Consider the following 71,614-nt stretch of genomic DNA (forward strand, 5'->3'; position numbering starts at 1 on the left):
CCATTGCACTCCAGCCTGGGTAACAAGAGTGGAACTCCGTCTCAAAAAAAAAAAAAAAAAAAAAGAAAAAAAAAAAGGAATCAGAGAATTCTGCTATAGAACAAAAGTCAATTTTAAGTAATTGTGCCTGCAATGTTGAATACTCATTTGAACTACAGAATTTATTACTGGTGAGAGGCAAGTCTGCCTGCCTGGGGGTATGGGTAGATTTGGTTTTCATGTTTTGGCTTTATCCAGGACACTTCCATTCTTAAAATCATGCCTCAGTCTTAGAAACTATTCCTTTGTTGAGGTGGAAGAGGAGGTGGTAAGAAGTGGTGCTTGTTCATAGTCAGGCATAGGTCACAGTGATCTATGCCAAGTGATTATAAATAAGCTGTGGGTAGTTCCTGTTACTCCCTAGCTGAAAGCAAGGCAATTCATACTCAATGCGACATACTTAGGTAATAAGAAACTAGGTTTACCAAATTAGTCAACACATCATTGGACAGCAATCTAGTCGCCTCATGAAATCAAAATTCAATTCTCTATATTAAGTTTTCAACAAAGGTTGTTAAACTAATATTTTTAGTTTTGAAGGAAAAAGGAAGGGGGACATATTTTTATTGTTTTGTTTTGTGTTCGAGACAGAGTTTTGCTGTATTGTCCAGGCTGGAGTGCAGTGGTGTGATCTCGGCTCACTGCAACCTTTGCCTCCCAGGTTCAAATGATTCTCCTGCCTCAGCCCCTCAAGTGGCTGGGACTACAAGAACCTGCCACCATGCCTGGCTAATTTTTTTGTATTTTTAGTAGAGATGGGGTTTTACTATGTTGGCCAGGCTGGTCTTGAACTCATGATCCACCTGCCTCAGTCTCCCAAAGTACTGGGATTACAGGCGTGAACCATAGCGCCTGGCCTATATTATTTTTATTGTTATGTTTCCTATGGCTGTTCAGAACTTCCCAGTTCCACCCTTACTAACTCTGGGTGACTCCTTACGACTCCAGGAACCTGAGGTTGTGAAATGCTGCTCTGAAGCCATGTGCTATCTAGACCTGGGTCACTAATTCATTGCTTCTCACTGACACTTGTCTAGGCACACATTTGGGGTCACAATTTTCAAAAGCAATGAGTAAGAGCAGTTAACTACAGGGACCCTGAGCTTGGGCACCAAACCTCAAACTAAGGTAGGACAAAATGAAGGACTTGCATCCAAGTCCAACCTGCATCTAACTCTGCTGGAAAGGTTGAGGTGGTGCCATAACATTAGGGACCCTCTCCCAATTCAGCCCAGGTGTTTCAGCAGACCCTGTGTCAGAGGCCACCCTTATCTCTCCCAGCATGCAGCCAGGCATCCTTACCTTTAGACCACAGCCCATTCTACAGTAGTTAATTTGCCACAGCCGTTCAGGACTCTTTATTGGGTATGGAAGGGTGGTTGCCTGCATTCTCAGGAATTTATTTTAGCACCTCACATGTTACTCAGGAACATGTGCTAATGGCAGTCACTAGATTTTATTTTCTTCTTGAGTGTTGTATATGCCTTTATTTTTAGTATACCTCATAGTAGCATGTGTGAGGATCTAGATATAGACATAGATCAATTTCCCAAGAAGAAGAAAAACTCACAGTGTATCATATTCTAAGTTCTAGTAGTACCCTGCAAGTCGGAGCTTAAGGAATTTTATCTTTCTCCTTTTTTGCCACCAGCGCTTACCACACAGTGCTAACCAATGATAAATGCCATAAGAGTAACCTCAACAATAACAGTTTATGTTTGCCAGGCTCTAGGCTAGTGCTTTAAACATAGTAACTTATTTATTCTCTTAAAGATAATAATTCATCTCTCCAGTTAATGAGAAAAGTGAGATGCAGAGGTTAAATAATTTATTTGTCCAAAGATACACTTGTGATAAGTAGGATTTAAGCCCAAGTCTGCAGGGCTCGAAACATATACCCCCTCCACAAAGCTACGCTGCTCCTTAAAGACCTTTGCCAATTGCCTTACCCTATCTTGTCTGGCAGTCACTATTTGATGTTAGTAGTTTCTTCCTTACTAACAAAATCCTAAGTTTGGATAGGTTTAGGGCAGACACACATTCAAGGAAGGTGGGCTGCAGGCCTAGCCCCAGCTCCAAAGTCTAAGTCAGTCGTGGTCATTCCATTTCCCTATTCCTTTGGATAGAATGTAGTTAGACATGTGACCCAGTTCTGTTCAGTGAAATGTAAGAAGAAAATCTGCTGAGGTCCTTCTGGGAATTTTTTTTTTTTCTGACAAAAAGATGGAGTTTGAACAAGAGAGTTATTTTGCCCTTACATTTTTTTTTCTGTTTTCAACACTAATATGTGAGAATGTGATATCGAGAGATGCAGGAGCCATTTGGTGACCAGGAGGTGGCATACCAAATAATGAAGAGCCACATTCTGAGAATGGCAGGATGGAGAGAGAGAAAGAACTTGGGCCTGGCTGGTATGACTGAACCACTGAACAAACCCTCTCACCAAAGACCTACAGGTTTTATGTAATGCAAAATAATTAAGTCATCATTACTAAGATGGTCTTTTATATGCCAATTTATATCTCTTACATTTCTAGATAGCATAAGAAATTAAATTGCATCATTACTTTGCAAGGAAGTATAGGCAAACACACATATGCATACAATTTCACATATTCTGAAGATTTTATTATAGGGAATTGAGAAAGCGACACAAGAAAGAAAAAAAAGGAAGTCCAGCTAAGAAAACTGAGAAAAGGAAAGAATAGTACAACTAAGTGACTCTTCAATGACTCATCTGAAATCTTCATTCCGATGACTTCTCAAGGCTTCTCTAAGTGATCCCCCACCCCAGTGATTATCAACTTCCCTCTCCTCCCTCACCCCAGATTTATTATGTGTCATTGCCAACTCAAATTCATGGCTAAAGCACTAATCTTCTCTCTCCACATCTCCACTTCCTGGAACCCTTTTTTATTATCAGTCTTAAACCTATGCCCATTCAGCCAGCCATTGGGGTAATGAACTTTCCATCCTAAAACCACGGTCAAATTTGCCTGTCACCTCACTGAGAAGGCTCTAGTGCTCTGGCAAACACTGCTGTGAGTTTCCTGAAACCTGCTTTTTTTTTTTTTTTTTTTAAATTTCAGGTTCAGGAGTACATGTACAGGCTTATTATACAGGTAAACTCATGTCACAGGGGTTTGATGTACAGATTATTTCATGACCCAGGTACTAAGTCTAGTAACTCAATAGTTAATTCTTCTGCTCCTCTCCCTCCTCCCATCCTTCACCCTCCAATAGGCCCCAGTGTCTGTTGATCCCCTCTTGGTGTCCATGAGTTCTCATAATTTAGCCCACACTTATTGGAAACCTCCTTTGGCCACACTTTGACACTGTCAGGATTGGTTGGATCCTCCAACCCCTGCTGGGATCACTCCAGTTACCTAGAGCCTGGAGAAGGTAATCAACAGTGCTCAAATGGTAGCTTTAAATAGCTTATAGCTTAAAAAGCTGTGCTGAATGTTTTGGAGGCTGTTGAGGTGTGGACATGGTTTTATACCAGTGAGATCACAGGTGAGCAAACTGTTATTGGCTATAATGTTTGAAAATCAGCCTTTAACATCTGATTATATTTGGTTTCTTATTTGAGTGTTCTTGGACCATGTGTGATTAGACTGCTATCTGAATAAAATAAGGTAATATATAAATTTTCTATACTTTCTTCAGGCATAAAATCCCATTAGCATTGCTGATATTTCCAACTATATCCTAAATTCCCAAACATTCAAGTTTAAATTTTTCTATTTTAAATAGCGGTAAAATTCACAGCAATGCTAAGTTTGATATGCTTCCTCATAATTTCCAATAAGTTGCTTTTTTTTTTTTTTTTTTTTTGAGATAGGGTTTTACTCTGTCACCCAGGCTGGAGTACAGTAGCCTGATCTCTGCTCATTGCAGCCTTGATCTCCAGGGCTCAAGCGATCCTCTCACCTCAGCCTCCCAGGTAGCTAGGACTACAGGTGTGCACCACCACATCTGGCTATTTTTATATTTTTTGTAATGATGGAGTTTTGCCATGTTGCCCAGGCTGGCCTCAAACTCCTAGACTCAGGCAATTCACCTGCCTTGGCCTTTCAAAGTGCTTAGATTATAGGAGTGAGCCACTGTGCCTGCCCCAATGTTGCTTGACTCCAGGCTCCCTTCCTTTTATTTTCACATTCCCACTCTCTTGATATTTTTTTTATTTCTCCTTGCAAGAGCCTGCAGCTTTTTTTTTTTTTTTTTTAATTTAGTAAATCTGGTGATAATGAGGAATGGGGAATCTAGGATGACTTCAAAATTCCTGGACAACCACTGGATGGGTAAAAGTGTTATTTAGTAAGATAGGAAAGAACTGAGGAAAAATTGCAAAAAAAAAAAAAATTACAAAAGTAAAACTAAGTGTTCAGCTTTTCAATTTCCTTATTTTAAGATACTATGAGATCTCTAAACAGAAATGTGGTATAGCAATTGGGTCTGGAACTCAGCAAGTAACAATGGACTGGGTATATTAATTTTGGAGTCATTGGAGTATCTATAGTATTTATAGGCTTAAGAGAACATAATATCTCCTAGGAGAGTATAGAATGAGAAGAAATTCTATAATTGATTTCTGAAGGACTCCATCATTTAGGATTGGGCCAAAGGAGGAGGAATCAGTAAAAAAGATTTAAAAATGGCTTATAGAAAAATAGAATAAAAACCAGAAGAGCTTCTAGTAATTAATTCCGGAAGGTAAGTTTTTCAGATAGTTCATCTTTTCAGCACATCAGAGAGACATTGAGCCAGAAAAAAAAATCTCACCATTATTCTCTGCAATCATCAAAGAAGAAACTATATTAGAAGAAATTAAACTAAATTGGTACTTTTTGGATCGATCTGCTATCCAATAGAAGACATAGAAAAGGGATAAAAACATCTTGAAGTGGCTTGAAAACATCATTGAAGATGGCAGAGTAGGAGCCTTAGGGGTCTGCGCCTCCCCAGAAACAACAGAAATATGGGAAAAACTGTCAAGATCACCCTTATTGGAACTGTGGAAGATAGGAAAAAAATTAATAGCAACCAAGAGAACATATAACCAAAGAAAGGTCACTAAGACACAGTAAGAGAGCTTTGTGGCATTTTAACTTACCCTTTCCCCAACCCCATCCTTGGCATGATGGTAATCTTAAAGATGGCAGCCTGAATCCCCAGTATAAATATATGGTCCTGAAGGAAGTAGAGAAAACCTTGTTCCCAAGGAATCGCATTTATTTTGACCCAACTGTGGATTTCCTGAAGAACTGACACAACTGACCTGCCTTTGTACTGCCTAACCTAGAACTGTCTTAGAGTGGAGGACATGCCTCAAAAACACTGAAAATAAATGAACAAGCAGCTACCACCTGAGACAAAATCAAGAATTGAGGCAAACAATATATATGACAAAAGCTGGGTTGGAAAAGCTGGGGAGTGAGACTTTTTGGAGAATAAGGGATTTGAAATGTTCCTTTGTGCACCAGGCAATCTAGAAAGCCATGTGTTTGCCCAAGGCAGGATGTACGCACAGAAAAGATCATAAGTTTTAACTTCTAGCTGATCTTGTGGCTTAGCATAAACAAAAAATAAACACTAACTCGTGGTTGTAAATGACCTGGCTAAGCATTCAAGAGTGCCCAACACAGGCAATCAGAAAAGATCTGCAGATTAATTTCCTTTTTCTTTTTGGCTCCAGGCATCTAGGTAAATCTGTCAAACAGCTGGCTGACTATTAAGCTGAGGGGCCTCACAGATCAGCAAAGATGACGCTAGAAAAATAGCTTAGGAAAGTCACTAAACAAAAGAACTATTACCCTCAACAAGAAAGACAAAAGAATTCTACAGTGAGAAGACAGTATGATTTTCAAAGTCATCAAATTATCATGTTCAAAATATCCAATTTTCAACTAAAAACTACAAAGCATGCATATATATAAGAAAATATGACCCAGTCTAAGGAAAAAAAGAAATTAACAGAATATGTCCTTGAGGAAACCCAGACGTTGGGTTTACTAGAGAAAAATCTTTAAATTAACTGTCTGTAAAGTGCTTAAGAGTTAAAGAAAGCCATAGGCAAAAAAAAAAAAAAAAAAAAAAAAAAAAGGAAATCAAAAGAACAATGTCTTAGCAAATAGATGATATAAATAAAAAGAAGAAATTATAAACATAAACCAAATAGAAATTTTGGGGCTGAAAAGTTTAAATCACAGAAATAAAAAGTTACCATGACAGTATATCTGAGGTATCAGAAGAATCAACAAACTTGAAGATAAGTCAAATTGAAATGACTTACTTAGGCTAGGTGCAGCAGCTCATGCCTGTAATCCTTTGGGAGGTTGGAGTGGTAGAATCACTTGAAGCCAAGAGTTCAAGACCAGCAAGGACAATATAGCAAGACCCTGTCTACAAAAAAAGGAAAGAAAAATAAAAAATTCACTTTCAGGCACAGAAAAAAAGAGTGAATAAAAATGAATAGAATCTAAGAGACATGTGAGACACCATCAAATATACCAATATGCACATAATGGGAGTTTCAGGAGAAAAGAAAAAGGGGCAGAAAGAATATTTGAAAACATAATGTCTGAAAATTTTCCAAATCTGAAGAACAATGTAAATCTACACATCCAAGAAGCTCAACCAGCTTTAAGAAAAATAAATATAAAGAGGTTCTACACCAAGACACACTATAATCATACAAGTGTTGGAAGACAAAGAAGCTTGAAAGCACCAGTAGAGATACAATTCATTGCATACAAGGAATCTCAATCAGGTTAACAGCTGACCTCTCAGCAGAAATCATGAAGGCCAGAAGGTAGTGAAATGACATTTAAAGTGCTAACAAAAAGCAGAACAAAACAAAATAACAAAAAAGCCTGTCAACAAAGAATTATATACCTGGTAAAACTATCATTCAAAAATGAACGCAAAATTAAGATATGCCAAGAGAAACAAAAGCTGATGAAGTTTTTATTAGAAGAATTGCCCTCCATAAATGCCCAAGACTAAATGGCTTCACTGGTGAATGCTATTAAATATTGAAAGAGTTATAACAATCCTTCTCAAATTATTCCTAAAAAAGAAAAGGAAAAAGAATACTCCATAATTCATTCTATGAGGTCAGTATTGCCCCGATATCAAAGCCACTTTCCTTAGGAAGATAAAAGCAAAAATTGCCAATAAAAGACTAGGAAACTGAATTCAGCAGCATAGCAAAAGGCTTATATATCATGATCAACAGGGCTTTATCCCAGAAATGCAAAGTTGGTTCAATATACAAAAATCAGCCAATGTAATTGATATGGTTTGGCTGTGTCCCCACCCATATCTCAAATTGAATTGTATCTCCCAGAATTCCCACATGTTATGGGAAGGACCCAGGAGGAGGTGATGAATCATGGGAGCCAGTCTTTCTCATGCTATTCTTGTAATAGTGAATACGTCTCATAAGATCTGATGGGTTTATTCGGGTTTCCACTTTTGCTTCTTCCTCATTTTTTCTCTTGCGGCCACCATGTAAGAAGTGTCTTTTGCCTCCCACCATGATTCTGAGGCCTTTCCAGCCATGTGGAACTGTAAGTTCAATTAAACTTACTTTTCTTCCCAGTCTTGGGTATGTCTTTAGCAGTGTGAAAACAGGCTAATACATAAATTCATATCAGGAGTTGGGTGTTGCTGAAAAGATACCCAAAAATCTGGAAGCAACTTTGGAACTGGATAACAGGCAGTGATTAGAACAGTTTGGAGGGCTCAGAAGAAGAAAGGAAAATGTGGGAAAGTTTGGAACTTTCTAGAGATTATTTGAATGGCTTTTTCCAAAATGCTGATAGTGATATGAACAATAAGTTCCAAGCCGAGGTGGTCTCAGATGGATACGAGGACTTGTTGGGAACTGGAGCAAAGGTGAATATTGTTATGTTTATTAAAGAAACTGGTGACATTTTACCCCTGCCCTAGAGATTTGTGGAACTTTAAACTTGAGAGAGATGATTTAGGGTATCTGATGGAAGAAATTTCTAAGCAGCAAAGCATTCAAAAGGTGACTTGGGTGCTGTTAAAGGCATTCAGTTTTATAAGAAAAGCAGAGCATCAAAGTTTGAAAAATTTGGAGTCTGACTATGCAATAGAAAAGAAAAACCCATTTTCTGAGAAGAAATTCAAGCTGGCTGCAGAAATTTGCATAAGTAGCAAGGAGCCTAATGTTAATTTCCAAGACCATGGGGAAAATGTCTCTAGGCCATGTCAGAGACCTTCATGGCAGCTCCTCCCATCATAGGCCTAAAGGCCCAAAAGGAAAAAGTGGTTTTGTGGGCCAGGCCCAGGTTCTTCATGCTGTATGCAGTCTAGGAACCTGGGTTCCCTGTGTCCTACCTGCTCCAGTCATCACTGAAAGGGGCCAATGTACAGCTCAGGCTGTGGCTTCAGAGGGTGGAAGCCCCAAGCCTTGGGAGCCTCCATGTGGTATTGAGGCTGCAGGTGTACAGAAGTCAATAATTGAGGTTTGGGAACCTCTGCCTAGATTTTAGAAGGTGTATGGAAATGCCTGATGCCCAGGCAAAAGTTTGCTGCAGGGGTGGGACCCTCGTTGAGAACAACTGCTAGGTCGTGGTAGAAGGGAAATGTGGGATTGGGGCCCCCAAACAGAGTCTCTACTGGGGCACTGCCTAGTGAAGCTGTGAGTAGAGGGCCACTATCCTCCAGACCAGTATGGTATATCCACTGACAGCTTGCACCATGCACCTGAAAAAGCCACAGATACTCAAAGCTAGCCCATGAAAGTAGCCAGGAGGGAGGCTATACCCTTCAAAACCACAGGAGCAGAGCTGCCCAAGACCATGCGAACCCACCTCTTGCATCAGTGTGACCTGAATGTGACACCTGGAGTCAAAAGAGATCATTTTGAAACTTTAAAATTTGACTGCCTAGCTGGATTTTGGACTTGCACAGGCCCTATAACCCCTTTGTTTTAGCCAATTTCTCCCATTTGGAATGGCTGCATTTAGCCAATATCTGTACCCTCATTGTATGTAGGAAGTAACTAGCTTGCTTTTGATTTTACAGGCCCATTGGCAAAAGAGACTTGCCTTGTCTCAGATGAGACTTTGAACTGTGGACTTTTGGGTTAATGCTGGAATGAGTTAAGACTTTGGGGGACTGTTGGTAAGGCATGATTGGTTTTGAAATGTGAGGACATGAGATTTGGAGAGGCCAGGAGTGAAATGATATGGTTTGGCTGTGTCCCCACCCAAATCTCAACTTGAATTGTATCTCCCAGAATTTCCATGTGTTGTGGGAGGGAACCAGGGGGAGGTAATTGAATCATGGGGGCCAGTCTTTCCCCTGGTTTTCTTATGATAGTAAATAAGTCTCCTGAGATTTGATGGGTTTATCTTCCACTTTTGCTTCTTCCTCATTTTTTCTCTTGATGCCACCATGTAATAAGTGCCTGTTGCCTCTCACCATGATTCTGAGGCCTCCCAAGCCATGTGTAACTGTAAGTCGAACAGAACCTCTTTTTCTTCCTAGTCTCAGATATGTCTTTATCAGCAGTGTGAAAACAGACTAATGCAGTAGTATACCAAACTAATAAAATGAAGGAGAAAAAAATCACCCAATCATTTCAACTGATGCAGAAAAAAGCATTTCACAAAATCCAACATCTTTTGATGATTTTAAAAAACACAACAAAATAGGAAAAGAAAAGAACCTCCTCAACATGATAAAGGGCATTTATAAAAACCCCACAGCTAACACTAGGCTCAATGGTGAAAGTTTTTCCCTGTGATCAGGAACATGGCAAGCATGCTTTTGTTTGCTACTTCTATTCAACATTGTACTGGAAATTCTAGGGCAATTAGACAAGAAAATAAATAAAAGATATCCAAATTGGAAATAAAGAGGTAAAAATATCTTTATTTGTAGATCTCATGAACCTATATAGAAAATCCAAATTTACCCTGCAAAAAACTGTTATAGCTAAGAAACAAGGTTAGCCAAATTGCAGAATACAAAAGTAACATGCAAAAAAAAAAAAATTGTATTTCTATACACTAGCAGTGACCAATCCAAAATGAAATTTAAAAACAATTCCATTTACAGCAGCATCAAAAAGAAAACACTTAAGAATAAATTTAGCATAGGAAGTACAAGACTTGTACTCTGAAAACTACAAATAATTGCTGTAAGAAATTAAATAAGACACAAATAAATGGAAGGACATTGTGTTCTTAGATTGTAAAACTTAATATTAAGATGAAAACACCCCTCAAAGTGATCCCCAGATTCAATACAATCCCTATCAAAATCTCAACAGCCTTTTTTTTTTTCCAGAAATAGCAAAAGCTGAGCCTAAAATTTATATGAAATCTCAAGGTACCCAGGATAACCAAAACAATCTCGAAAAAGAATAAGGTTTGAGGACTTACACTTTCTGATTTCAAAACATACTACAGAGCTATGATAATCAAAACAGTGTGTTTCTGGCACAGATATGGATATATAGATCAGTGGACTAAAATTGAGAGTTCAGAAATAAACTCAGGGGAGGCAGCAGAGAAAGATGGTCAAATAGAAGCCTCCATTGATCATCCTTCCTGCAGGGAACACCAAATTGAACAACTATCCACACCAAAAAGAACTTGATAAGAACCAAATATCAGGTGAGTGATCACAGTGCCAGGTTTTAACTTCATATCACTTAAAGAGGTACTGAAGAGGATAGGAAAGAGTGTGATATTGTGCTGGCCTAGAGCCAGAACCAGAGCAAAACTATTTTATAAAATGCAAAACTGTTTTTAGATAAGTTGAAATGGCTGCCCCATTCTCCTTACAATAACTACTGTCTTTGGCCTCTGTAAATAGAACTGTTAGTTTGTTCTTCAAAACTAGGTAAAGCTGTTTACCTTTTCTTATCAGTAACTGCCAGAATTGCTAGCCTTTGCTTACCGGCAATTGCCAGACTAAGCAGCCCAAGCTAGTTCCATCCTGGCTCCTGTGGCTTGTAATAAGTAACTAAGGTCTGTGATTTCCACCTTAACCAGATAATGTGTAAACAAATGTTTATCTTGACTTCTGTAAACCACTTAAGTAACAAACGGAATGACAAAAGTCCCCATCCCTTGGAATGTCCGGAGGCCCCCACCCTCATCTCTGCCCAGGAGGTAATTTACAGAATCCACTAGCCCTCGGAATGTCTGAAGCCTTTTCATCCCCATCCCTGCCCCTCACCCCCACTCCCAAGGTGGTTTTTTGGGTATAAAAAAATCGTGGCACCCTCCTGTTGCCACCACAGGTTGGAGAGACGTGAGTCCTCTGTGGTCGCCGGCATAATAAATGACCCTGCAATCTGGCATACTTTTGTCTTGTGATAACTTTCTACACTCGGTCAAATACAACAAGAGAGACTTGAATTAGCAATGCCACCCCTCCCCTTTGCCCTAGGAACAGCTGCATGGCACAGAGAGAGAATCTGAGAATCTGTATACTTGGGGGAAAGAGAGCACAGTGACTGTGGGACTTTGCATTGGAACTCAGTGCTTCCCTGTCACAGTAGAAAGCAACACTGAGAAAAAGTCAGCTTGTGTCCATGGAGAGAGCATGTAGACCATACCTAGCCAGAGGGGAATCACCCATCCCAGAGGTTAGGACCTGAATTCGAACAAGCCTTGCCACTGCAGGCTAAAGTGCTCTGGGGTCCCAGCTAAACTTGAAAGGCAGTATAGGCCACAAAGACTGAAATTCCTGGGCAAGTCCTGGTGCTGTGCTGGGCTCAGAGCCAGTAGACTTTGGGGGCACGTGACCCAGTGGGATGACATTTCTAGACACGCCCTGGGCCAGAAGGGAACCTGCTTCCTTGAAGATAAGGACTCAGTCCTGGCAGGATTTATCATCTGATGACTAAAGCGCCCTTGGGATGTGAATAATCAGGCATGATACCCAGGTAGTACTCACCATGGGCCTTTGGTGAGACTTAGGGATGTGCTGGCTTCAGGTGTGACCCAACACATTCCCAGCTGTGATGGCTATGGGTAGAGACTCTTTGTGCTTTATTAAAGGGGATAGAAGAGTTAAGAGGACTTTGTCTTGCACCTTAGGTACCAGTTCAGCCACAGTGAGGTAGAGCACCAATTGAGCTCTTGGAGTCCTCAGTTCCAGGGCTTGGCTCTTGGATAGCATTTCTGGACTGGCGTTGGGTTAGGCAGGAGCCCACTACTCTGAAGGGAGAGTCCCAGGCCTTATAGTGTTCACTACAAGCTGACTGAAGAGCCCATGGGTTTTGAATGAACATTGGTGGTAGCCAGGCAGTACTCACCAGGGGCATAGGATGGTGGTGACCATGGGGAGAGACTGTTCTGTTTGTGGAAAAAGGAAGAATGGGAAGGACCCTTTGTCTTGTGGTTTGGGTGACAGCTCAGCTGCAAGAATACACCTCCAGGTAGATTCCTAAGGTTTCTGACTCCAAGCCCTACCTCCCAGATGGCATCTCTGGACTTACCCAGGATGAGAGGAACTCTCCGCTCTGAAGGAAAGAACACAAATCTGGCTGGCTTCACCACCTGCTGATTGTGTAGCCCTAGGTCCTTGAGCAAACATAGGCAGTAGCCTGACAGTGGTTAACAAGGGCATTGGATGAGACCCAGTGCTGTGCTGGCTTCAGGTCTGACTCAACGCAGTCCCAGTGGTGGTGGCCTGAGGGGTGCTTGTATCACCCTTCCCCCAGCTCCAGGTGGCTCAGCAGAGAGAGAAGAATCTAGGAGAAAGTAAGGAAAGAGAACAAGAGTCTCTGCCTGGCAATCCAGATAATTCTTCTGGATCTTATCCAAGACCACCAAGGCGGCACCTCTATGAGCCTTCAAGAAACACAGCATTACTGAGCTTGGGGTGCTCCCTAGTGCAGATACAGCTGCAGGAACCAGAACCTTAGATCACAACACTCAGTACCTGGAAAGCCTTCCCAAGAAGGACAGGTACAAACAAGCCCAGACTGCAAAGACTACAATAAATACCTAACTCTTTAATGCCCAGCAAGCATCAAGACCACCTAGAAAAACATGACCTCAGCAAGTTAACTAAATAAGGCACCAGGAACCAATCCTGGAGAAACAGAGATATGCGACCTTTAAGATGGAGAATTCAAAATAGCTGTTATGTGGAAACTCAGTGAAATTTAAGATAACACAGAGAAGGAATTCAGAATCCTATCGGGTAAATTTAACAGAGACAGAAAAAATTAAAATGAATCAAGCAGAAATCCTGGAGTTAAAAAATGTAATTCACATACTGAAGAATGTGTCAGTCTCTTACCAGCAGAATTGATTAAGCAGAAGAATTAGTAAGCTTGAAGAAAGGCTATTTAAAAATACACACTAGAGGAGACAAAAGAAAAAATAATAAAAAGGAATGAAGCATGCCTACAAGATCTAGAAATAATCTCAAAAGGAAAAATCTTATTTAATTTAATTTATTTTATTTTATTTTGAGACAAAGTCCCACTCTGTCGCCCAGGCTGGCGTGCAGTGGCGCAATCTTGGCTCACTGCAACCTCCGCCTCCTGGGTTCAAGCGATTCTCCTGCCTCAGCCTCTCGAGTAGCTGGGACTATAGGTGCGCACCACCACACCCAGCTAATTTTTATATTTTTGGTAGAGACAGGGTTTCACTATGTGGCCTGTATGGTCTCGATCTCTTGACCTTGTGATCTGCCTCCCTCGGCCTCCCAAAGTGCTGGGATTACAGATATGAGCCACTGTCCCCAGCCAAAAGGACAAATCAAAGAGTTATTGGCTTTATAGAGGAGGTAGAGAGAGAGAGAGAGAGATGGGGTAGAAAGTTTACTCAACAGAGAACTTTCCAGCAATAGAGAAAGATACCAATATTCAAGTACAAGAAAGTTATAGAACACTAAGCAGACTTTACGCAAAAAAGGCTACCTCAAGGCATTTATTAATCAAGCTCCTAAAGGTCAAGGATAGAGAAAAGATCCTAAACACAACAAGAGAAAAGAACAAATTACATAAAATGGAGCTTCAAAATATCTGTCAGAAAACTCTACAGGCCAGGAGAGAGTGGCATGACTTATTTAATGTGCTGAAGCAAGGGAACATTTATCCTAGAATAGTATATCTAGTGAAAATATCCTTCAAACGTGAAGGAGAAATATAGACTTTCCCAAACAAACAAAAGATGAGGGATCTCATTTACATCAGACCTTTCCTATAAGAAATGCTAAAAGAAGTTCTTCAATCTGAAAGAAAAGGACATTAATGAGCAATAAGAAATCATTTGAAGCTGTAAAACCAACAATAAGTACACAGAAAAACACAGAATATTAGCACACTGCAATTGTAGGGTATAAAATATTCATATTTTGCGTAGAAAGAATGAAAGGTGAACTGATCAAAAATAATAACTACAACTTTTCAAGACACAGGCAGTACAAGTATGAATAGAAGCAACAAAAAGTTTAAAAGCAGACGGATGAAGTTAAAGTGTAAACGTTTTATTAGTTTTCTCTTTGCCTGTTTGTTTATGCAATCAGTGTTAAGTTGTCATCAGTTTAAAATAACGTGTTGTAAGATATTATTTGCAAGCTTCATGGTAACCCCAAGTAAAAAAACAAAAACAAAAACATACAACAAACACACGCAAAAAACCAAAAGCAAGAAATTAAAACATACCGCCAGAGAAAATTACCTTCACTAAAAGGAAAACAGGAAAGGAAGAAGAGAAACCTACAAAGCAACCAGAGAACAGAAATAAACTCAGACATTTATGGTCAACTATTTTTGACAAGAGTGCCAAGATCACTCAACAGGAAAATAATAGTCTTCCAATAAACGGTGCTGGAACAAGTGGATATCCACAAGCTAAAAAAATTAATTTGGTCCCCCTATCTCATACTATATACAAAAATTAACTCAAAATGGATCAAAGACTTAAATGTAAGAGCTAAAATGATAAAACTGAGAAGAAATATATGAGCAAATCTTTATTACCTCAGTTTGGCAGTAGTTCTTAAATATGACACCAAAGGTACAAGCAACAAAAGAAGGAAGACAGAAATTGAACTTCATCAAAATTTGAAAGTTTTTGCATCAAAGGATACTATCAAGAGAATAAAAAACAATCTATACAATGGAAGAAAATACTTGCAAATCAAATATCTGCTAAGGCTCTGGTGTCCAGAATATATATAAACAGGGTGTTCAGCATTAGGGAATTGCAAATCAAAATCACAAGGAAATATCACTTTACACCCACTAGGATGGCTAAAGTAAAAACATATAGTTAATAATAAGTGTTGACAAGGATATGGAGAAACTGAAACCTTCATGCATTCCTGGTGGGAATTTAAAATGGTACAGCTGTCTGGTATGAAAAACAGTTTGACAGTTCCTCAATAAGTTAAACACAGAATTACCATATGACCTAGCAATTTCACTCCTAGAGTATATAACCAAAAGGATTGAACACAGACATTCCTACAGAAATGTGTATATGGATAGCCATGGCAACTGTATTCATAATAGCCAAAACCTACCCAAATGTTTATCAGCAGATGAATAGTTAACCAAAATGTGGTATGCAATGGAACATTATGCAGCTATAAAAGTAATTAAGTACTGATATATGCTACAACATACATAAACCTTGAAATCATTATGTTAAGTGAAAAAAGCTCTAACACAAAAGGCCACATATTTCATGGCTCCATTTTTTAATGAAATATCAAGAATGGCATATCCATAGGGAAAGAAGAGACTATTGTTTGCCAGAGATGGAGGGGAGAAGAGAGTAGAGAGTTACTGCTTATCGGATGGAGGGTTTTCGTTTAGGATGAAAAATTTCCGGAACTGAATAGCGGTAATGGTTCCACAATATTGTGAACATACTAAATATCTTTAAATCACACACCTTAAAGCTTTAAATGATAAATTTTATGTTACGTGTATTTTGCCCACAAAACAAAAACAAGAACAAAAACAACTACCCAAATGAACAAAAAGCACTTCCAAGGTAAACTTATATGTTTATCTAATTGTAAACATCATTTCTAGACTCATCACTTCTTGTGCAAAAATGACTAAGCAGTAATAAAACAAAACATGATGCATACACATAAGGATTAATGACAAAAAGAGAACATCATCCTTACACTTGAAGTACTGTTATGGGTTAAATTGTGCTCTCCAACCTCAATTCCTATCTTGAAGCTTTAGTCTTCAGGATGTGATTGCATTTGTAGATAACACCTTTAAAGGCAATAATTAAGTTAAAATGAGGCTGTTAGAGTAGGACCTAATCCAAATTAACTGGCATCCTTCAAGAATAGGCATCTTTGTGAGGCATCCTGGCCCACAAAAGACAGTAGGGATGGGCGTGCACAGAGGAAAGACCATGTGAGGACACAGTGAGAAGACAGTCGTCTACAAGGCAAGGTGAGGCCTCAGAAGAAACTATACCAGCTACCACCCTGATCTTGGACTTCCAGCCTCCAGAATAGTGAGAAAATAAACTTGTGTTGTCTGTAGTCTTTTGTCATGGCAGCCCTAACACACTAATAACAAGTACACAGGCCTGAAAGTGACTAAAATTGACATCAAAAGAAATTTAGAAAACTGTTTGGCAAACTGAATAGGAAGCAGGGGCATATAAAATAAATGAAATAGGAGTAAAAGACAGGAGGAGAGAAAATAATTATGTGAAAAGATAATAGAAGGAAATCAGAAAGGATGCCAGTAAACTAAAAATGCATTACCGTAACAGAATTGAAATATTCTTTATAAACAGTAAACAACAAGCAAACATAAGAAACAGAATCTGTGCCATGATATGTAAATGTGAGAATTCTTCCAAACTGTAGAAGAACATAAAAAACACGAAATGAAGTAGAGATGATCAATTTAAATTACAGAAAATGGAGACCTATAAGAAGTGTGAAACTTCCTGAAGAAGAAACAAAGCCGATAATATTGAAGCAATAATCATTTAATAAATTAACTTTCTGAGCAGATAAATTTCAAAATATAAATAGAACCACACTTGGTTAGTTTCTGGTAAAAATTTCACATCACAAAAATAGAGAAAAAAGTTCTGAAAATATTTAAGACCAAAAATTGTTCACCTTTGAAGTGATCACTCACCACGTTTGACAGTTGTTTAAAATATTATTGGTGCTGTTCTGTTAAAAATGTGATAGTCACTGGGGTCAGTTGGGGGTAAATAGGGGAGGGACAGTGGGGGGTGGGGAGCTGGGGAGAGATAGCAAGGGGAGAAATGCCAGATGTAGGTGATGGGGAGGAAGGCAGCAAATCACACTGCCATGTGTGTACCTATGCAACAATTTTGCATGTTCTTCACATGTACCCCAAAACCTAAAATGCAATAAAATAAATAAATGGGAAAGAAAAAAAAAAAGAAATTATTCCTATTCTAAAATTAAAAAAAAATGTGATAGTCATGATTAAATAATTTTTCAATTTTTTGTAAATATAGAACACTGACTTTGCCTAGGGCATCACTAAACATTTGGATTTTTATTATTTAAGCAAATAGTTGCTTGTTGCAGAAGAAATGAGGGCTTTCACTACCAAGGAAATTGGGAAATGATATTTTGTATCTCTAGAATCCATATTAAATGACCCGTAAATTACAAAAGACTCATAAAACACCCACTGGCAGATATAATCAGTTACTAAGCACTCTTAGTGTCATTTTTCAACTTGGAATCAAAATAACTGGGTATAAACACAAGAATCTGCTATATAAGCTTGTATTAATTAGCTCTTGCTATATAACACATTATTCTAAAGCTTCACTGCTTAAAACAACAACAATTTTATTTGCTAAAAGTAACATCTTTTTCTCACCCGTCACGAATTTTTATGCCTTTCTCTTGTTAATCTGTCTCTTGTTATATGCGAGACCCAAAGAGAGAAAACCTAAAGACCGAGGGAAAACTATTTTTATGGGCAGTTGTGCAGAAGTGTGACTGGAGGACAAAAGGGTATGATCTAAAGGTAATAAGCTATGGAACTTGACAAGGCCTGTTCAGATTCTTCTTGGCCTTTTGGTATAGAACAGGACCCCTCTGGAATGAGGGTCTTATAACCTACTTTCAGGGAATATACATCAGAGAATTCTTTTATGACCTGCTACAAGAGAGAAAGATCAGAGGACAGAGAGTGACCTGCCTAATTGTGCAGTTTTCTCCGTTTCCTCCAGCTTAATACTCAGTATGCCAAGGTGCCATATTTTGGGTACCATGCTCTGAGCCCCAACACTGACAATTCTGCAGGCCAAGAATTAAGTGACCCAGGCCAGGCATGGTGGCGCATGCCTGTAATCCTAGCACTTTAGGCCAAGAAGGGCAGATTGCCTGAGCTCAGGAGTTTGAGACCAGCCTGGGCAACATGGCAAAACTACTAAAAATACAAAAATTTAGCTGGGTGTGATGGAATGGGCCTGTAATCTCAGCTACTCAAGAGGCTGAAGCATGAGAATTGCTTGAACCTGGGAGGTGGAGGTTGCAGTGAGCCAAGATCATGCACTGTACTCCAGCCTGGGTGACAGAGACAGAGAGACTCCATCTCAAAAAAAAAAAAATAGTAATAATAATAATAATAATAATTGAAGTGACCTCAAATGGAAGTCTTACCAAGTACCATATATGTGTCTGCAATCATTAGGCAGCTCAACTGGGCTGGATGGTCTGAAGTGACTTGGTGCTGGTGTTTGAAGCCACAGGTCTCCAGCAAGCCAAACCAGACTTCTTTATATGGTGGTAGGATTTCAAGAGGGCAAGCCCTATTGTGCTTCTTAAAGCCTGTGCTTACATCTTATATGCTGATGTCCCATTGTCCAAAACAAGTAATATGGCCAAATACAGAGTCAATGTAGAAATGAACTATAGATAAGGGCAGGGATATAAAGAGGCTTGTGCATTGCTAAAATAATCTGCTAAAAACTGCAACCATATAAACATGCTTAAATAGTATAAATTTTAGGAATTCATCTTCAGGAAACAATTACACATAAACAAAATGTTCACTCAAGGATATTCTTCAAAGTATTATTCATAATGATGACAAATTAGAAACAATCTAAATGCCTAATTATAGGAGTTGGCTAAGCAAGCTCATATAATTAACTATGATACAACCATTTTTATAAAAAATCACTGGATAAAAGTATATGTATTGAAAAAAGAAAGTGGGATAAGTTTATAGAAATTTTTAAATTTTTATTTTTTCCACTTTTATTTATTATTATTTTATTTTGAGATGGTGTCTGTCTAGTTCAAGCTGGAGTGCAGTGGCATGATCTCAGCTTACTGCAACCTCCATCTCCCAGGTTCAAGTGATTCTCCCACCTCAGCCTCCTAAGTAGCTGAGATTACAGGTGCACACCTTCACACCCAGCTAATTTTTGTATTTTTAGTAGAGACAGTGTTCCACCATGTTGGTCAGTCTGGTCTCAAACTCCTGATCTCAGGTGATCCACCCACTTGGCCTCCCAAAGTGCTGGGACTACAGGCATAAGCCACTATCTCCAGCCTGTAATATATTTTTTTAAGAAAGCAGCCTAAAATACATACAATATTTTTGTAAAAAGAAAATATGGTAAGGGCAGCTAGAGAGAAGGGCCAGGCCACCTACAAAGGGAAGCCTATCAGACTAACAGCAGACATTTCAGTAGATCTCTTATTAGAAACCCTACACACCAGAAGAGATTTGGGGTCAATATTCAACATTCTTAAAGAAAAGATATTCCAAACCAGAATTTCATATCCAGCCAAATGAAACTTTGTAAGCAAAGGAGAAATAAGATACTTTTCAGACAAGCAACTGCTGAGGAAATTCATTAATTCTAAACCTGTCTTACAAGAATTCCTGAAGGAAGCACTAAATATGGAAAGGAAAGAACATTACCAGCACTACAAAAAACACAGTAAGAACACAGACCAGTGGCACTATAAAGCAACCACATAAACAAATCTGCAAAATAACCAGCCAGCATCATAACAGGATCAAATCCACACATAACAATACTAGCCTTAAACCTTTACTAAATGAGCTAAATGCCCCTATTTAAAGACACTGAGTGGAAATCTAGATTTAAAAAAAACCCAAGACCATCGGTATGCTGTTTTCAAGAGACCCATCCCACATGCAATGACACACATAGGCTCAAAATAAAGGGATGGAAGAAAATTTACCAAGCAAATGGAAAGCAGAAAAAAGAAGGGGATTGTAATCCTAGTTTCTGACAAAACAGACTTTAATCCAACAAAGATTTAAAAAGACAAAGAAAAGCATTATACAATGGTAAAGAGTTCAATTCAACAAGAAGAACTATCCTAAATATACATGCACCCAACATAGGAGCACCCAGATTCATAGAGCAAGTTCTTAGAGACATTTGAAGAAACTTAGACTCCCACACAATAATAATGGGAGACTTTAACACCCCATTGACACTGTTAGACAGATCATCAAGATGGAAAATTAACAAAGATATTCAGGACCTGAATTCAGCTCTGGTTCAAGTGGACCTGATAGATATCTACAGAACTCTTCACCCCAAAACAACAGCATATATATATTCTCTTTGCCACATGGACCTACTCTAAGATCTATCACATAATCTGAAATAAAACACTCCTCAGCAAAAGTAAAAGAACTGAAATCATAACAAATGGTCTCTCAGACCAAAGCACAATCAAATTAGAACTCAAGATTAAGGAACTCACTCAAAACCACACAACTACATGAAAATTGAACAACCTGCCTCTGCATTACTCCCAGGTAAATAATGAAATTAAGGCAAAAATCAAGAAGTTCTTTGAAACCAATGAGAACAAAGAGACAATGTACTAGAATCTCTGGGATGCAGCTAAAGAAGTGTTAAGAGGGAAATTTATACCACTAAATGTCCACATCAAAAAAATAGAAAGATCTCAAATTGACACCCTAACATCACAACTAAAAGAACTAGAGAATCAAGAGCTAACAAACCTAAATGCTAGCAGAAAAGAAACAACCAAGATGAGAATGGAACTGAGAGACATACACACACACACACACACACACACACACACAAACACACACACACACACACATACACATGTGCATGCATGCACACACACACACACACACCTTAAAAAAAATCAATGAATCTAGGGCCTGGTTTTTGAAGAAATTAATAAGATACATAGACCACTAGCTAGATTAGTGAAAAAATAAAATAGATAAGAATCAAATAGACATAATAAAAAAATGATAAAGGGGATATCACCACTGACCCCATAGAAATAAAAACAACCATCAGATAATACTATGAACACGTCTATGCAAATAAACTAGAAAATCTAGAAGAAATTGATAAATTCCTAGAAATATTCACCCTCCTAAGGCTAAACCAGGAACAAACAGAATCCCTGAATAGACCAATCAAAAGTTCTGAAATTAAGGCAGTAATAAATAGACTACAAACCAAAAAAAACCCAGGACCAGATTTACAGCTGAAGTCTACCAGAAGTACAAAGAGGAGCTGGTACCATTTCTTCTAAAACTATTCCAAATACTTGAAAAGGAGGGACTTCTCCCTAACTCATTTTATGAGGCCAGCATCATCCTGACACCAAAGCCTGTCAGAAGTATATATATATTTTAAAAAAGACAACTTCAGGCCAATATTTCTAACCAACATTGATGCAGAAATCCTCAATAAAATACTGGCAAACCAAATCCAGCAGCACATCAAAAAGCTTATCCACCACGATCATGTAGGCTTCATCCCCAGGATGCAATGTTGGTTCAACATATGCAAATCAATAAACATAATTCATCACATAAACAGAACTAAAGAAAAAAACCACATGGTAATCTCAATAGACACAGAAAAGGTCTTTGATAAAATTCATATCCCTTCTTGTTAAAAACACTCAATAAACTAGGTATTGATGAAACATATCTCAAAATAATAAGAGCCTTTTATGGCAAACCCACAGCCAATATCATACTCAACGGACAAAAGCTGAAAGCATTACCCTTGAAAACTGGCATAAGACAAGATGCCCTCTCTTACTACGCCTATTCAACATAGTACTGGAAGTTCTGGCCAGGGCAATCAGGCAAGAGAAAGAAATAAAGCATATTCAAATAGGAAGAAAAAAAGTCAAACTCTCTCTGTTTGCAAATGATGTGATCCTATATCTAGAAAACCCCATCATCTTAGCCCCCAAAACCTCCTTAAGCAGATAAGCAACTTCAGCAAAGTTTCAGGGTACAAAGTCAATATGCAAAAATCACAAGCAGTCCCATACACCAACAACAGGCAAGCAGAGAGTCAAATTTTTAATAAACTCCCATTCGCAATGGTCACAAAGAAAATGAAATACCTAGGAATACAGCTAGGGAAGTAACGAATCTCTTGAAGGAGAACTATAAATCACTGCTCAAGGAAATAAGACAACAGAAACAAACAGAAAAATATTCCATCCTCATGGATAGGAAAAATCATATCATAAAAATGGCTGCACTGTCCAAAGTAATTTATAGATTCAATGTTATTCCCATTAAATTACTATTGACATTTTTTACAGAACTAGAAAAAAATACTTTAAAATTCATATGGAATGAAAAAAGAGCTCATATAGCCAAGACAATCCTAAGCAAAAAGAACAAAGCTGGAGGCATCATGTTACAGGGCTTCAAAGTGTACTACAAGGATACAGTAAACAAAACAGTATGGTACTGGCACAAAAACAAACACATAAACCAATGGAACAGTATAAAGATCTCAGAAATAAGATTGCACATCTACAACTGCCTCATCTTCAGCAACCCAGACAAAAACAAGCAATGAGGAAAGGATTCCCTATTTAATAAATGGTGCTAGAAAAGCTGGCAAGCTATATGCAGAAAATTGAAACTGGACCCCTTCCTTATACTTTATACAAAAATTAACTCAAAATGGATTAAAGACGTAAGTGTAAAACCCAAAACTATAAAAACTCTAGAAAAAAATCAAGGGAATACTATTCAGGACATGGGCACAAGCAAAGATTTCATGATGAAAATGTCAAAAGCAATTGCAACAAAAGAAAAAATTGACAATTAGGATCTAATTAAAACTAAAGAGCTACTGCACAGCAGAAGAAACTATCATCGGAGTAAACAGGCAACCTACAGAATGGGAGAAAATTTTTTGCAATCTATCCATCTGACAAAGGTCTAATATCCAGTATCTAGAAGGAACTTAAACATATTTACAAGAACCAACAAAGAGCCCAAGTAGCCCAGGGAATCCTAAGCAAAAGGAACAAAGCTAGAGGCATCACACTACCTGACCTCAAACTATACCACAGGGCTACAGTAACCAAAACAGCATGGTACTGGTACAAGAATAGACACATAGACCGATGGAACAGAACAAAGAACCCATAAATCAGACTGCACTCCTACAACTATCTGATCTTTGACAACCCTGACAAAAACAAGAAATGGGGAAAGGATTCCCTATTCAATAAATAGTGTTGGGATAACTGGCTAGCCATATGCAGAAGACTGAAACCCTTTCTTACCCTATATAAAAAAATTAACTCAGGGTGAATTAAAGACTTAAATGTAAAACCCAAAACTATAAAAACCCTGGAAGACAACCTAGGTAGTACCATTCAGGACACAGTCATGGACAAAGATTTCATGACAAAGATACTAAAAGCAATGGCAAAAAAAGCAAAATTTGACAAACGGGATCTAATTAAAGAATTCTGCACAACAAAATAAATGATCAACAGAGTAAGCAGATAACCTACAGAATGGGAGAAATTTTTTGCAAACTATACATCTGACAAAGGTCTAATATCCAGCATCTATAAGGAACTTAAACAAATTTATAAGAAAAAAACACCCCCATTAAACAGTGAGCAAAGGACAGGAACAGACGCTTCTAAAAAGAAGACATATATGCAACCAACAAACATATTGAAAAAAGCTCAACATCATTGATCATTAAAGAAATGCAAATCAAAATCACAGTGAGATACCATCTCACATCAATCAGAATGTCTATTATTAAAAAGTCAAAAAATATTACTAACAGATGGTGGTAAGGTTGTGGAGAAAAAGGAATGCTTATACACTGTTGGTGGCAGTGTAAAATAGTTCAACCATTGTGGAAGACAGTGTGGCAATTCCTCGAAGACCTAAAGACTGAAATACCATTTGACCCAGCAACCCCACTACTGGTTTTATTCCCAAAAGAATATAAGTCATTCTATTATAAAGACTCATGCACAGGTATGTTCAGTGCAGCACTATTCACAATAGTAAAGACGTGGAATCAACCTAGATGCCCATCACTGATAGAAGGATAAAGAAAATATGATACATATCCATCACAGAGTACTATGCAGCCATAAAAAGAATGAGATCATGCCCTTTGCAGGAACATGGATAGAGCTAGAGGCCATTACCCTTAGCAAACTAATGCAGAAACAGAAAACCAAATACCATATGTTCTTACTTACTAGTGGGAGCTAAATGATGAGAACACATGAACACATAGAGGGAACAACACACACTAGGGCCTATCAAGGTAGAGGGTAGGAGGAGGGAGAGGATCAGGAAAAATAACTAATGGGTACTAGGCTTAATGCCAGAATGATAAAATAATCTATAAACAAACCCTCCTGATACAAGTTTATCTATATAACTACTGAGTCCAACTTATATAGTTTATCTATATAACTACTGAGTGGGCCATAGTGACCCCCACCCAGGGGGCACTGAGGGAATTAAGAAGCAGACACCCAGATAGAACAGCAAAGCGGGACTATCTGGAGACCAACAGCCTTCCAAGCAGAGAGCCTCAGGGGGCTGACAGCATTCCGGGCTGAGGGCCCCAAACCGACTCTGACCCATGTAGTTATTCTCTCTAAGCAGGTGATGATTATTAACAAACAGATGTTCAGTATTTTCTCATAACACAAAAACAAACCAGGTAGGTAGCTGGTGCCCGCTTACCACTGATCACAGACAAACTAAAAAGTATTCTCCACAAGGGAGCCATGAGGGCAGGGTCACATATCCTGTGCTTAAAGAATTGTTTTAATCGGTCTGTGATATTTATATACTGTCCTTCCACTTTAGAATGCCCCGAGTAGTTTTACACTTGAAGGTGGGGGAGGCAGCTAGGTTTTCCTTGCCATGGTTCTTCCTAGTATATATTCTATCATACACTCACCATTTCTCAGCAATCATACACTCAGCATTTCTCAACATATAACAAACCTGCACATGTATCCCTGAACTTAAAATAAAAGTATATAAAAAAGGGCAGAGTTCCATTATGAATGAAAAATTATACATGCATATATATATATGTATATATGTGTGTGTGTGTGTGTGTGTGTGTGTGTGTGTGTGTGTGTATAGAAAGAGAGAGAAAGAGAAACAAATATCATAGGGAATAAAAGACTAAATGGATGTATTCTAAATTGTAATAGTGATTGATTATAACAATATAGATTCTGAAGTAAGACAGATCTAGGTCTGAATAAGTAAATTTGATCAATTATTTCACCCTTCTGAGTCCCAGTTTTCTCTGCTATAAATTGGAGCCAAAAGAACTGCATGAGGCTGTTGTGCTAATTAAGTAAGGTAATGCTTGTAGAGTAGTACTTGGCAAACAAAACTAAAGACTGTCAGTATTACTCTGATTTGATCAATAAGGAGTACGTTTTCTTCTTTTGTTTTATTTCCCATTTTTGTTAGATGGGACTGAATTACTTTCACTTAATAACAAAACTAAAAAGAACAGTACACAACATTTTCTGGGATTACTGACCCTGGGTATTTTGTTCAAAGGTTAAATAAGCCTCCTTACAGATAGACAGAGCCGAAACCGCAGTGCTACAGCTCTGATTCAGCAAGGAAAGGCTCTCCTCCCTTGCTGGAGAGTTGTAAAAACAGGCCCTCCCCTCCCCTGAGCCGCACTGAAAAAACCAGGAGAAAGTTCCAGCAGGAAGTTCTCCTGGCATATTGTGAAGATACAAGCACAAAGTTCATGTGGGACATTTACTTAACAAATGCTTGGTATCAAACAGAGGCCACTGATAGCTGGGAAATTAACCTATATTATCTACTTCACTACAGGCTGTTTTCTACAGCCAAACTTCCAAAAATAAAGGACATATCATTATAGCTACTTCAAGAGCATAGCTATAATGATATGTCCTTCATTTTTGGAAGTTTCATTAGCATTACCATTCTCAGGATTTGATGTATAAGGAAAGAAAAATTTATTTACCCATTCATTGCTAGGTTCATGGCTAAGGCCCCATGACAAAAGACAAATTAGCAAGAGAAAAGTGTACAAATTTATTTTATAAATATTTTACGTGACACAGGAGCCTTCGGAAATAAAGATCTGAAGATCCAGGTAAACCTGTGTATTTTTATGCTAGGAAGAGTGGATAGTTGTGCAGAAGTATAATTAGCTAGAGGGGCTATGATCTAATGGTAATAAACTGGGGGAGACTTAGCAAGGCCTGTTTGTTCAGATTCTTCTCTCTGTCTCTGTGTCTTCAGAGATAGGCACATTTCTTTCCTCTGGGTACAGGGAGGGCACCTCTGGAATGACGGTCTTATGACCTATTTCAGGGGAAGGTCAGCTACACTTTATGACCTGCTCCAGGAAAGAAGGGGCAAGGGTGAACGTGACATACTGCTTCTGCTGTTTCCTCAAATGCTAAGATTCCATATTTTGGGGTAATGAGTTCCAAATCCTATCAGTTTTGCACTCAGATTGGTTTATACTGTAAGCAGTTTGCCTTCATACTAACAATTCACATTTCAAAATAAACAACTACCGTAAAGTCAAGTACGTTCTTGCAGTCAAGCAGGGCACTAACCTTATATTCAGAAAAGCACAAAGGGGGAAGTGGTCTTTCATAAATTTCAGTAAACATAATAGCGTCAATAAATCTTGTAAACTAAGTGAATCCAGTGTATCTAGATGATAAAAATATTTAGGTGTAAAACCATCCACTACTCCAGATATTGCAAGCTTGTTGAGGGTCAAGTTACTGTCCTAGATTATTTGCATTTCCAAAAACACCTGGCAAAGTATTTTGCACAAGACATACCTGGGACCTGATTGGTTTTGTTGATTAATAGCCAAAATACTTGTATTGACATTTGCGAGGCAGTGCTGTCTTGCAAATACAGGCTCAACCCTGTAACCACAGGGAAAGCATTTGATGCATTTTTTAAAATAGCAATGAGGCATCTACCTTTTTAGCGCCATATGGCAAAAGAACAGTGAACATTTGAATGAGTATTCAGAAGTATAAAATGATTACAGCAAAACTATACCTTCCACTAAGTGGGCAACCCATTCTTAAAAAGATATTCATCCCAGGCACAGGTAACAGACCCAAAGTTAATCTCAGTATGTCCCTCTCCTCCTCTACAATGCAGTTTTTAACTTTTATTCAGCAGAATGTTTAATTCAGGAGAATTTTTTAAAATATCAAAATCAGGCCGGGCACAGTGGCTCATGCATATAATCCTAGCACTTTGGGAGGTCGAGGCGGGTGGATCATGAGGTCAGAAATTTGAGACCAGCTTGGCCAGCCCAGTGAAACCCCGTCTCTACTAAAAATACAAAAATTAGCTGGGCATGGTGATGTGCACCTATAATCCCAGCTACTCAGGAGGCTGAGGCAGGAGAATCACTTGAACCTGGGTGGCAAAGGTTGCAGTGAGCAGAGATCATGCCACTGCACTCCAGCCTGGGTGACAGAGCTAGACTCTGTCTCAAGAAAAAAAAAAAAAAAGTCAAAATGAGTCTTTCTTTTTAACTTAATTTCTTTTAAAAATACATGCATATTTGTAAAATATTCTGTGTAAATAACAAGGTGTGGTCATGTCATATTTTAAACTTTTTATAATTGAATACTTAAAACATACATAAAAGTAGACAGAGTAGTATCATGAATGCCAATGTACATAACATCAGCCCTGCCAACAACCTGTGGGTCATCCTATCCATCCACACCCTTATCTGTTCCTTACAGTGCTTTACTATTTTGAAATAACAGATAATTATATATTTTATTAATGTTTAGGTTAATTAGATAAGTAATTTACCTAAAAGATAGACTCTTTTATAAATAACCATGTTATCAGCATGTCTGAAAAATTAATAATTCCTTAATTATGAAGTATCCATTATTTAAATTTATAATTATGTCATAAACATTGCCATAAATAGATTTCTTGTTTTAAAGCTTGTTCCTTCCCTTTTCTTTGATTGTTTTATTTTAGATTCAGGGGTTACTTATGCTTGTTTGTTACATGGGCATTACATGCACAGTGGGAGAATTGGTCCTCTAATGTACTCATCACCCAAATACTGAACATTGTACCCAGAAGGTATTTTTCAACCTTCATCCCCCTCCATTCTCCCCATTGGAGTCACTAGTGTCTATTACATCCACCTTTGTGTCCACATGTACCCATGGTTTAGCTGCCACTTATAGGTGAGAACATTCAGTATTCCCTCTCCATTTTGTGTGTTATTTATATCTATTGAATAAATCAATTTGTTTGTATTTCAGAATCCCTGGCTGCTTTGATGATTATAGTTGCAATTGTTTCCTTAATTCTCTGTTTTTCCTGTGAATTGGTCTTTGGATGTAAAGTCTCCATTAGATTCAGGTTTTTTTTTTTTTTGCTTTGGGGTTTTTTTGGTTGGGTGGAAGGCAGGACTTTTTCCTTGCTTTTTGTGTCAGATCCTATCATTTTCAGTGCAGTTTTTAAAAAATATTTTTTCTTTTTTCTTTTACCTCATCCTTGCCTTTGTTTTGCCCATACCTTATATCCGCAAGTAACCCTTATTAAAAACAGAGTGTACACCACTTCCCCTTCATATTTTTCTCCATGTTCACATAGATATCTTCACACATGCAGAGAGTTTGCTTTACAAAAATGAGGTCATGGAAAGCCTTCCAAGTCAAATAGTAGAGCTTGAGTGTGTTGTATTTAGTGGCTGCAAAATAATGTTCCACTGTGCATATGTACCACAATTTACTGTTGTCTCACTACTAGTGGGTACTTGCTTTGCTCCCAGTTCTTTTTGCCCCATCCTGTTCATACACTGCTATATACATTTATATAGGACAGAATCCTAGGAGTAGGATTTTTGTCTCAAATAGTAGCTTTTTATTTTAACAGATGTTTTTCCCTGGACAGCTTTTGGAAAAGGCTGTAGCAATTTACATATCCACCAGCAAAGGATGAGATCACCTTTCCCCACACAATCTTAGTCACAAGGAGACAGCAAGGATCAGGCATTCTTCAAGGAGAGGGGAAAGCTCTATGAGATTCCTTTCTCAGCAATAAATGAGCAAACAGTGAATGATCCCTAATAGAAAGGCCCCTTTCTATTCATCTCTGAATCTCTTTAGCCACATAGGCCTCATGTAGAATCAAAGTCCAGAACACCCCAAACCAGGGTCTGAAGACAGTTATCTCTAACTCATTTCTCCCCACTTCATGAATCCCCGTGAGTTCTTTCTTACTGGATAGTTCTTGCGTATTACATAGTCAGCTGCATGTAGCATCTGCTCTTAATTTCATTTGATATTTTATCATCTTAGTTAAGATTCTGGGAAAAAGAACTTGCCTGGGATTGAAAGCAAACTAGGAAACTTGGCAGGAAGATCATAATGCTCCACATGCCATGGTCATAACAAAAGAAGCACCCACTTCCCTCCTGCTGTGATAAACGTATTTTCTTCATAAGCCTTCATCTTTCCTTCTTGCAAGTCTCCCTGTTGCTGGAAATCCACAGTGTTTCTGTTCATTTGTTACTTTCATTCTCAACTATCTTCTCTCTTGCTCCATCTACCAGAACAATAATCCCCAATATAATACTTCTCACCTCACTTTTCAACTGAGGGCCTCTTGTTGGGCAAGCTAAAAGGATATGTGTTCTGCAAATAAGAAAAATCTTTATTTAAAGAACCCACCAAATGTTCCCATGACCTGGTCCCTAACTATTTGTATATCTAAAGATCGTCTAGTATAGAGAAACAAAAGATTTGCCCAGCTTCATCTTACAGCTGGTAGAGCCATGAAAAGCCAAATCAATAACAAAGCTCCTAGTTTTGACCAAGCCTAGCTACAAAGAAGCTACTTAAATGTCAAAGGCATTGTTTGTATAAAAAAGGGACAAATGTACGGTTCCCTTTATAATAGAAATAAGAGAACTGCCTGTTGACAAAGGGAGGAGGAAGAAAATACAAAGTACACTTTCAAAACATGAAGTCTTTATACCAGTTCATAGTCATTCAGAGAAACGCATTCCACTGAGAGTGACTTGGGAGAGCGGATTACACTATTATGCCAGAAGGAAGAGGCTGCTATGCTTTCTCCACCACTAGCCTCACCCTACTCATCAGCCTTACAAGAGTGACACCAGATATGCCCCAGGAGTTGGACCCACACCACAGTCTGCACACTGGAGTAAGTGCTTTTCTCCAGTCAAAGCTCATCTTAGAATTCTCTGACTTAGACCATCCCCAGAACGGTGCAGTTACAGGAAGCCTGATGTATGTCACCTGAGACAGCCTTGGATCTGAGTTTCCTCCAACTTGTTGGCATTTGGAAAAGGGTGGATAAGGCACTCTTGGGTAGCAAGATGGGAGGCATACAGGTTTAGAAGAAAAAGGATAACTCTATCTTTAGTGTGTTGTCTGTGATGGTATCTAGCCTTACCACTGTATACTTACACTCCACCTACAAACATTAAATTAAAATCCACAGTGCAATCCTTTGTTTTAAAAAGGAACTAGGAAAAAACCTCAAATGGCAATTTGGTTCTGTATTTTTTTTAATGTGATCTTTGATCTGAACTCAATGTAGGAAGAGTAATGAACAAGGTAGTACTTTCAAAGGTTACATATTAAGAGGTGAAATGAAAGACAACTTAGCAGTTGAGATGTGAATTTGAATGTGTATATAGTTGCAGTCTGGATAAGACACTGCTAACAAATGATTTCATTAACTGATCACTTACTTGGGGCCACTGGACAAGGGGAAGGCGTGTTCCAATTGTGGTGCCAATATACTGAAACTGAACCCTTGAGTTGGGCCCACTGGAATTGAGGGACAAGCCAGTAGATGGCAAGAATTCTGGCTGGGCGCGGTCGCTCACGCCTATAATCCCAGCAGTTTGGGAGGCCGAGGCAGGTGGATCACAGGGTCAAGAGATTGAGACCATCCTGGTCAACATGGTGAAACACTGTCTCTACTAAAAATGCAAAAATTAGCATGGCCTGGTGGTGTGAACCTGTAGTCCCAGCTACTCGGGAGGCTGAGGCAGGAGAATTGCTTGAACCCAGGGGGCGGAGGTTGCGGTGAGCTGAGATCGCACCATTGCACTCCAGCCTGGGTAACAAGAGCGAAACTCTGTCTCCAAAAAAAAAAAAGAATTCTAATTTCCAATATGCAAATCAGTCTAAACATTTAATTTTTTAAAAGTCTATTTGGAAAGTTTTTGAAACAGGGCTGCACTAGGCAAGATTATTAAGAAAGCAAAACTTTACTGTTATAACCTTTTCTTTGCCCTTTTCAGTTAATACTCCATGACCACCCAGGTGCATGAGGCTCTCTTCACCTCTCACTGACAATAACATGCTCACAGGAAAGGTTCAATATTAATTATTTACACCTTTCTTTGTGTGGATTTAAGTCAATGTACTATTTATGAGGTTTTATATTTAAGCCATGCTTGCGAAATGTTAAAGAGAAAAAAGTATATTTAGCACATTTGGGGCACTGTAAATGTATATCCGAGTAAATTTCATTTTGGTATTTTGTTCTTCTGAAGAAGAAAAAAGATCCCCACTTATTTTAAAGGGTAATGGCACTGTCTAGACTACACCTATACAGATATGTTCATTCATGTGATCATTCCAGCTGAGCCATAATAACTGCAATTTTCAAAGAAGGAATACAGAGCCTGGGAAATCTGAAGAGTATGGCAATAAACTGGTATACAAGGAAACTGAAAATGAAAAATCAGTAAAGTGGCATGTGTACCTGCCTATGTGGCTACAGAGGCGAGTTAGGTGAAGGATGGCAGGCTACATGGAAGATATTAGCACCATCTCTTCCCCTCCTCACCTGCAGCCTCGATACTTTCCACTGTGGTCCCAGGATACGCCAGGTCAACTGTGATCAACTCTGAAACAGACAAACTCTGGGAGGGGAGGAGGCATCCTTTCCTATTCTCAGTGGTCTCAGTTGCAGAGACCACTTTAGTAAGCTCTCCCTGTCATACCTTAAAACATAAATTAAGACCCATAAGTAATTCTAAAATCTCATTTTATTGGATTGTTTTATCTCCCTGCTCACCAATCTTAAGTAAAATGGTAACAAAAATCTCAGAGAATGATTTCTTCCGCTTATTCTCTTAGGAGGGAAGGAGTGTTATATAAGCAAAGGCATGCTAACAGGAAGGGAAAAAATGGAGATTATGAATAATAATCATAATTTGAAAAGCATCAAAACAATGCACCATGCAGTCTACAAAATTTTTCTACGTTATGTTATCTCTGCTGCTGAATTTGGTCAAGAGATTATACTCATCATAAAATGAATGTTATTAATCATTTTTAAGTCTCTTCTAAAAGTGGCTAAATTTATACTGCTGATTCCTTTTGAAACATGTGAGCTACAACTTCTTGGCTTTTATGAGCTATTCAGAAGAGATTTAGTCATCACGTTGTGTCACAATGGGAGTGACTCACAGAGCAAGGAGAGAACCTAAGGACTCCGCACACATGTAGTACTCAGAGCTTGACGGAAACCCAGGCACCTCGACCTCAAGAGGACCAGCCTGGCCAGGGTGGCACAACTCTTCCTTCCCCGTGCACAGCAGGAAGGCTGCCATCAGCTGAGCAAGTCCACCAACAGTTTCTGTGTCACGTTTCATCTTTAATAAGGTAACTAGATGACAGTTTTTGTCATTTATTCTTTTATTTATCAAGTCAGTCTAAACTTTCTTTGATTTTTCTCACTTTTGCGGAATGAATCAATGGTCTTTCAAGCTGTGGTCAACTGTTGCTACTTCTTTTAATGTAACATACTAGAACACAGTGAAGGGAGCTGGGTCCATCTCAGCATAGAAATGATATAGTGTGACCTGGGATCTTGCCTTAAACTCCTCCAGGACTCTCTTTGAATGTCCTTTAGCATCCTAGCATCCAATTTCAATTTATATTTTGTTATTTTCTCGGTGCCTACTTGACACCCTCTATGAATCTTATGATTGATTGGAAACTGGAGGGGTAAAGTTTCCAAAAAGCACAGGAATCTTAGATGAGTTTCTTACTGAAGCAACAGATTCACTGTCAACTGCAGGTCTGATCTGTTAATCTGTTTGCTTTATCAATATTATCAGATGTCAGTTTACGTGAACACATACACATATACACTAACTGAGGGAGAAAAATGCCTTGTACGTTATGAAAAAGCAGGGAAATTCCCAACAGTTCATATTTGATCCCTGGATCCTGGGGTGGCAGCAATAAGTCTCTTTCAGGTATTTACTCCCCATTTTGTGACCCAGTGGTTTGGTTTTTTAAATAGTGATACGGCTCTCTCTCAATGGCTTGATGTTTAACAGGTGTACTTCAATAAATACATTTTCAAATCAACAATCAAGTTAGAGTTGTACAAATGGCTCTGAAATGTCCTGCTACACTATTAGACCAAGGGCAGATTGTGCTTCTGTGCTATTGATCTTAGTAACCCTTGGCATATATTAACTGCTCCAAAAATGTCCTTGGCTACATGCTGCATAAAATGAAAGTTAAATGTTACACCACCTTTGTATTCTATTTTTAATATTCAGAGAGGTGCTCAGATTTTAGAACAAATCTCAATGTTTAAGTACACACAAAAAAATCATTAACTCATACATTTAAAGGGTAGAAAATGGGAATCAGTATTAAAACTCTTATAACGAATGTCACTATCTTAACAGACAGTGTTTAAAAAGTCAGACCTTTTCTTCTGCTTAAAGATCATTGTGGCTGAAATACATTAAAGTTTCGAACACGCTTTTGGGATCTATACATACGTTCTATGTTCTAAGCTTTCCTTAAAGCCTGTGACTACGAATGATAATTATACACAACATATAATCTTTCTCAGCTAGTAATTTTTATACAATGACCATAAATAAAGTAATCATAGCTTTAACAATAATTCTTAACCTGTTAATACTGTCAGGAAACATTGTCAAAATAGTAAACATAGGAGGGACTCGGGATAACTAATGAATAGTTACGGACATGACGGTGAATTATAATTTAAAAGTTTTGAAGGAAGGCAAAAGAAAAACAGAGGTGCTTCTATCCTTAGAACTAAAAATGCAAAATGCAAATCCAGCAGATCTTCCCTGTGTGAGGGAGTTGGTCCACCTCTGCTGGGAGGGAGGGCAGCTGTGTCCTGATGAGGCTGTCGGAGTGAATCTGTAGCGGAAGCACACATGAACTCCATGCCTCACTGTCCCACTACTCAAAGCACAGTTTGGCAGCCGAGGATTACCTCCCACCTTCAGGGAAGCAGGAATCAAGGGAAATGTAACTAACCAGAGGAGGAGCTTCTTCATCCATTGAGCAAGGGACTTACCCTCCCATGATGATAAATACTAACTCAACTATATCATCAGCTGGATAATAATTATTATAATTATTATTGCAGTCGGACTCTCAAAAAAAGCATTTGTTGCTTATTGCAAGCACATTTAACATAGGGTCCCTTGGCTCCATTAAAAAAATTTCTTTTTCAGATTTCTGGGTGGTCCATTTGAACAGTTTTCACAGAAACATAATTCTTTAGTTTGTGTCAATAGATTCCAGTGTCCATTATTCTTAAAGTGCAACAGAAATCTCTAAAAGGCCGCTTGGGTTTTGTTTTGTTTTGTTTTTTTAAACAAAACAAAACAAACAAACAAACAGTTCTTTTTTACCTCAATGAAAAGGAAAAAGTGAAACGGAATGTTGTGTAAGTTAACTAGGTTTACAATATTTAAATGTATAGGTGGCTCACATGTTCAGTGGCTTTTAGTATTAAGAAAGCCTGCAAGAGAACTCCAAAAAGAGAATACTTCCATTGCTCAATGCTTTCTATTTGATGTATTTTGGTAAACATCATAGTTGTTGATTCAGCTTGGGCCACAATTGCAACACACTGGAAGTAAATAAAGATTCTACAAACTCCTGTCAGTGAGGTTGACTAGCTTTGGTATAGCTTTCTAAAAGGAAACACTTCATGAAGTTATGTGGAAATAAAATCAACTGGTCTGGGAGGAACTATCTAGAAGAACTCCACATTGCTTATAAAAAGTATACCTCACAATAATATTGAGATATTTTCTGTTCTTTTTTTTTTAAATGTGTCACTTATTTTTAAGGAACAGAGGAAGGTAATAAGAGAAGTGAAAAAAAAATCCTATTTAAACTTTTTTACTATGAAAAGAAATCCAGGAAGAGAAAGTTAAGAAAAGCAGAAGTGATCAAGGAGAGCACTTGTAATCTTTTCCTTTGTCTGCTGACAGGCAGTTACTATAAATCATTGTGCATGGTGTATGAAAGACAGAATTAGTTCTCCTTTCTTGTTTCTTTTGAATCTTTGTGGTATGGTAAAAAACTTTTGATAAAGTGTTCTTGTGCCCGCTGTCAACTCATAATGTGTTCATCTCTTTGCAGTTCTTCTTTCTTTCACACAGTTTAAAAGTTCAGAGAATGAAGTTGTAGTTCTGGTCACTCTCTGGCAAGTGACCACAGTTATGACTTGTACTCTACACAAGAAATATCTTGACAATTACATGAGATAAATATTACATAAACACTTCCCAAAATTTTTTAATGTTATCGAAATTGGAAATGTGAATATTATAGCATAATTGCTATCAATTATCATTTTGCCCCAGCAATTCAGAGATCTCAAAGATGAATCCATTTATCACTAGAACTCTGGAGCTAGAGTAGACACTTCCTTCGTTCCTTCGTCTTTTCCTTCTTTGCTGTACAACATTTAGTAAACATCAACATAAAGGCAAGTATCATGCAAGGAACTGGTGATGTAGAGAAGTGTATGTATAGCCCAGAGTTGAGTGGGAATGCAGACAGCAGTGGTAGACATCAGTGGTCTGGGTGTCAGTCCCAGAATCACCACTACGTTTGTAGATGGGGCCAATTAAACAGACCTTCTGAATGTGTTTCCTCCTGTCTATAATGAGGATAATTTTATGGTAAGCTGTAAATAAAATAAATATTTATAGATCCTAGAAGAGGGCCTAGAAAATGTTAAGTACTCTATGAACCATAGTAGTTATTATCATTCCTCCCTGTCTTGGTCAACCAGGAACTTGAGGACCATAGATTTACTAGGAGGATATTTGAATTCTCTAGAGTCAGTTGGCCACCCATCAAAGGGTATCCCCAGAGGAGTTTGCAGTGGCTCAAGCTCAAAAGGCACAGCTGGAATTCAGACCTCACAAATACTATGAGGGCTAATTTGGTAATTTCTAAACTCACAAATGGTATCATACATAAGTTTGGCTTAGCTTATTGCCTCTGTATTAGTCTGTTTTCACGCTGCTATAAAGAGCTGCCTGAGACTGGGTAATTTATAAAGGAAAGAGGTTTAACCAACTCACAGTTTCACATGACTGGGGAGGCCTCAGGAAACTTACAAATTATAACAGAAAGTGAAGGAGAAGCAAGTACCTTCTTCATGGTAGCAGAAGAGAGGAAGATCGCAGGGGTAACCACCACTTTTAAACCATCAGATCTCAAAAGAACTGCTTCACTATCAGGAGAACAGCATGGGGTCAATAGCATGGGGTAAACCTTGAGGGAGTGACCAAACGGGAGATGATTGAATGGTGAGACTTGGGTGAGGACACAGAGCCAAACCATATCAGCCTCCTATCCTCTTGATGACAAAAAGACATTTTAAAATATTTATATATAGAGAAATTAATGCTTACAGCAGAAGGATATGAGTCATTTTTATAAGGCAACACAACTTTTCCATTAAGACCATTAAAAAAAGAAACTCATCAACGTGACACTACAAAGGAACCAATGACTAAGTTTCCAAAAAAGTAGTTCTAGTGCTATGATGTTCTGGAGTCCCGGAAACATCTAGAAAGTGCTAGAACAGTGGTTCTCAGCTGGGGGATATTTTTTCCCTCAGAAGACATTTGGCATTATCTGGAGACATTTTTTGGTTGTCACAACTGGGAGGGGGGGTGCTACTGCTGACTAGAGAGTAAAGGTCAGGATGCCACTAAATCCCATGCTACAATGCACAGGACTGACCCCACAACAAATAATTACCTGGCCCAACATATCAAAAGTATTGAGGTGGAGGAACCTATGCCTAAATATTAGCAATACACAGAGTAGACTGCCCCATAAAGTGAAATCGATTCATTCTGCCCTGAAGATAATAAGGCAGACATTAGGTCACTTTACCTCACTCAGTACTCTCCAATGTAGATGTTGTACTTCTATTTTACAGGTAGGAAAATTGAGGCTAAGAAAAACTTAATTTGTCCAAGGGCCCTCTGATGATAGTAACACTGGGATGGCATCTCTGCCTGCTTGCTTCTGAGGTTTGGAATCCTAACTACTGCTCTACTGCCTCCAGCCAAGAGATTTACACCCTATTAAACAATTTGTTGTGAGATAAATTGAAAGACACAGCAGATAAGCAAACAACTTAAGCAACTAAAGGTCAGTTCCTGGAGTTTCTGAATTGTTGGGACCAAGGGACCATGCAGAGGCAATCACAGCTGGCATACTGTGGTTGAGGTAGCCCTATTAATTGCTGTTACTCATTTATTTCTCAGTGGTCAATGAACCAACTGGCCATCAATCAGCTTTGTGTATAGGTCATGTTCTCACGGCTCTGACCCAGGTTGCTGCTCAGAGGTAGCATCTTGGCTAAAATATTACTAGAGGTCAAAGATATGTGTGTGTTTGTGGTTAACTTAGTCAAGTGGTCTAGAGGAATGTGAACCTTAGAGACTGAAGCAGAACCAGCATTTTTGGACAAAAATACTTGGGGTAAGGACAGTGTTAGCAAAACTCTAGGTCAACATTGGCAGTTCCTAGGATTCAGACTGTAGGCCTGAATGACCCTCAGCCCAGAGCTGTACCTCATGAGGACAATGTATTTCAAAGTGAGTCCATTCTTAACAGCAAAAAAGTGCCTGTTTTCTTGTCACCAGGGAAAAATGGGTTTGCATAAAGAAGGTGGAGATTGAGGGGGAAGAGAAATGGATGAGGAGTAAAGAGGGAATCCAACTACTTTGGTCTGAGCTTTTGTTCTTCTCTGGTAGTTGTGGGGTTGAGCCTACCAATGTGTAGATAACAGATAGTGTGATATCCAAGTTACTATATCCAGAATTCTGGGGTTCTTGCTTATCTTGTGCATGACATCCAAAGCATCCCAATAAAACTTTCACAGAAAACAAAAAGCTTTATTTTCCTTTGCCAAATTTTTAACTTTTTATTCTGAAATAATTTCAGAATTATGGAAAAATTTAAAGACTAGGACAACTCAGATTCCTTAAATATTAACATTTTACCACATCTGCCTTCTCATTCCGTCTTTATATACATAGGTATATGTGTGGTTTTAATATGCCTATTTACTTATTTATATACATATCATTATTATTTTCTTGAATGTTTGAGAGTAAGTTGAAGGCATGATGCTCCTTACTCTTTAAATACTTCAATACGTATTTCCTAAAAAGTAGGCCATGTTCTACATCATCATAGTATAATTATCAAAATTGAGAAATTAATATTAATGCAATAATATTTATCAGATTTTAAGATCTGGTTGAAATTTCACTTACTGGCCTAATCATGTTCTTTCTGAAAAAAATTTAAAAATATTGACCCAGGATCACATGTTGCATGTGGTTGTTGTATCTTGCTGGTCTCCTTTGATCTGAAATGGTCCTCAGTCTTTCTTTTCCTTCATGACTTTGATGTTTTTGAAGAGTACAGCCATATAGCTAGTAGGACTGGAAGATGTTTCCCCATGCATAATCAGCTTTGGGTGCCGCACAGTAGAGCTGTTGTGTTTCCCTGTGTGCCATATCCAATGGTATGTGACACTGGTTTGTTCCATAACTAGTGATGTGAATCCTTATCACTTGGTTAAGATGGTATCTGTCAGATTTTTCCACTATAAATTACTATTATTCTCTCTTTAATTTGAAAGTACATGACAGGTAAATTCTTTGAGATTCTATAATTACTGTCTCTTATCTGAATGTCACCCACTAGTTTTAGCATCTATTGATCATTCCTGCCTGAAACCATGAATTCCACCATTCCTCAGACACTTATTAGATGGGCACATTAATTCTGAGGAAATCTTTTCCCTTTACCCTTATTGATTGATTTACCTCAGAATGGATTCATGAATTCATGTCTTATTCGATGGGTTATTATTCACTATTGGCTTTGATGCTCAAATTGTCTCATTCTTGGCCAGTGGGAGCCCTTTCCAGCTGACACCTATGTACTAGTGATATAGCTCCAGAATTCTTTGAGCACTTACTTGCTTGTAGCATAAGATGCTCCAGGCTTATTTCGTACATTCCCATCCCAGCTCAGCCCTGAAGTTAGCTTTTCCTAAGCACATGAACACAATGCTTAGAAATCAGTATCTGAGCCCTTGGTATGTTCACTGCTATTGGAGTGTCATTGTTTCTAGCTCATCAGGTAGATCTAGAAAGTTACCTATTTCTTTTTTTTTTTTTTTTTTTGAGACAGAGTCTCACTCTGTTGCCAGGTACCAAACTGGAGTGCAGTGGCATGATCTGAGCTCACTGCAACCTCCACCTCCCGGGTTCAAGCAATTCTCCTGCCTCAGCCTCCCGAGTAGCTGTGACTACAGGCACGTACCACCACGTCCAGCTAATTTTTGTATTTTTAGTAGAGACAGGATTTCACCATGTTGGCCAGGATGGTCTCGATCTCTTGATCTTGTGATCCGCCAGCCTCGGCCTCCCAAAGTGCTGGGATTATAGGCGTGAGCCACCGCACCCGGCCTGAAAGTTACCTATTTCTATATTTACTTATTCATACTAAAAACCATGAGTTCTTACTGATTCTTCCAACTATAATCCCACTCTACAGGGTTCGTTCCAGCTTCTCTCTTTTCATATTTGCTACTCCTCTTTCTAACAATGTGAAGCCACAACTGATTTACAGTTGACCCTTTAACAACAAAGGGATTAGAGGCCCCATGCAGTTGAAAATTCCCATATAACTTTTGACTCCCTCAAAACTTCACTCATAGCCTACTGATGACCAGAAGCCTTACCAATAACATAGTCAATTAACACATATTTTGTATATGTATTATAAACTGTACCTTTATAATAAAGTAAGCTAGAGAAAAAAATATAATTAAAAGCATAAGGAGGAGAAAATACACTTACTATTTTTTAAGTGGAAGTGGATCATTATAATGGTCTTGATCCTTATCATCTTCATGTTGAGTAGGCTGAGGAGGAAAAATGAAGAGAGGTTGGTCTTGTTTCAAGGGTGGCAGAGTCTGAAGAAAATTAGCACATAAGTGGATCCAGGCAGTTGATCCCATTACGGGATCCAAACGACCCATGTTGCTCAAGGCTCAACTGTGCTTATTTTCTCAATCAAATAATTTGAAATTTTTGGATTGTCTGTTTTCTAGTTCTGGTGGTGACATGGATTTTATTTGTTCTTCTTGTTGAATTGTACAAATTTTTTGGAGTATGTCCTAGGAAATTTGGATTGGCATGACTGTCACTACTACAACTACCTCAGAAGTGAGAATAATTTTTTTTTTTTTTTGAGACGGAGTTTCACTCTTGTTACCCAGGCTGGAGTGCAATGGCGCGATCTCGGCTTACCGCAACCTCTGCCTCCTGGGTTCAGGCAATTCTCCTGCCTCAGCCTCCTGAGTAGCTGGGATTACAGGCACGTGCCACCATGCCCAGCTGATTTTTTGTATTTTTAGTAGAGACGGGGTTTCACCATGTTGACCAGGATGGTCTTGATCTCTTGACCTTGTGATCCACCCGCCTCTGCCTCCCAAAGTGCTGGGATTACAGGCTTGAGCCACCGCAGCTGGCCTGAGAATAATTTTTTAACACTGGAAGTGAAATACGTAGTGTTACAAAAGAAACCTACTGTATTGAAATACATCTAAAATGTTTATTTTATTATCATATGGTGGCAGGAACAATAACCACCATAATTTTGAAGTAGTAATCAGCATTAATCATACTTTGAGATAACTCCAACAAATGTAGCATAACATGAAAATATTTACTTTTTCTATTAGTAACAAAATCACAGACAATACAAATACCACCATAGTTTGTTGTTTCTCTGATAATTGAAGATTGCACTAAACTTCAGTTACAGTTTTGAAAAAAAAAAAGATGGAATCTTTTTCCTATCCAAATGGAGAAATCCTTGAATTCTATCCACAGACCCTCTCAAAGCTCTGATGGCAACCCTTTGCCTGAGATGCTTTCATAGATGCCCAAGTCATCCATCTAACTGAATTCAATCCCTTTGGGGCTGGTAACCCAGTTTCATGCACAGGAACAGGACATATCCTCCTTGTGGCTTCCCTTCCCCTATTCCCTCATCTACTTTCCCTCTGGGACCTTGAGTCAGTTGTTACACTGTGACAGAGGAGGCTGTGAGGGAAGATGACCCTGTAGCCACAACTTCAGACATCACATGTTGCTTTTGGTCAATGGACTTTTATCCCAGCATCTCAGCAAGCATGGGAAAGCTGTGAAGTGTTGACTTTATGAGCTCAGCTTGTCAGCTTGGACATTTCTCAGCCCAGCCCAGAGTGGAGCGCTCCAATCCCCAGCGCCCCTCATCTGTCTCATAGAGTGGAATAGCACTCCAGTCCCAGTGACCTTGGCAAATCACTTTGTTGCTTTGAGCCAGTTTCTGAGGCAAAGAATATGCCCTTTCTAACTCAAAATACTGTTGAGAGGACAAAATGAGACTTGTGTGTGTAAGTGCAGCATACAGTGCCTTACTAATGTATGCCATTATTTTACTGTTACTCCCTCATGCATGCCCCTGGAAAAAATGACAACAAAAACTTTCAACTCTCTGCCCTAGAAAACATAAAACCCCACAAATATTTGTCGTCTTCAAATAATTCCCCTAGGAGTTTAGATTGCAATGAAAGCTACAGAATCTAATCAGAAAATATATTAAACATTTAGCCATTCAGTGATTATTTACTGAAGCTAGATTTGAGCAAAACACTCTACTAGTTGAATTCATAAATATAAAATTTCCTTAAAAGGTTTAAATATGTAATTTTGCACTTCTTCTACCATAATTACACATCTGTAATGTATTTGAGAAGGGGAAATTCTGCTACGTGGACATTGACTTGTGACAATTCATAACTCCTACACAGAAAAGAGCTGGAAAGACTATACCAAGTTATTAAGCCACAGTAGTCTAAAAACTTGACTATTTTAGAAATAGTCATAGTACACCACAAGAATCAAGTAGGTTTTCCAAACAACATATTTTAATATTCCCGAGGTAATTTTTATCAACTGATAATTCTTTTTTTTTTTTTTTTTGAGACAAGAGTCTCACACTGTGCTGGGGCTGGAGTGCAATAGCATGATCTCAGCTCACCACAACCTCCGCCTCCCAGGTTCAAGTGATTCTCCTGCCCCAGCCTCCCAAGTAGCTGGGATAACAGGCGCATGCCACCACTCCCAGCTACTTTTTTGTATGTTTAGTAGAGAGGGGGTTTCACTATGTTGGCCAGACTGTTCTAGAACTCCTGACTTCATAATCCACTTGCCTCAGCCTCTCAAAGTGCTGAGATTACAGGCGTAAGCCACCGTGCCTGGCCAAAATGACAATTTTATCCTTTTTTTTCCCTTTAGTTATAGATCTTCTGGGGAAAGAAAGATAAAAGCAGAACCCAAAAATTTCTTGAGACATGAAGAAGACATTACATTGAATTTTTTAAAATCTGAAATAGTCTGTTTCTCATATAGCAGTAGAAATAAAGTGTGTGTGTGTGTGTGTGTGTGTGTGTGCGTGTGTGCGCATGCGCACACGCATGTCTGTGTGCATGGTGTTTAAAATTCTGTATATTTCTTGATATAGAAAGAAAAATTTACATATACAGAAAAAATGGGGAAAATGCACAAAAATATTGAGTCAAGTGTTACAATCATTACTATCTTCTTTTTTCCTATGTTTTTTCTTGAGCATAAATTACTTTTACAAGCATTTTTTAAAAATAATTCAAGGGAAAAATCAGAAAATAACTATAATAAAATAAGTCCAAAGTCTATAAACTCACTTGGCCTAGAAGTTCCTTACTGAACGCAGTGTCCAGGAATAGCTATGATTCCAAAAGCATCCGCAAGGTATGAACTTTAACTCAGGGCCTACTGATTGTTCTCTGGGAGGCACTCAAAGCCCTTCTTGAGTCAAAGGGTGGGTCAAGAATAAGGGCAATGATATTGCATGGACACAGGAGGAAGCTTTTTGGATCATAGAGGAAGAAAATAAAGTCTTTCCCACATGTGGTGCTCTCTTTAGCCCTTCTCCCTTCCACAGGCTAAGAGAGCTGATTCAGACCTGCTCCTCTGTGGTGAGGGAGCTGATGATCTCATTCTCTTGGGCTGCCCTATGGCTATGAGTGTGGAGGGCTGGGCCCATAGTACTCAGACCTGAGGCAGCCAACCATACAGCCTTGGCACCCACGCATAGCCCTCAGGTTCTTGTTCACTTCCTCTCTCTGAATGGCTTGCTGTTCCCTGGCACCAGCACCCCATGGTAATATATGCTGAGGGGAAATGCAGATGCAGGCTTCTGAGGAAAAGGGAAAGAAAGCCCTCTACCTGCTTGATTTTAGGCCCTATGCTACCACTAACCCTGACAAAATTAATTTTCCAAGTAGTTCTGCAGCATATGTGGTCAAATCTTCAGTTTTACAGCATAAATTTGCTTTCCTTTATCCTCTGTCCATGGGATTTTTTTTCCACAGGAGACAGGTTTTCAGAGAAGACAGAATTTGAGGATATGGGAGTCTGGTTTGGAACATGGTGCATTGCCAGCATTTCTCTCTCAATTGCTTCCCATGTATCTGAGCCTTTCTTGGTGAACTCACTTATTACCTCCCACTTTAATGCTACTCAGCATTGGGTTGTAACGATCTCAGAATTGGGTTGAAGATTGACATTAACCCATTTAAAATATGAAAATGGAAATCAAGTTGGGGATATCTTTTTAGTGGCAACACCAAAATGCTGTTCTTCTCCTGATAGTTTGAAGATGATTGGGAATATGACAGAACAATTAAAATTGAATTATTCATTCTAATAGATTTTAAGCCCATTCTAGCAAGAGGTAAGATTTATGAACTAGCAAGACGTAAGATTTTACTGTAAGAGTCTGTCTTCCTGATGCCATCACTCCACACAGCTCTAGTTGGTCATGTCAACTCAATGGCTCATGTCAATTGCCATGGCCCTCCTCCTTCCTCTCTTCCATTTAATTCTTCCGAATACCACTTGGTTAGTTTTTGGATTACTTTAGACAAGCAATTTATCATTTAGATGGCCATCTTCCTAACAAACAATCAAATAAGAGTTATTGTTTCTTTAACTTTCTATTTATTCACACAAATGCATTAAAATGTGTCAAATTTATCAGTCCTGGGTTATAATGCCTTGGTGGTTCTAATTTCAATTTTCTTTTTCACTTTGAACACTCAGGACACCATCTTCTTTTATTATACAAGAAAGGAGTGTACCTATCACACACAGGGGAAAAAATGCTCTTTTGGGTATTAGGCCTCCTAATCCTCTGTGTTTTTCTGTGGACTTGTAAAGGAAACCTAAAGATTGCAGACATCACTGATAAGTACATTTTTATCACTGGATGTGACTCGGGCTTTGGAAACTTGGCAGCCAAAACTTTTGATAAAAAGGGATTTCATGTAATCGCTGCCTGTCTGACTGAATCAGGATCAACAGCCTTAAAGGCAGAAACCTCAGAGAGACTTCATACTGTGCTTCTGGATGTGACCGACCCAGAGAATGTCAAGAGGACTGCCCAGTGGGTGAAGGACAAAGTTGGGGAAAAAGGTGAGAGACATGGAAGTGGGGAGGATGGAACAGAGATAGGGAGGTAAGGAAAGCTAAATAAAATGTGCTCAGGCTTTAAATGGCCTTTCAAAAAAGTGTCTCCTAAATAACAGCTGTGTACTTCTTTAATCTTAGAATAGCTTCTGCGTAGTCCCAAGTACAGGCTGTCTGTGTGCATGAGAAGCACAGCCCAGAAGACCCTCGGGCCTAAGTCTCAGGTGAATTTAGAGCTGAGATGAAAGTATTGACTTTTCATGGTCTTCTCCTGGGAAGTGCTATTCCCCGCCCACACCCCCATGCCACATACAGCAAAGGAATGTAGGCTAAAATTTACAGGAGAATATGGGGGCGATTCCCAAATTGCTATCTGGATACCTGGGACCCACTTCTCACTACAGAATGATTCTAGAGCTCATATATTTTCAATAAGCAAGGTTGAAAATGGCCTGATAATTTGAGTATGGGTGTCTCAAGTAATTAAGGTAGAGTAGTGAGCCATTATATGTTTATTCTGCAATAGATTCTGCTACGATGACCGCATTCTGAACTAGAATAATTTTAATTGGCTTTGAATGAAGTTTGAAATATTCTCATGAATAAGATGTTGGGATCCACAAAGGAAAAAACAAATGTCTGGTATTTTTTCTAGTACATCTTGATCATATAGCTGAGACTCTGAAGTTCAAAAGCAATGATTTGACAAGGCTTCAATTTTTAACACTTGAATTCCAACACCTTTAACAATACTGTTTCCCATTTTAAACAACCTAAGCAAATGACTGAATTCTTAACCAAAAATAAGCGTGAAGTAGATTGATATCACTCTTTGTCCATGCAGAACATTATATAAACATTCTCTGGCCTTACCATCTAGCAAGGCAGGAAAAATAGATCAATTTACTCTATATCTGAGATTAAAAAGCAGAAAGACTCACTCACAGAGTTTCAGTATTTGACATTCAGAACCAGAAACAGAATAACAGTGAGAACTTCAACTATTTCAATTTAGCCTCCCACCCTCTCTGCTATCACTTCCCAAAACTGCGAAGTATTTCAGGGTAGGAAAATGACTTCAAGGAGGAAATGGCACCGTTGTGCAAAGCAGGGGCCGTATTTCCATCAAAGGTGGCAAATAAGTACTATCTTACCACACTTCTTTTCCTTCCTCTCTGTTCTAGGTCTCTGGGGTCTGATCAATAATGCTGGTGTTCCTGGTGTGCTGGCTCCCACTGACTGGCTGACACTAGAAGACTACAGAGAACCTGTTGAAGTGAACCTGTTTGGACTCATCAGTGTGACACTAAATATGCTTCCCTTGGTCAAGAAAGCTCAAGGGAGAGTTATTAATGTCTCCAGCGTTGGAGGTCGCCTTGCAATAGTTGGAGGGGGCTATACGCCATCCAAATATGCAGTGGAAGGTTTCAATGACAGCTTAAGGTAAATCAGATGAATTGACATATTAGGAATTAATACCTGCAAACATTTACTGAATACTTATTATGTACAAGACATCTTATTTAGTACCTTTTAAAAAGTCTACCATATTTATCTAATTTTTATGAGTACATTGTGTGTGTGTGTGTGTGTGTGTGTGTGTGTGTGTGTATGGTTATCGGAGATGTTTTGATACAAGCATACAATGCATAGTAATCACATCAAGGTAAATGGAGTATCCATCATCCCAAGCATGTATCCTTTCTTTGTGTTACAAACAATCCAATTATACTCTTTTAGTTATTTTTAAATGTACGATAAATTGTTATTGACTGTAGTCACGTTGTAGTGCTATCAAATACCAGATCTTATTCATTCTATCCAGCTATATTTTTATATTTCTGTACACACTAACTATTCCCTGTCACCCCACTACCCTCTCAAGCCTCTAGTAACCATCTCTCTACTTTCTGTCTCCATGAGTTTGTTTTCATTTTTAGCTCTTACAAATAGGTGAGAACACATGAACTTCGTTTTTCTGTACCTGGCTTATTTTGCTTAACATAATGACCTCCAGTTCCATCCATCTTGTTGCAAATGAAAGGATCTCATTGTTTTTTAAGGCAGAATAGGACTCCATTGCATATATGTACCACATTTTCTTTATCCATTTGTCTATTGATGAACATTTATGTTGCTTCCAAATGTAAGCTATTGTGAACAGTGGTACAACAAACATGATAGTGGATATATCTCTTTGATATGTTTATTTCCCTTCTTTGGAGTATATAGCCAGCAGTGGAATTGCTGGATCACATGGTAGCTCAATTTTTAGTTTTTTGAGGAAACTCCAAACTGTTTCCCATAGTGGTTTTACTACTTTACGTTCCTACCAACAGTGCAGGAGGGTTCCCTTTCCTCACATTATCACCAACATTTGTTAGTGCCTATCTTTTGGATATGTGCCATTTTAACTGGGGTGAGATAATATCTCATTATACTTTTGATTTCCATTTTTCTGATGATCAATGATGTTGAGCACCTTCCATATACCTTTGTTCCACTTGTATATCTTCAGAAGTATCTACTTAGATCTTCTGCCCATTTTAAAATTGGATTATTAGATCTTTCCCCATAGAGTTGTCTGAGTTCCTTATATACTCTAATTTTTAACCCCTTGTCATGTGGGTAGCTTTCAAATATTTTCTCCCATTCTGTGTGTTGTCTTTTCATTTTATTGTTTCCTTTGCTGTGCAGAAGCTTTTTAAATTGATGTGATCCCATTTGTCCATTTTTGTTTTAGTTGCCTGTGTTTGTGGCCTATTACTTAAGAAATCTTGACCCAGCCAATTGTCCTGTAGAGTTTCTCTGATGTTTTCTTGTAGTAATTTCATAGTTTGAGGTCTTAGATTGAAATCTTTAAACCATTTTACATGATTTTTGTATATGGTAAGAGATAAGAGTCTGGTTTCATTCTTCTGCATGTGGACACTCAGTCTTCCCAGCACCATTTATTGAAAAGACTGTTCTTTCCCCAATGTATGTTCTCAACACCTTTGTCAAAAATGAATTCACTATAAATGTATGGATTTGTTTCTGGGTTCTCTGTTCTGTTCCATTGGTCTATGTCTTCATTTTTATGCCAGTGTCATGCTGTTTTGTTTACTATAGCTTTATAGAAAATTTGAAGTCATGTAATGCAATTCTACCAGTTTTGTTGTTTTTGTACAGGGTGGTTTTGAGTACTCTAGGTCTTTTGTGTTTCTATATAAATTTTGGGATTGTTTTTTCTATTTCTGTAAAGAATGTCATTGGTATTTTGATAGGAATTGCATTGAATCTGTAGATTGCTTTAGATACTATGAACATTTTAATAATACTGATTCTTCCAATCCATGAACATGGAATATCTTTCCATATTTTTGTGTCCTCTTCAATTTCTTTTATCAATGTTTTATTGTTTTTATTGCAGAGATCTCTCATTTCTTTGGTTAATTCCTAGGCATTTTATTTTATTTTTAGCTATCATAAATGGAATTACTTTCTTGATTTCTTTTCTGGTGTTGTTTGCTGTTGGCATATAGAAATGCTACTGATTTTTGTATGTTGGTTTTGTATCCAGCAACTTTACTGAATTTATTTGTTCTAATAGTTTTTTATGTGTGTGGAGTCTTTAGGTTTTTCCAAATATAAGGTCATATCATCTGCAAACAAGGATAATTTGACTTCTTCCTTTCAAGTTTGGGTTGGAGCTCCATTGTATGTTATCTGTTTTTGAGGAATCTCCAAAACAAATCTTGCTGCTTTTAAGATCCTTTCTTTATCCTGACCTTTGGGAGCTTGATTAATAAATGCCTTGAGGCAGTCTTCTTTGGGTTAATTCTGGTTAGTGTTTTATAACTTTCTCGTACTTGAATATTGGTGTCTTACTCTAGGTTTGGAAAGTTCTCTGTTGAATAAACTTCCTACTCCATGTCTCTCTCTCTACCTCCTCTATAAAGCCAATAAGTCTTAGATTTGCCCTTTTGAGGCTATTTTTTAGATTCTGTAGTTATGCCTCTTTCTTTCTTTCGTCTCCTCTGACTGTATTTTCAAATAGTCTGTCTTCAAGCTTACTGATTTTTTTCTTTTGCTTCATCAGTTCTGCTGGTAAGGGGCTGACACATTCCTTAGCATGTGAATTGCATTTTTCAACTCCAGGATTTCTGCTGATTTTCTTTAATTATTTCAGTCTATTTGTCAAATTTATCTGATGGATTCTGAATTCCTTCTTTGTGTTATCTTGAATTTCATTGAGTTTCCTCAAAACAGCTATTTTTAATTCTCTGTCTGAAAGGTCTCATGTCTCTGACTCTCCAGGACTGGTCTCTTGTGTCTATTTAGTTCATTTGGTGAGGTCATGTTTTTCTGAGTGGTCTTGATACTTGTTGATTTTTTTTTTTTAATGTCTGTGCATTGAAGAGTTAGTCTGGGCTTGTTTGTACCCATCCTTCTAGGGAAGGCTTTCCAGGTATTTGAAGGGACTTGGGCGTTGTGATTTAACTTTTTGGTGCCTGCAGACATATATCTTCATTAGGGGACACCCCAAGTCCAGTAAGACTGTGCCTCTTATAGGCTCACAGAGGTACCACCTTGGTAGTCTTGGATAAGATCTGGAAGAATTATCTTGTTTACCAGGCAGAGACTCTTGTCCTCTTCCCTTACTTTCTCCCAAACAAGTAAAGCTTCTGTCCATATCCTAAGCTGCCTAAAGCTGGTGGAAGAGTGACACAAGCGCCCCTGACCGCCATCATTGGGACTGTGCTGGGTCAGATCCAAGGCCCTCTGTAACATCACCTGGCTACTGTCTATGTTCGCTCAAAGCCCTGAGGCACTACAATTAGCAGGTGGTGAAATGAGGCTTGTGTTCTTCCCTTCAGGGTGACAAGTTCCCCCTACCCCTGGGTGGGGTGCCCACAGATGCCAACTGGAAGCCAGGGCCTGGAGTCAGAAACCTTAGGACTCTGCCTGGTGCTGTATTCTACTGTGGTTGAGCCAGCATCCAAACCACAATACAAAGTCCTTCCCTCTCTTCCATCTCCTTTTCTGAAGCACAAGGAGTCTCCCCCTATGGTCACCACACCTGGGAATGTCCTAGGTTGCACCTGAAGCCAGCATGTCTCTGAGTCTCACCAAAGGCCCATGGTGAGTACCTTGGGTATTGCCCCTAATTTTTCAGGGCCCAAGGGCTCTTTTGCCAGCAGGTAATGAATTTTTCTAGGACTAGTTTCTTTCCTTCAAAGCAGTGGGTTTCCTTCTGGCCCAGGAGTAGTCTAGAGGTAGGGCCTGGAATTAGGGGCCTCAGGACTCTACCTAGTGCCCTATCCCACTGTGGCTAAGGTGGTTTCCGAGTCCCAAGACAAAGTCCTCTTTATTCTCCCCTCACCTCTCCTGAAGCACAGGGAAGAAGCCTCTCCCAGAGCTGTGAGCAGTGCTGTCTGGGGTTGGGGGAGGGGTGGCACAAGCACTCCCTTGGCTGCCCAAGCTGGCATCTTACTAAGTTGCTTGCCCCCCAAGTCCACTGTCCCTGAGGCCAGCACAGCACCAGGACTTCCCCAGGAATTGCGGTCCTTGTGACCTGGACTGCATTCCAAGTTTATTTAGAAGCCCAGAGCACATGAGCCCACAGTGGTGAGGCTTGCTGGCATTCAGGTTCCATCTGCTGAAACAGGTAATTCCTCCTCTGGCTAGGGCTGATGTGAATGCTCCCTCCGTGGGTGCTGACTGAGTTCTGCCTGGTGTTGCTTTCCACTGTGACAGGGAAGCACTGAGTTCCAATGTGAAGTCCCACAATCCTGTGCTCTCCCTCCCACCCCAAGTACGCAGATTCTGGCTCCATGCCACACAAAGACGGTCACTGCTGGCCTATGAAGGAGGAGTAGCATCAACAATTCAAGACTATCTTTCTGGCCCTCTTCAGGGCCTCTCTCAGTGATATGAAGTTAAAGTTAGGTACTGTGATCACTCCTCTGAGTTTTGGTTTTATGAAGTTTTTTTGTGGGGGTTTTTAATTTGGTGTTTGTGGAGAGGATGATCAGTGAAGGCTTCTATTTGGCCATCCTGCTCTACTTTAAGTTATTCCCAATGTATAGATAATGCCACTAAATCTAAAAGAGATTAATTAACTTGCACAAGGTCACCCAGCTGGTAAGTGGTAGAACCGAGATTTGAACCCAAATATAACTCCTTTTTACTTTTTGCCTTAATACTTGATGTTTAGAGTGGCAGTGAATTTACATTCAACTGATCAGTTTGTCAAATAGTTAGGGAGTCATATAGAGAGGCTAGATCAGAAGAGGCTTCTCTGTTGGTTTACTGTCAGTTGCAGACACAACAGTACCAACCCATTTAAACCTTCAGTAGAAAACCGCCAGTTCTTAAATAGCTTCTCCATGCATGCTGTCCAAGCTTTATAGCTTCCTTCCATGGGAGAGACTGGGAAGTGTGCTTAATCCATCTGACCTGGAACCAGAACTTACCACCACCAGTTCAAATCCCCTCAAGTACAAATATTTTTTCAGCCAAGATTCTGGCAGGAAATGGTGGTACATTAAAACTGGGTAAAAGGCACAGAGTTTGCTTAAAAAACTATTTATAAACATTTGTGAGGTATCCACCAAAATCCCAAAGGATAGCATCTAGGGACTAATGACAGTAGGGGCATTTCTCTTCAGAGGACTGAAGGGACAAAGAGATAGGGAAGTTTCCAGAACCTGGAGACACAGAGGCTGTTGTCTTCAGTCACGAGATGAAATAACCAGTGTGGACACCACAGGAGGATAACTAATCTGACCTCCTCACCTCTTTTCTGATCTCCCACTGGCACTTTCAATAGACTGAACTCGACAGAAGCCAGAGTGTAGTTAGTGCAGGTAAGCCTCCCAGGTATGTGCAGACAGAGGGTGGAGGAAAGGACTAGAGAAGCACATGGAAGATATTCAGTTGAGTGGTGCTACCATAGGCAAGAGAGAAGACAAAGTTAGGTATATAAAGTCTGTCCTTCGATTCACCCATTTATTTATTAGACTATTATTTGTTGAAAGCATATGTTAGAGTTTATGATCTATACCATGGACCTAGGTGTAGTTTACTAATAAAAGGTTAAAAATATTCCACTGAAATTGACAAAGATAGAACAGCTCTATTTTCCCATTTGATCAGGTTGCCCAGTTTGATTCTTCTAGGAAATAAACACAATAATATTGGAATAATTCTTCCAAAAAATTAATGTGCATTTAAATCACCTGGGGATCTTTTAAAATGCAGATTTTGATTAAGTGTATCTGAAGAGGGGCCTGAGACTCTGCATTTCTAACAAGCTCCAGGTTCTGCCCACGGTTCAGGGATCACACTTTGAGTAGCAAGGTCATGAAGTCTCTTTCACTGACCTTTAGTCATTAGTCTCTTTCATTGATCTTTGGTTCCACTCTACAAGCAGCAGTAGCATAAGAAAATTTTAGTATATGTACTTAGAGATTTACTCACCTTTAAAAAAGATTTCAACAGAAGCATTTGTGAGTTTGCCATGCAGCTTTGCCATGCCTAAAAGTAATCAATTAAGAGTTTTTTTCGGCCAGGCGCGGTGGCTCAAGCCTGTAATCCCAGCACTTTGGGAGGTCGAGGCGGGTGGATCACGAGGTCAAGAGATCGAGACCATCCTGGTCAACATGGTGAAACCCCGTCTCTACTAAAAATACAAAAAATTAGCTGGGCATGGTGGTGCATGCCTGTAATCCCAGCTACTCAGGAGGCTGAGGCAGAAGAATTGCCTGAACCCAGGAGGCGGAGGTCGCGGTGAGCCGAGATCACGCCATTGCACTCCAGCCTGGGTAACATGAATGAAACTCCGTCTCAAAAAAAAAAAAAGAGTTTTTTTCTTAAATGAATCATGGGACTAATACTTTAAATGGTGTTAAGTAGGTAGGCCACAATCCAGCAGCAACTCCACAATTTTGATATGTTGGGGGTTTAGGGGCAGCAGTCCATCTGAGAGAGGATTGGGCTCCTTAAAGCCGCATTTTCCCAACATGCACACTGATTTCACATGGTTTTTACTTACCTAGTAAGCTTAGTGAGAGGGCTTAAGCCACTTGCCCCTAGTACGTTATATTCATGAGTGGGTGGGGAGAAAAGGCTTCCTGAAGCTTCTTGGCACTGCTACTTCCACCATCTAAAGGAAATCAGACAACAGGTGAAGAAAACGTAAGTAAGTTGGGAAATAATCTTTTTAAATTTTAGTACAAGTCATATAGCTTTCAGAATCTTTCAAGGTCAAGTTAACTTGCATTTTTAGTAAAATATATTACAAAGTTTACAATAGCAATGTTGCTAGAAAGGAGAACCTAAGAGAAAATAAATTACATTGTAAGTTCACTAACAGAGCTTTTTAAAAATCCTATGAAGAGTTCTATAAAATGAAAAAATACTTCCTTTTATTATATATTCCCGGTAGAAACAGAAATCAAATTTAGGAAATGGTTGTTCATACGCTAGTTTTTTATACAGGTGGTCCCTGACTTCCAATGTTAAAAGTGACTCTTCGACTTTACAATGGTGTGAAAGTGAGATGCGTGCATTATAAAATTTTCTTAGAATTTGGAATTTTATCTTTTACTGGCAGCAATATGCGGTACAATACTCTCTTGCAATGCTGAGCAGTGGCGGGAAACCGCAGCTCCCAGTCAGCCATCCAGTCACAGGGTAAAGAACTGCTATCCTGCAGGGCCCTGTGTGGCCAGATGATTTTGCCCCACTGTGGGCCAGTGTAAGTGAGCACGTTGAATGTAGGGTAGGCTAAGCCGTGATGTTCTGCAGGTTAGGGATATTAAATTCATTTTTGACTTAGGATATTTTCAACTTATAATGAGTTTACCAAGATATGACCCCATCTGAATTCAAGGAGCATCTGCATATTGGTTTGCTTTAAAGAAAGGGTCACTGTGATTCCTGTGAAATCTTGATGCCTAGGCAATGAGGAGGTTTTCGGTTTTCTGCAGCAGCATGATTTAACAACAACAACAAAAAAGCTTGCTCAACAGCATAGGGAGCAGGTTAGTCATGTCAGGGATTATCGTACTGTGTACTTCTGCATGTCCTCATTTGTGCTGCAATCTCCTTATGTTCCTAGAATGGAGGTGAACTTGTCCATCCAGGTTGTCATTAGTTCATTTCACCATAAGGTGGTTTAAGTACTGATAAGAAACCTGTCCTTAACCTGAATGCTCACTAAGTTAATGATGAGAGCATGGAGAACACTCTAGGAAAAACAACAGTGGACTGGGGGTGGGTCCACCCAGATCCCTTTCCTGTCCTGCCGTTAACGAGCCCTCACTTCACCACTCTCAACCTGTTTCCTCACTTGCAAAATGACAGGGAGAATGAGATACTTCTGTCCAATGCACCCAAATCTGATTCCATAAAAATATTCACGAGAAAATCGTCACCCAAATAGCAAGTATTTTCTAAACGAACCTGAATTAAACATCTTCAATGGATTCTTTTCACAGACGGGACATGAAAGCTTTTGGTGTGCACGTCTCATGCATTGAACCAGGATTATTCAAAACAAACTTGGCAGATCCAGTAAAGACACTTGAAAAAAAACTTGCCATTTGGGAACAACTGTCTCCAGACATCAAACGACAATATGGAGAAGGTTACATTGAAAAAAGTGAGTTTCTGGGCAGTGCCAGAGTCCTTTGGAATTCTTTGTCCTGCACAGCTTGAAGGAGATTCAAATATAGATGAAATAACAAGGTTCTCAGAATAATACCCCAATAAGGATCTTAACTATGGATCAGGGATCTCCTATTAATTTCACTGCCATCTCTTGCTTCTGTTTATAAACATTTACTGAGCAATTAAAAACTGCCAAGTTACCTGCTAAGTACCTTAGGAATTATATCACTTACTCCTCAAAAACTATTAGAATAATGAGCAGAGGCTTGGAAAAGTGAAATGTCCTGCCCAAGATTACACAACACCTCCTAGTCATGCCTGGACCTGAGCCCAGGCAGGTGACTCGAGCCCACGTCTTCGCCTCTGCCATACCTCCTCACCAGCTCTACACTTGGCATCGTGTAAGGATTTATGGTGGTTACAAAAGAGAATGTTTAGCCTCTGACCCTTAACTAGTTTACAATCTCATTCACAACAAGAAGTAACCAAGCAAGAATGTAAAACAATGAAGCAACGTAGCACACAATAAAACTGATCCTTTACTTCTTGGTGTAATCCAATAGCCCAGAAGTGGTGCTGGATGTTGTGGTTTCTAATTGCCCAGGAAATTCAGACCAGGAAAAGAGCATTGCTGGTTAAGAAGATGGGGCAGGTCAGGTTTGAATAAGACCTAAAGGACAGGAAAGAATTATTTGGGTAGAAACTCTCTGGAGGAAAAACTCATGGAGGAAGAGATGGAAAAACAGGTAACATAAGCCAAAAGATTGAGTCAAAGATGGGAGAATAATAGTAAAGTTGACATAATGATGGCTAACAAAAAGTCAATATTTACTAAGTACTTGTCACCATTCTAAGTGTTACATGGATGCTCATTTAAAGTCCCTAAATAAGCTCTATTATCACTTCATTTTATAGAAATAGAGGCATTGAGAAGTAAGTTACCAAAATTGTACCACCAGTGGGTGGAAGAGCTAGATTTGGAACCAGGCAGCCTGACCCTGCCATTACTGCTTGGCCATGGTGCTATAATGTGAACAAGGCTTTAAGGGCTTTGGTCAGACTCCTGTTATCAGGACGTCACTTCCACCACAAACTTCCTGGCTCGGTTAAAGTTTACTCGATATTCCTCAAATACTTACTGAGCTCCCGCTTTGAGTTGAGCAAAGTTCAACCTAACTATGTATAGTTCTATCCCTCCAAACTGTGCTCATGTCTCTTGATTGGTGGACTTGATAAGACAGTCAACTGTGGCAAGGTTCATGGTCAGCAGTTTTCAGGGCAGAGCAAAAGCCAAGTCAGACCTACCTGGAGAGGTTTTTAAAATGACTGACTCCTCTGACCACCACTACCCAAACACACATACAGACACACACAGAGGTACACACATTATCTATATATCAACTGAAATGCCTGGTCTGACAAACGTCTTAGTGCTCACACGTCACTATAGGTTTAGAACCACTGCCGTCAAATGCTCTACTTTTCAGCTCCTGACTCTGAAGTTTCCGTCTAAGACTGAACTTAATACTTCAGAAACAAAACCCCTCATTTAAACGAGTATTCTGTTTCATATTGACACCAATACTTTTTAAATGTCTTTGAATATATTTCTGACATCCATCTCCAATTATTTTTGGCTTGGTTCCTGGTTCATGTGCTTTGCCTCAGAGATGCCAAAGGCATTGAGCCGAGTTTTACACTGGTTGTTCCTATTACAGTTTCCAAGTCAGGACTTGGAGATCAGCCAAAGGTACAGTCCCAAAGTAGACCACAAATTTAAAGTCATCTTTTCTTAATTTCCTGAGCTGGGATAGTAGGAGTTTAAAATAGCCACTAAGACTTAGATTCTTTGAACAACTTGTGGCCAGTGGGCCTGAAGTTGAAAGAATGATCTAACATCATAAACTTTCCCTTGAGAAGACACAACTCAGGTATGTTTTAAAAGTATGTGAGAATCAGGCTGGGCGCGGTGGCTCAAGCCTGTAATCCCAGCACTTTGGGAGGCTGAGGCGGGTGGATCACGAGGTCAAGAGATGGAGACCATCCTGGTCAACATGGTGAAACCCCGTCTCTACTAAAAATACAAAAACATTAGCTGGGCATGGTGGCACGTGCCTGTAATCCCAGCTACTTAGGAGGTTGAGGCAGGAGAATTGCCTGAACCCGGGAGGCGGAGGTTGCGGTGAGCCGAGATCACGCCATTGCACTCCAGCCTGGGTAACAAGAGTGAAACTTCGTCTCAAAAAAAAAAAAAAAGTATGTGAGAATCATATGGTAATTTTGGAAATCTCTATGCCATTTTCCATAATGGCTGTACTAATTTACATTCCCACGAACAGTATACAGAGGTCTTTTTTCTCCACACCCTTGTCAATACTTGCTATCTTTTGTCTTTTGAAAATAGACATTCTAACAAATGTGAAGTGATATCTCATTGTGGTTTTAATTTGCATTTCCCTAATGATTAGTGATGACAAACACTTTTTTCATATACCTGTTGGCCATTTGTATCTTCTTTTGAGAAAAGTCTATCCAGATTCTCTGCCCATTTTTTAATCAGCTTATTTCTTTTCTTGCTGTTATTTGAGTTTCTTATATATTTTAGGTATTAACTGTGCATAAGACGTAAAGTTTGCAAATCTTTTTTCCCATTCTATATGTTGTCTCCTCACTCTTTTAGCTGTTTCCTTTGCTGTGGAGAAGTTTCTTAGTATGATGCAATCCCACTTATCTCATTTTGCTTTTGTTTAGTTTTGTGCTTTGGGAGTCATATGCAAAGAAATCCTTGCCCAGTCCAATGACAAGAAGTATTTCCTTTATGTTTCCTTTTAGTAGTTTTTTTGTTTTAAATAGAGTTGAGGTCTCACTATGATGCCCAGGATGGTCCTGAACTCCCTTCCTACCTCAGCCTCCCAAAGTGCTGTAATTACAGGCATGAGCAACCATGCCAGGCCTCTTTTAGTAGTTTTATAATTTCAGGTCTTATGTTTAAGTCTTCAATCCATTTTGAGTTGATTTTTTTATACGGTATAAGATTCAGTCTCATTCTTCTGCATGTGGATATACTGTTTTCCCAATACCATATATTGAAAAGACTGGGATTCTAAACCACCACCAATCCATTGTAAAATATCTGCCTCTCTAAAGGTATCTCCACTCATTATTCAAACATTTCATTGCATGAGAACTGGGATCCTTTTAGCTTCCTGAGTCAGTACATTTGGGCATGATTCTCTCTTTATTTACAGAACCATAAAGGCCCGTGGTATACAACTGTACACTCACATCCACATATTGCATGCACATACATGCACAAGCACATGTGCAACCCACAATTTCTATAGACATAGAATCCCCTAAAACAAATTAGAAATCAAACATACAACTTTCTAGGCTTAGGGGCCTCTTGGGCTTTATGAAGTATCATTTCTTCATTGCTTTAAAGCACTGGCTCTCGAAGTTTGATCCCTGGACCAGCAGCATCAGCATCATCTGGAAATTTGTTAGAAATGCACGTTCTTGGGCCCCAGCTCATACCTCCGTCAGAAACTCTGGAGGTGGAACCCAGAAACTTGGGTTTTAATGAACTCTCTAGTAGATTCTACTGCTGACCCAACCTTGAGAGCTGCTGGTCTAAAGAAAGCACTGCAGTATCTTTTTCTGAGGAATACATAGTAAATCCTCACGATGAGCCTCAATTATAATGGACAATTCAGAATAAATACCCTTGTATACATCCTACCCTTTGCACCCTAGACTTCCATGCTCTGCTTTCTCCTTCTTCCAAAGAGTAACTGTGCTTTTGTCTCCTTTTAGGTCTAGACAAACTGAAGGGCAACACATCCTTTGTGAACATGGACCTCTCTCTGGTGGTAGAGTGCATGGACCACGCTCTAACAAGTCTTTTCCCTAAGACTCACTATGCTGCTGGAAAAGATGCCAAAATTTTCTGGATACCTCTGTCTCACATGCCAGCAGTCTTGCAAGACTTTTTATTGTTGAAACAGAAAGCAGAGCTGGCTAATCCCAAGGCAGTGTGATTCAGCTGAGGACAAATGCCTGCTCCAGGCTATGAGACTGGCTGATTTCAAGAGCACATCTCCTTTTCTCCTTACCTGCTCCAACCTGGACTCGTTTAGATTGTGCTTGTTTGGATTATAAAACAGAGTCTCACCATCGCTGGGGGTGTCCCAGGGTCCCTGCTCAAGTTTTCTCTGAAAAGAAGAACTGGAATGGTACATCACATAGGCAAGCCCTGCCCTGTATTTAGGCTTTGTCTGCTTGGTATGACATAAGGGAAATGGAAAGACTTGCCCATTCAAAATGATCTTCACCGTGGCCTGCCCCATGCTCATGGTCCCCAGCATTTAGAGTAACTTGTGGATGTTGAGTAACATCTCTTATCTAAATATTAAAGATGAGTCAAACATTTTCGTGAGTGGATAGAGATGTTCTGTTATCTTGCTGAAAATGCCTCTGAAGGACTGAAACTCAGTCCTGATAAGCTTTGAAAAGGACAGGAAAACAAAGGGTGATCAAACATTGTGTGACACTGGCATAAGCTAAGGGCAGCAGTAAAACACTAGATAGAACTGCAAAGAGAAATAAAGAAAAATATGGGAAAAGGAATAAGAGGACTGTAAACAAGAATACATACATAAAATATATGTGCCTTTGTTACATAGATGTTATATATAAATTATATATAATAATTATATATATAAATTATATATATTTATTATATATAATTTATATATAATATATGTTATATATACAAAAATTACATATATAATAATTACATGTATAATTTATACATACACATACATATATATATTCATATATATGGAGAGAGACTCCCCGACATTCAGACAAGCCTTCCTAGAAGGAGCTATGGAGGATGAACATCCTATTCAAGGCCACTGAGAACACCGATGCACACAGTTTTCTGGTGGAAAAATATTATGACATAGTAAGTAATCATTCCAAAAGAAGAAAAATGTAGGCCAATTGGTTTATTCTGGTGATTGTAAAAGTAACAAGACCCAGACTATGTGGCATAACTTACACCTGAGAGGGCTGGAAATCCTGCATTTGAGTTGTCTTTCAAGCCCCATGAAGATACAGAGCTGAATAAAAAGGCTCTCTTTAGCCTACAGTTACAGTGGGATTAGACCTGCATCTTGCTTCTATTCATGGTTCTAAACTGACCCTGGGCCCACACCCCATCCAAAAGAAAGAGTTCCCTAAATAGATGTTTGTTGATTCCAGCAGCCAGAACCACTCACAAAGGTTTGTAGAATATTTATAAGAAGAAGCCTGCAGTGGCATAATGCAACATTTTTTGCATAATAATATGGTGTAAAAGAGCTAGAGAAATTAGCTAACACACATGTGCAAGTGTGCACGCACCCACAGACACACACATGCATATACATACATGCTTAACATATTGCAAAGAAAGTTTGCCTGTAATCCCAGCAGGCCAAGGCAGAAGGATTGCTTGAGCCCAGGAGTTCAAAACCAGCCTGGGTAATATAATGAGATCTTGTCTCTACAAAAAATAAAAACTTAGCTGGGCATGGTAGCATGCATCAGTAGTCCCAGCTACTTCAGAGGCTGAAGTGGGAGGATCACTTGAGCCAGGAGGTTGAGGCTGCACTGAGCTGTGATCATGCCACTGCACTCCAGCCTGGAAGACAGAGCAAGACCTTGTCTCAAAATTAAGAAAATATATTTAATATCTGCTGCTTGAAATCATGTCCAGTTGAAGGTATTAGTAATTCTATTCATCTTTAATCACCTTTCTAGAAATATCTGCTTATAAGGTAATTTTTTCCTTTCAAGTTTACAACATATTGGTGACTGAAAAATCAAATTACAAATGGTGTTAATCCACTTGGACATACATTTCATAATTGTGGAGCAGGATACACTCATCCTTCTTGCATCAAAATGAAAAACAATTACAGAAAGAATGAGATGGAAGAATTCTCAGGCAAAGTTAGCTAACCTGCCTGCGTGGGAAGCCATCCCCATCTTGGACCCAGCCCCAGAGACAGCCACATGTAGATCTCTGGTTTCTTCTTGCTGCAGTTAACCACCCCACAGTCTGTCCTTGGAGGTGAAGTTCACCAATGTTGTTTGCTGGGGCCTCTCCTCACCTTCAATTCACATCTTGGCTTCATTTCACTGCTTTAGAATCCTTGACATGCTGCTCCCTGACTTTCCAGACCTCCCACGGCTGCCAAGATGTTTAGAATCTGAAGGAACTTTCTTTGCCTAACTTCCAACCACTTCAGCCGTATTCTTGGGCCTCTCTAATTGTGTTACCTCCTTTGTTTTGCCTTGACCTGAATTCTTTGTTCATTCCTTCCAGTAGCTACAATTTGTAACTCCCTGTTTCATCCCACTAAAAAATTCTCTCCTTAGGAACAAATGTCACCAGCATGATATTATTGCAAAATAATACCAGATATATTCATGTAAGCAAATTTTACAGGTTTTTAAAATAAATGAGAAGGTGGGGTGCTGGGAGCATAGAGGCAGAAGTCTCTACAGAGGCACAAGACCTGTGTGGTAGGGAGAAAGGGACGGATGAGCGTATCAGTCACAGTATCAGGCATCTTTGGCGTGGGTTCCTAGACTTCTCTCCATCTTACCATAATCACTTCTAATTCACTGCTCTTTTGGGAGAAATACCCATCCAATTTTTATCTGTAAATATTTGAAGAAACATATTTTGACTATGATAGACATTCTTCAAAGCACTGGCCTATAATAAGGAACATAATGGATGCAATTCCTTCCTTCATAGAGCCTTTTGGATATAATCCAAGGCTAAGGCCAATACTCAGGAAGCCTTAGAGGGCCTTCTCTAGGGATGCGTGGTCAAAATGAACACAGACGTTGCCCTCCACCACATCTAGCTTGAAGGATTTTTCCTCACTTAGTTTGGAGAGACCAAGAGAACCTCCCAAACCCTCCGTCTGATCTGATCCAAACATCCAAGTGTGTCCTTCATCTGGGCATCCACAACACATTCCAATCTGGAGTTGTTATCTTACCCACCCCACAGATGTTTTCCCAGTCCAGCACCAACTATTGTCAATTTCATCTCCACAGGGATCTGGAGTCTGCCTACTTCTCTTCACCTCCAGTGTGATCACATGTTCAAGCTGCCATCAGCTCTTGTGTCTACTACAGCATCTCCACCCTTGTGCACCATCAGTGTTTTCTCCTCATTGCAGTCAGAATTATTCAAAATTAAAATCCAATCATTCTACTCTTTCTGTCGCTGCTTTCTTAAAATCTTCAACGTGTTCTCTTTGCACTTTGGCTGAAGACTAAAATGTATGATGTGAACCCTATTGCCCCATACTCCTCACTAGCCTCACTTTATAGCACTATTCTCTGCACTTGGCCCCCTCAGCACCTTTCCCACACTTCTCCCTGGAAAGTTCCATCTTACCTGGTTTTCTAGTTTCTTTGCCCTGCAGATCTCAACCACATCCTCAGGGAAGCCCATGCAGTTTCAAATTCTGACTACCACCTCTGCATCCAGGTAGGTTCCCATCTCGTTCACTCTCACTGCGTCCTGTAATTTGCTTCAGGAATCTCATCACAGTCTGTAATTATACATGCATATGGTTAGTTAATATTAGTCTCCTGAATCATATCGTAAGCTCCATGAAATCAGGAATAATGATGCTTTGCTTATCTTTGTATTCCCTTACGTAGGACATCACTGGCACACAGATCAATGTTCAATAGACATTTGTTGAATGAACACAAAGATTAGTCTGTATTAGTCTTTCTAACTAAGGGTCAAATTACCACTCAAGATCAAGCTGGTCAGGTGCAGTGGCTCATGCCTGTAATCCCAATACTTTAGGGGGCCAAGGCAGGAGGATCACTTCCAAACAAACCTGAATAACACAGAGAGGCCCCATCAACAAAAACAAATTTAAAAAATAAAAATTAGCTGGGTATGTTGGCATGTGCCTGTAGTCCTAGCTACTAGGGAGTCTGAGGAAAGAGGATGGCTTGAGCCCAGGAGTTCGAGGCTGCAATGTGCTATGAATGCACCACTATTCTCCAGCCTGGGCAACAGAGCAAGACCCTGTCTCTAAAACAAATACATTTTTTCAAAAATATCAAGCTTGCCCATCCTGTTAGTTATGCTGTCAGTGTGTAAGTTCAGTCAAAGTCTCATAACTTCCTTGAGGCTTTCAGATCTTCCTGAAGGTTCCCAAGCTCTGGCTCTGCTCTCAGCCTCCCATGAGACTGAGCAGTGTTACTGTAAGGATTTCACACCACCTATTGCAAAGGAGCCCGCCTCCATGCCAAGCCAAACTGAGCCCAAGGGAACAGAAGAAAAAGAACATGTGGATCATTGAGTCCACTTTTCTGCTTACAGGCAGGACATGTCTAAGCTATCCAGCCTGAAGAGAATCTCTTCCAGTTAAAATCTCTCCAGAAACTCTGTAACTTCTGTTATCTTAGCGTTTACCAATACTTAATGACCAGTACTTCACCCTGACCAATAGTTAATGAGAAAAATTCCCAGGAAACTTCTTTAAAAATCATCAATTTGGCTATTCTGCACACTATTAATCACAGTAGTTCTCAAGAACACAAAAGATCACAGTCCCATGAATGTGGAGAAAACAGCTAAACATTCTCAAAATGAAAAACATTTTTACATTTATGACAACTCAATCTAAACAATAGATTATGGAACAAAGCTGACCAAGACGTTTGTGAGTCTTTGCAGGTTGAAAAATAAAATAATTTGACATTCCTAATGCTAACATTCTTCTTCAACTCTGCAATTCATTCTTAAAAAGAAAAAATGGGTAATTTCCATCCTAGTAGATGAGGTATCAATACAGCCAGAGGTTTAGTACAGATTCTGGTTTAGCAGAATTTCCAGGCTTCTTTCTTTTTTTTCTTTTCTGCATATAACACCTGCTCAAGCAGGAACCACATCACAGCTCTTGCCTGATTCGTTCCTAGAAATAGCAATCCAGCCTGAAATATTTCAGGCGAGGGCAACAGAGCATCCTGTCTCATTCTACAAGTAACGACTCTCCCAAACTGTTACACTTTACTTTCTTTCAAGAAACTGGAAATGGAAAGGATTCTGCTATGAATACATAGTGTAAGTTCTGGGCAAAAACCATCTTTTCCCATATGTAGCTAAAATATTTACTTACAGTGTTCTGGGTCTGTTTTTCCTTCCAAGATATGGCAACCATAACTTGAGTATAAAGCCACCCAATGAATTTGATGCCTGAATTATGAACCAGATAATCCAAACAACCTGGCTTGCCATGGGCATCATAGGAGAAATAGTCATAATCATTGCTTAATACTTAGTATAGGTCTGACCTTTAATGCACTTTACTGTCCATTACATGAATGATTTCACATAACCCTAATCATATCTCACTTATGTGTGTTTTTTAGAGATGGAGGAGTGAAATCACAGAGAAGCAAGCAACTTGCTCAAGGTTACACTGTGGGCCAGGCTTCAAGCCCAGGGAGCTTAATGTTCAAGTCTGTGCTCAGAACCACAGTCCTATATTATTAAAAAGAATTTGAGGCCAGGCATGGTGGCTCACACCTGTAATCCCTGCACTTTGGGAAGCCGAGGCAGGTGGATCACCTGAGGTCAGGAGTTCGAGACCAGCTTGGCCAACATGGCAAAACTCTGGTCTCTACTGGAAATACAAAAGTTAGCCAGACATGGTGGCAGGGGCCTATAATTCCAGCTACTCCAGAGGCTGAGACAGGAGAATGGTTTGAGCTCAGGCAGCAGAGGTTGCAGTGAGCCAAGGTCGTGCCACTGCACTCCAGCCTGGGCAAGAAGTGAGACTTCATCTCAAAAAAAAAAAAAAAAAATGGAATTTGAGTCTTGGACAGTATTTCCCTAAACTTCAATTCTGGTTCAACAAAAAACAAGACCATTATTAAATTAATCCAACATTAGTCTTACCCGGCCAATATCAATTATGCATAAGAACGATATACAGGGGGAGGATCCAAGATGGCTGTTTAGGAACAGCTCAGGATTGCAGCTCCAAGTGAAAGCGTAGAGGGTGGGTGGACACCGCATTTTTATTGCCCACAGACTAGGAAATTCCCAGGCGGAGGAGCTCCACAGGTCACTAGCACAGCTGTTTCGGCCAGCGCGGCTGTGCAGGCCGGCGCCACTGCTTTGCCCCACGTGGCTGCTTTGTCGGCGCCCCCTGGAGCAGAGGTTCTCTGGTTCTCCATACAAAATACACCAGTCCGGGTGCCCTTTTGGCTGGCAATTGGAGCCACGGGAAGACGCCCATTCATCTGTTTAAAAAGGGGACTGAACAGAGAACCAGGACAGTAGATCCCAGGGCAAGGAAAAAAAAAAAAAAAAGCGCCACAAACCTCAGTGCCGCTGTTTAAGCCAGCGCAGTGAGTGGCCGCAGTGGAAAACAAACAGACCCCGGTGCCTCTTCAACAGGCGACTGGAACACCAACTTAAAAAAGGTTCTGAGGCAGGGAGCCAGGCAATCAGGTTCGGCTGGTCCCACCCTGACAAAAGAACAGCAATCAGAAACTCTGGATTGAGAGTTTCACAGCAAGCACAGCTGAACCCGGGACAGTCCAGCTCTGTGGGGGAGGGGCGTCCGCCATTACCGAGGCAGCCCGCCGTGATGGAGGTAGTCAGCCAATGCTGAGGCAGCCCGCCGTTGCCAAGGCAACCCGCCATTGCTGAGGCAGCCCGCCGTTGCCAAGGCAACCCACCACAGCAGAGAGACTCCGCCTCAATAGATGCGCGCCACCATTGCCAAAACAGTTCTAACTACACCCATATAAACAGGACTGCAGGGAAGTTCACTCGGCAGCTGGGCGGAGCCCACAGCAGCTCAGCAAAGCCACTACAGGCAAACGGTGACTAGGCTGCCTTCTTGCTGGGCAGGGTAGGTCTGAAGGAAAAAAAAAAAGAAGGCAGCAGCGTAACAGAAACTCATAAATAGAGCCCGAAATCCCTGGGACAGAGCACCTTGGAACAAAAAGCAGTTTATGAGTTCTGCTGCAGCAGACCTAAATGTACCTGCCCAGCAGCTCTGAATGAACAACAACAGAGCTCACAGCTCACCATTTGAGCTCCTATAAAGAAGAGACCGTCTCCTCAAGCAGCTCCCTGACCCATATATATCCAAAGAGACACCTCATAAAGGAGAGATCAGATTGACACTAGGTGGGTATCCTTCTGGGACAAAGATAGCAGAAGAAGAAAACTGGTAACAACCCTTACTGTTCAGCAGCTGCTGCAGGTGAACCCCAGGCAAGCAGGGCCTGGAGTGAACCTCAGCAGACCTACAGCAGAGGGGCCAGACTGTCAGAAGGAAAACCAAGAAACAGAAATAACCTCATCATCAACAAACAGAACGTCAATCTGAAAGATCTGAGACCCAATCTGAAAGCCAGCAACTACAAAGTCGTCAGGTGGATAAATCCTTAAAGATGGGAAGAAACCGGCGCAAAAAGGATGAAAACACCCGAAACCAGAACACCTCTCCTCCTACAAGGGATCACAACTCCTCACCAGCAAGGGAACAAGGTTGGAGGGAGAACAAGTGTGATGAAATGACAGAATCAGACTTCAGAAGGTGGGTAGTAAGAAACTTCTGTGAACTTAAAGAACATGTTCTAACCCAATGCAAAGAAACTAAGAACCTTGAAAAAAGATTTGACGAAATGCTAACGAGAATGGACAAAATAGAAAGGAATATAAGTGAATTGATGGATCTGAAAAACGCAACACAAGAACTTCGCGAAGCATGCACAAGTATCAACAGCTGAATTGACCAAGCAGAAGAAAGGATATCAGAGGTGGAAGATCAACTCAATGAAATAAAACGGGAAGGCAAGACTGGAGAAAAAAGGGTAAAAAGGAATGAACAAAATCTCCAAGAAATGTGGGACTATGTGAAAAGACCTAATCTACGCTTGATAGGCGTACCTGAATGCGACGAAGAGAATGAATCCAAGCTGGAAAATACTCTTCAGGATGTTATCCAGGAAAACTTCCCCAACCTAGCAAGGCAGGCAAACATTCAAGTCCAGGAAATACAGAGAACACCTCAAAGATATTCGTCAAGAAAAGCAACCCCAAGGCACATAATCGTCATATTCACCAGGGTTGAAATGAAGAAGAAAATACTAAGGGCAGCCAGAGAGAAAGGTCGGGTTACTCAGAAAGGGAAGCCCATCAGACTCACAGCAGATCTCTCAGCAGAAACCCTACAAGCCAGAAGAGAGTGGGGGCCAATATTCAACATCCTTAAAGAAAAGAACTTTCAACCCAGAATCTCCTATCCAGCCAAACTAAGCTTCATAAGTGAAGGAAAAATAAAATCCTTTGGGAACATGCAAGTACTCAGAGATTTCGTCACCACCAGGCCAGCTCTACAAGAGCTCCTGAAAGAGGCTCTGCACATATAAAGGAACAACAAGTACCAGCTCAACTAAAGGGCAAAACACCCAGCTAGCACCAAAATGGCAGTATCAAATTCGCACATAACAATATAAACCGTAAATGTAAATGGACTAAATGCCCCAGTCAAAAGACACAGACTGGCAAATTGGATAAAAAGACAAAACCCATTGGTGTGCTGTATCCAGGAAACCCATCTCACATGCAAGGATACACAAAGGCTCAAAATAAAGGGATGGAGGAAGATTTACGAAGCAAATGGAGAGCAAAAAAAAGCAGGGGTTGCAATTCTCATCTCTGATAAATTAGACTTTAAAGCAACAAAGATCATAACAGACAAAGAGGGACATTACATAATGGTAAAAGGGTCAATGCAACGAGAAGAGCTAACGATCCTAAATATATACGCACCCAATACAGGAGCACCCAGATACATAAGGCAAGTTCTTAATGACTTACAAAGAGACTTAGACACCCACACAATAATAGTGGGAGACTTTAACACCCCATTGTCAATATTAGGCAGATCAACCAGACAGAAAATTAACAAGGATATCCAGGACTTGAACTCAGACCTGGACCAAGCAAACCTAATAGACATTTACAGAACTCTCCACCCCAAATCCACAGAATATACATTCTTCTCAGCACCACATCACACCTACTCTAAAATTGACCACATAATTGGGAGTAAATCACTCCTCAGCAAATGCAAAAGAATGGAAATCGTAACAAACAGTCTCTCAGACCACAGTGCAATCAAGTTAGAACTCAGAATTCAAAAACTAACCCAGAACTGCACAGCTTCATGGAAACTGAACAAATTGCTCTTGAATGTTGACTGGATAAACAATGAAATGAAGACAGAAATAAAGATGTTCTTCGAAACCAACGAGAATGAAGACGCAACATACCAGGATCTCTGGGACACATTTAAAGCAGTCTCTAGAGGAAAATATATAGCAATAAGTGCCCACATGAGAAGCAAGGAGAGATCAAAAATTGACACCCTATCGTCAAAACTGAAAGAGCTAGAGGAGCAAGATCAAAAAAACTCAAAGTCTAGCAGAAGACAAGAAATAGCTAAGATCAGAGCAGAACTGAAGGAGATAGAGACACAAAAAACCCTTCAAAAAATCAATAAATCCAGGAGCTGGTTTTTTGAAAAGATCAACAAAATAAACAGACCACTAGTCAGATTAATAAAAAAGAAAAGAGAGAATAACCAAATTGATGCAATAAAAAACGATAAAGGGGATATCACCACAGATTCCACAGAAATTCAAACCATCATCAGAGATTATTACAAACATCTATGCACACAAACTAATAAACCTGGAAGAAATGGATAAATTCCTGGACACTTGCCTCCTCCCAAGCCTAAATCAGGAAGAAGCTGAAACCCTGAACAGACCAAAAACAAGGTCGGAAGTTGAGGCAGCAATTAAGAGCTTACCACCCAAAAAAAGCCCAGGTCCAGACGCGTTCACAGCCGAATTCTACGAGACACACAAAGAGGAGATGGTACCATTCCTTCTGAAACTATTCCAAACAATACAAAAAGAGGGAATTCTTCCCAAATCATTTTATGAGACCAACATCATCCTGATTCCAAAACCCAGCAGAGACTCAACAAGAAAAGAAAACTTCAGGCCAATATCCATGATGAACATAGATGCAAAAATCTTCAATAAAATACTGACAAGCCGATTGCAACAGCACATCAAAAAGCTTATCCACCATGATCAAGTAGGCTTCATCCCCGGGATGCAAGGCTGGTTCAACATACGCAAGTCTATAAATGTAATTCACCACATAAACAGAACCAAAGACAAAAACCACATGATTATCTCAATTGGTGCAGAGAAGGCCTTTGACAAAATTCAACAGCCCTTTATGCTAAAAACCCTCAGTAAGCTAGGTATTGATGGAACGTATCTCAAAATAATAAAAGCTCTTTATGACAAACCAACAGCCAATATCATACTGAATGGGCAAAAACTGGAAGCATTCCCCTTGAAATGTGGCACCAGACAAGGATGCCCGCTCTCACCACTGCTATTCAATATAGTATTAGAAGTTCTAGCCAGAGCAATCAGGCAAGAAAAAGAAATAAAGGGCATTCAAATAGGAAAGGAGGAAGTCAAATTGTCTCTATTTGCAGACGACATGATTGTATATCTAGAAGACCCCATCGTCTCAGCCCCAAATCTCCTGAAACTGATAAGCAAGTTCAGCAAAGTCTCAGGATACAAAATCAATGTGCAAAAATCACATGCATTCTTATACGCCAATAACAGACTTAAAGAGAGCCAAATCAAGAACAAACTTCCATTCACAATTGCCACAAAGAGAATAAAATACCTAGGAATACAACTAACAAGGAATGTAAAGGACCTCTTCAAGGAGAACTACAAGCCACTGCTCAACGAAATAAGAGAGGACACAAATAGATGGAGAAACATTCCATGTTCATGGTTAGGAAGAATCAATATCGTGAAAATGGCCATACTGCCCAAAGTAATTTACAGATTCAATGCCATCCCCATCAAGCTACCAATGACCTTCTTTGCAGAACTGGAAAAAACCACCTTAAACTTCATATGGAACCAAAAGAGAGCCCACATAGCCAAGTCAATTCTAAGCAAAAAGAACAAAGCAGGAGGCATCACACTACCAGACTTCAAACTATACTACAAGGCTACAGTAATCAAAACAGCATGGTACTGGTACCAAAACAGAGATATAGACCAATGGAACAGAACAGAGGTCTCGGAGGCAACACAACATATTTACAACCATCTGATCTTTGACAAACCAGACAAAAACAAGCAATGGGGAAAGGATTCCCTGTTCAATAAGTGGTGTTGGGAAAACTGGCTAGCCATGTGCAGAAAGCAGAAACTGGACCCCTTCCTGACACCTTACACTAAAATTAACTCCAGATGGATTAAAGACTTAAACATAAGACCTAACACCATAAAAACCCTAGAAGAAAATCTAGGCAAAACCATTCAGGACATAGGCATAGGCAAGGACTTCATGACCAAAACACCAAAAGCATTGACAACAAAAGCCAAAATAGACAAATGGGACCTAATCAAACTCCACAGCTTCTGCACAGCAAAAGAAACAGTCATTAGATTGAATCGGCAACAAACAGGATGGGAAAAAATTGTTGCAATCTACCCATCTGACAAAGGGCTAATATCCAGAATCTACAAAGAACTAAAATCGATTTACAAGAAAAAAACAAGCCCATTTAAAAGTGGGCGAAGGATATGGGCAGACACTTTTCAAAAGAAGACATGTATGAGGACAAGAAACATGAAAAAATGCTCATCATCACTGGTCATTAGAGAAATGCAAATCAAAACTACATTGAGATACCATCTCACACCAGTTAGAATGGCAATCATTAAAAATTATGGAGACAACAGATGCTGGAGAGGATGTGGAGAAACAGAAACACTTTTACACTTTTGGTGGGAGTGTAAATTAGTTCAACCATTGTGGAAGACATTGTGGCGATTCCTCAAGGACCTAGAAATAGAAATTCCATTTGACCCAGCAATCCCATTACTGGGTATATATCCATAGGATTATAAATCCTTCTACTATAAAGACACATGCACACGAATGCTCACTGCAGCACTGTTTACAATAGCAAAGACCTGGAGCCTACCCAAATACCCATCGACGATAGACTGGATAGGGAAAATGTGCCACATATACACCATGGAATATTATGCAGGCATCAAAAACAATGAGTTTGGGTCCTTTGTAGGGACATGGATGAACCTGGAAACCATCATTCTCAGCAAACTGACAGAAGAGCAGAAGATCAAACACCGCATGTTCTCACTCATAGGCGGGTGTTGAACAATGAGAACACATGGACGCAGGGAGGGGAGCACTACACACTGGGGTCAGTTGGGGGGAAATAGCAGAGGGACGGTGGGGGGTGGGGAGCTGGGGAGAGATAGCAGGGGGAGAAATGCCAGATGTAGGTGATGGGGAGGAAGGCAGCAAATCACACTGCCACGTGTGTACCTATGCAAAAATTTTGCATGTTCTTCACATGTACCCCAAAACCTAAAATGCAACAAAATAAATGGGGGGGGGGAAAGAATGATATACAAAGATTTCCTATATCCTATTTTCAAAATTTTCTCACTCA

General features: G+C 39.5%; 1 protein-coding gene across 1 annotated transcript; it reads left to right on the forward strand.

Moving 5' to 3' along the window:
• The first annotated feature begins 32,729 nt into the window (after positions 1–32,729).
• DHRS9 (dehydrogenase/reductase 9) lies at positions 32,730–59,384 on the forward strand. Its single transcript, XM_032286637.1, has 5 exons — positions 32,730–33,057; positions 44,931–45,302; positions 46,481–46,739; positions 54,782–54,945; positions 58,770–59,384. The coding sequence occupies exons 2-5, from the start codon at positions 44,990–44,992 to the stop codon at positions 58,991–58,993; spliced, it is 960 nt and encodes a 319-aa protein (XP_032142528.1). The 5' UTR covers positions 32,730–33,057; positions 44,931–44,989; the 3' UTR covers positions 58,994–59,384.
• Positions 59,385–71,614: the final 12,230 nt, after the last annotated feature.

The sequence above is a fragment of the Sapajus apella genome, unplaced genomic scaffold (genome assembly GCF_009761245.1).
Source record: "Sapajus apella isolate SASKATOON/1434 unplaced genomic scaffold, GSC_monkey_1.0 scaffold18, whole genome shotgun sequence".
NCBI lineage: Eukaryota > Metazoa > Chordata > Mammalia > Primates > Cebidae > Sapajus > Sapajus apella.

Coding starts and splice junctions, on each gene's coding strand:
- DHRS9 (XM_032286637.1), top strand. CDS start 44,990: ATGCTCTTTTGGGTATTAGGCCTCCTAATCCTCTGTGTTTTTCTGTGG. Junction 45,303..46,480: donor GGACAAAGTTGGGGAAAAAG/GTGAGAGACATG, acceptor TCTCTGTTCTAG/GTCTCTGGGGTCTGATCAAT. Junction 54,946..58,769: donor AGAAGGTTACATTGAAAAAA/GTGAGTTTCTGG, acceptor GTCTCCTTTTAG/GTCTAGACAAACTGAAGGGC.